Raw genomic sequence first — 72,089 nt, forward strand, 5'->3', positions numbered from 1 at the left:
CATGGTCTTTACAACTTCTGGGCTACCTTGTCCACCAGCACGTGTTTACCTTGGTAGGTGATTGCTGAAACTTCGGGGCAGTTTGTGTGAACACAATTTGGTTATCACGGCTGATGAGCAAGCACTGCCATTCAATTTTAACAATTTTTGGTTGTCGTGAGTTAAAATTAAGTAGGCTTTTGTGAACTTGGAAGGTACGACCAGCACGTATGGTTATCTTCAGCTGTTAGTCTTAAATCTAAAAACTATTTTTTTTGGCGATTCCACTGTATTATTCATTCTATTATTAATTCGGTAATTCCACTGTATATTTTGTTGACGTTACCATCCTATCATGGCATAGAGATAAAACCACCCGCGTAATAATTGAATCATTCCTCATTAAGAGGTGCGGGGAAAGGTGTGTTAGCCGCTCCTCCATTGCCATATCAGAGAAGGCATACTTATACTTGGCAAAACCGCCGCACTAATCTTTTGCTCATTCATACGCCTGTGCTTTTTTTCCTCAAACATTTTCTCTCTAGGCGCATACACCTTGATGATATTTCGTTGGTTTTTTGCGGAAGGGTGATGGTTCTCCCGATCTTTTTATTTTTCAGGTGAGTGACCTTGTACGATGTGACAACGTTTGTAAGCTATATAAAGGGTGTTTCAGCTAAAAATTACCAAGCAATAAAAAATTAAGAATGAGTGTAACGCGTCTCCAGCTGGCGTAGTATTGTTTTTAGCTGTATGTAGCACGGCAGAATACTTTTTGATCCGCAAAGCACGGTAATTAACAAAGATTTATTGACGAACTTTTTTCTTACTGACTTTAGAGAAAGAATTTCAACACAAATCTTGTATAGCTCTCATCCAGAAACAACAAAATTTTTAAGTTACGGTAAGATAACAACGCTGGCTAATTTTTTTTCTGGGTTTTTTTAGAGTGCGCAAAATTTTAAAAATACCACGTGATTGCCACCTAATGCCTGGCGCCTTGAGAGCCCTCAAAAGTAAGTTGAACGAATCAGCGAAGGCTTCTCAAGCATGAAGGTCGCTTGAACAAGCTATCGGTGACTACAATGGACATTTAGCGATGGATGCATTGTACCGATAGAAAAAAACGGGGGCAAAAGAAACAAAAATGAAGACAATAAACTTCGACGAAAAAGCGGCTGCCTCGTGCATTGCGATACAAGGCCAGAGGCAGCATTCGGCGCAGCGCAGACGTTTATTTTTCTTTTCGGACCAACGATAAACATAATGGTGGGGGAGATGGTGACATTTTGAGAAAAGAAGGATATAAAAAGTACGATGGAAATTCGTGGTGCACAGTTTTTTTGGACACGCTTCAGCAAGGGAAAGTCTCACCCCCGTATTCTAGAACGTCCCTTCACTCACTCAGCGCTTCACCTTCACTTGAGAAAGCCTATGGGAGCGCCGTCTCTAGGCACGGTAAGTCACTGCGTATAAGCAATAATCTGCTGCGATTCTTGAGTAGCGCAGTGTCATTTTCAGCCGAGCGGTGGCGCAGTGCTCAACTCTGTCAAGTGAAGGGAGGAAGTTGAGTCGAGGAGCATTTGTGAATACGGGGCTTAGTCTGGAACGATGCGTTTCACTAATGAAGAACGTGCGAATAAGGTTCTCGCCCTCGGCACAGCGAATGGAAACAGAAAAGAGGTGGCAAGATTATTCCGCAGATGGCACCCAAGAATTCGGGTAAATAGTTCGACATTGGTGTGAAATTACGAAACGCTCAAGGAGCCAGGCTCGTTCAAAAAGCAGCGTCAGCGCACAAAAGGTGTGACTGAGTCTCTTAAAACAGACATTGTCGCTTACATGGCAGCCCATCCCCACGCAAGCATGCACGACGTGAGTGCTAAATCCGGCGTTTCCAGCAGTGTTGTTCCGCGCATACACAAGAGCGGAGGACTTCACCCATACCATGTTCACCTGCAGCAACAGCTGAAAGACAGAGATTCGCAATGCCGTCTTGACTTCTGCAACTGGATACTCATACGGGAAGAAGGTAATGCCGGCTTCCCGAAGAACATAATCTGGTACGATGAAGCTCACTTCTCGCACAAAGTCAAAGGCAATGTTCGCAATGATCATTACTGGAGCGCTATAAGTCCTCGCTGGCAGTTGCAGTCACAACACCAGGGACAGTGGTCTTTAAGTGCTTGGTGCGGCATTTACGACGGTATAATTATTGGCCCGGTCTTTTTTGATGGAACACTCATTGCAGAAAGCTACATAAGTAAAATACTAAATGACCCACTGAGTGACTTCACCTGCAACCTCCATGTAGCGCAGCTTGCGAATATCTGGTTCCAGCAAGACGAAGCTCCTCCGCACAGTTGCGCGCGGATTCAAACGTGGCTTGATCTAGAATATTCCGAGAAATTGATTGGTCGTCTTGGACCTGTAGATCAAGCGGGCCGCGAGATACCCAGATTTGACTCTGCTAAATTTCTTTCCATGGGGATACATTAAAGACTACGTCTACACCAAAGCAATGACAACGCCCGCAAGACTGCAGTTTAAAATAACAGATGTGTGCCGCTCTATTACTCCACGAATGCTATAAAACGAGACAGAAAATGTGCTGACTCGATGTAGATTGAGCATTGGGGCTGATGGAGGGCTGTTTGAGCACGCTGTGTAACTTACCATGACGTCTCAATAAATGGGCTTCGGACTCTGCAATTACGCTGATCCCTTTCTAACACCTGGCTTTCATACTATTTATTAGGAGTTAGCTATAATAGCACAGAAAACTTTTTTATTTGTTCTGTTTATTTATACGCACTGCGCTCTAACAGATGATCACAAAGCATGAATTTCTAAATGGACAGGAAGTACGATTAATAAACTTTTGAATCTACAGCTAATCGTGCAGCATTACTTGCAAGTATCCAGTAGAGCAATCGCACGTAATCGATGGGAAAATGACAAAAAAAAGAACTTCTGAAATATTTATCGCTGAGGTTAATATTACCTTCTTTTCAAAAAATGTCACCCATTCCCCCACCATCATGTTTATCACTGCCCCCCCCCCCCCCCGAAAAAAAAAACGTGTGCACGGCGCCGAATGCTGCCAACAGCTTCGTTCCGTAATGCACGTGGCAGCCACTATTTCGTCAAAGTTTATTGTCTTCCTTTCTTTCTTTCGCCCCCTCCCTCTTTTTTTAATTGTACCACCCAACCATCACTTAATGTCCATCGTAGTCACCGATAGCCTGTTCAAGCGACCTTCGTGCGTGAGAAGCCTTCGCTAATTCGTTCAACTTATATTTGAGGGCAATCAAAGCACCACGCGTTTGGTGGCAATCACGTGGTATTTTTTTTGGATTTCACGCACTTTGAACAAACCCTGAAAAAAATTAACCAGCGCTGTTATCTTACCGTAACGTGAAAAGTTTGTTATTTGTGCATTAGAGCTACAAGTCTTGTATTGTAATTTTTATCTAGAGTCGGTATTTACGGTTCATTAAGCAATATTTGTTAGTTACCGTGCTTGCTGGATCAAAAAAATATTCTGCCGTGCTACATACATCTGAGAACAATACTGCAGTAGATTGAGACGCGTAGCTCTCATTTAAAATTTTTATTGCTTGGTGATTTTTAGCTGAGGAGGAGGAGGAAAAAACCTTTATTGATGCTGGTTGTGCCAGATAGTCCTTATCCCCACCGGGCTGGTTGACATCCCTAGTCCGGGACGTCATTAGTCGAGGCCGCCACCCGAGCCCGCTGCACTAGAGTTCGCTGTTCCTCTAGTGTGGAGCTATTGAGTAGGGTCGTCTCCCAGTCCTCTTTGGTGGGATTGGGAAAGGGGGTTAATTTTGGGTTCATTTGGCAGGCCCAGACCATATGGTAAGTGTTGGCCACTTCCCCACAGTACTCGCACTGCCCACTTATTTTAGGGTCATAATATTTTAGTATGGCTAGACAGAGCAGCGTATTTGTCTGTAGGTGCCGCAGGATGCGCTCCTCCGTTTTCGAGAGTCCCTTCACTGGTGCAGGATACAAGCGGCGTTGCTTAATGTAGTATTCCTTGATTTCTCGAAACCGTGTTAAAGGTGTGGGACGTTCAGGTCTATCAGGGGAACGGGGAGTTTCCCGGGAAGTAAGCACGCGGGCCGCTGCATGTGCAGCCTCGTTACCCTGTAGACCCTGATGTCCCGGAGTCCATATAAGACGTTTTGGGGTAGGATCGCGGTTCCTGATGCTGAATTTTAAAAGACTATTAGCCAATGGAGAGATTTCTCCTGCAAGATAGCTCTCGCAGGCTCTTCGAGAGTCTGTAACTATTTGTTTTGAGTTTGGATGGGATACTGCCAGTGCAATGGCCACCTCCTCCGCCTTACTTGAGCTTGTGACTTTGAAAGTGAGGCCGTCCACCTGCGTTCCTTGATGTATTACCGCCGCCGTGTAGTATCCCCTAGATGACGGCCCGGCCACATCGACGTAATAGACCCCATTACGGGAGCCAAGCCGTTGTTCAAGTGCCTCAGCGCGCGCTTGCCTTCTACCCTGGTGCGCCTCCCTGGTCATATTGCGGGGAAGCGGGGACACCCAGAGTTCTCCAAAGTTCAGTAATACGCTCCGCGTTTTCGATTTCGCATTCGTGCCGGATCAAGAGGCGGTCCAGTAGGCGCCGCCCGGGGGGCGTCTGCGTAAGACGCGTATATTGATTTGTGAGGTGGGCTTCTTGGAGCTCTTGGGTAGAGTTAAAGACTCCAAATGCAGAGAGTTTCTGGTTTGAAGTGCTGATGGGTAAATCAAGAGTGCGCTTAATTACTTTCCTAAGAATAGCATCGACTCTGTTCTCTTCGTGTTTAGTCATTCGTAAGTACGGTATTGAATATAGAATCCTGCTAGTTACAAAAGCATTGGCGAGCCGAATCGCGTCCCTTCCTCGTAGCCCCCCACGCTTGTTTGACACTCGGCGGATCATGTGCCCTACCTGTTCTCCAATTTTCCGTAGCTTGTCTAGCGTGGTGCTGTTTTTTGTTCTGTTGTGAATCAGAAGGCCAAGGATTCGTAGTTCTGAAACCTCTCGCATTGTTGATCCTGATACCATCAAGTTCAGGGTCGTCCTATCTTTAATGTTTTCTCTGATATGCAGGAATTAAGATTTGGTTGGAGCGCACTGCAACCCACACTGGGCCGTATAGTCCTCCACAATGAAGGCGGCCTGCTGCAGGCGGTCTTCAATTTCTCCTAAACTGCCCCGATTTGTCCAGATTGTTATATCATCGACGTATTATGCATGATATATTCCTTCCACTACTGCCAATGCTTGCGGGAGCTTCATCATGGCAATGTTGAATAGCAGCGGAGACAGGACAGCTCCTTGCGGGGTTCCCCGCGTCCCCATTTTGAATGGTCTATGTTCCTCGTTATCTATGCGAATGAACGCCAGTCTTTCAGAGAGGAAGTCTCTGATGTAGGCAAATACTTTCTTACCGCAATGGACACTACTCAAGTTCTTCAGGATGCTTTCATGTTTAACGTTGTCGAATGCGCCTTTAAGGTCGAGTGCAAGGATTGCTCTGTCATTGTGCGTCGAGGGAATGGGTTGGAAAATGTCTCGTTTTAGTTGCAAGAAGATATCTTGCGCAGACAGGTGGGGCCTAAAGCCAAACATGGAATCTGCGAAATGCCCCTTGCTCTCGAGGTACGTGGCGAGACGGTCTCTAACCATTGTTTCCATCAATTTGCCGGCCCATGAAGTTAATGATATAGGCCTTAGGTTGTCCGTGCTGATTTGCTTGCCTGGTTTGGGGATGAATGTGACAACTGCTGTTTTCCATTCAGTTGGCAGTGGTTGGCCATCCCAGATCGCGTTAATGTATTGCAATAGATGCCGATAAGAATCGTCTGACAGATTTGCTAACAGTTTTACCGTGATCAGGTCTCGGCCCGGGGCAGTACCCCTGCGCATTTTTTTCAGTGCTGCTTTCAGATCGCTCATTTCAAAAGGGGCATCGAGCTGACTGTTTTCTCTACCTGCGTATTCATATGCGTTCCCGTTGGGATCCGTGGTGCGACATAGGTATCTAGCACACAAATCATCAGCCAGCTGGGAGTTGGTTCCCTGAAAACTGTGCAGGGCTCGACGGAGCTGCTTTTGCGCTTCTCCTCGGGTTTGGGCGAGTCCACGAGAGTTCGAAAAAGGCGCCATGCTTTCTTTGTATTGATTTCTTTAGCTACAACATTGCACCGTTCTATCCAGTTGGATTCGTTCAGTTGTGCAGCATATTCATCCGCTTGCTTACTCAACTTGGCTATTCTAAGTTTAAGCTTGCGGTTGAATTTGTTTTTCCGCCAACGTTTAGTTAAGCTTCTGCGGGCGTCCCAAAGGTGGAGCAGGTACTTATCGACGGCGGGGGTGTCTTCCGTTGTCTTTAGAGTTTTAAGACACTTGGAATTGGCTGCAAGAAGCTGTTTTGCCCATCCCGTATATCCTCCCACCCCTGGCACAGAGGGGATTCCCTGTGAGCGGAAGGCTGTCGAATCTGTCAGCTTAGCTTGGCTCCATTTTCTACGGCCTATGTTGCCGGAGAGTGTGATTCTGAGGAGACAGTGATCACTTCCGAGCGTTTCTTCCAAGTTTTCCCATGTTGCGCAGGAAATGTTCTTAGTCAGTGATAGATCCGGGCAAGTATCTCGGTTTACAGAATTCCCGATTCTAGTGGGTTTCATTGGATCTGTGAGAAGCGATAGACGAAGAGTGGATATGAGTTCTGCCAATTTCCGTCCCTTGGGGACTTCGCGGGTGTAACCCCAATGATAGCTGGGGGCGTTAAAGTCGCCCAAAATCACTAATGGGTTCTTGTCTGCTTCCTTAATCGCTTTATAAAACATTTCGTTGAAGACACATTGCCTAGATTTTGGAGAACTGTATACATTTAGAATGTACAAGCTAGGATCTCGTCTTTTATTGGTAAGGACTTTGACCATAGTGTATTCATGCGCCTCTGACAGATCAAGGTCTATCTGACAAGCGGTATACTCCTAGTGTACGAGAACACAGGTGGACGCACTTTCCTGAAATGAGTTGTAACCAGGCGATTTCGCCTGTAAGCCGGTTTCTTGTAGCGCCAAAACTGCAGGGGTAAAATGTTGATTCTGCAGGAAAAGGTTAAGAGTGGCCCTCTTTTTCCTATCTTTAAACCCCCTGCAGTTCCACTGGAAAATATCGAGTTGCTGCTGTTTGGAGCTTTTATTATTATGTTTAGAATTGCCTGCCATCATAAATTTATTATTGAGGAGGTGTCATTTTCGCCACTGCATCCAGCATGGGAGCCTGGAGAGGCGTAGGGGACTCAGTTTGGTTTTTAGCTGAAACACCCTGTATGTGTTGCACCTTCAACAACCTTTCAGATGCGAGTGTGACCTTGTGTTTTTTTCTCCTGTAGTCCCTGTTAAGTACAGTGCCCCACATTTATCTTTCATAATTAACCACTACCAACTAGCCCAAATGGCTGTTTCGTTACTAAATATATTTTGCCTTGAGTTTCAAAGGTGTAATTTCTTAGCCGTGAGGGTATATGTGATTATTGTGAGACGTATTTGCGTTTGCTTCTCTTGCTTGTTCTATAGGGTGCATCTTTTACAGCGAAAGTTCTTATGAGATCAGAACTCGGGTCAAGCGCGGTTCCGCCGCTGCCGCTACCGCCAGTGTCCGTAGCCACTATCACGACATAAAAAGAAAAACAAAAAAAAATCTATTACCGATAACCTATTAGGGCGCGAACCTAGGTCTGCTGTGTACTAGTCCAATATTCTACCACTCAGCCACGCCGCCGCTTGGAACATTTTCGTAAACTTGCCTTAGCCTGGCTTGATGTCGGGAAAGCAATCACGTTAATAAGAGTAATAAAGCGTTTTAAAACAGCAAAAGAACAATGAGGCATCACGTAAAGTGAATAGCGTAACGAGTGGGTCGTACAATGCTCCGAACTATTACAAAAGCTTCTTTTTGGAAGGAAGGAAGTGCCTGGGAACTGTGGCACACACCCACACTGGGGGATTGGCCAAGAACAGGGTAGTTCTGATTAAATACTGTTAATTTTCTAGCTTGCGGTTTTTGAACTATAGAAAAAAGGCAAGAATTAAATGAGAAATATACAATTAGAAATAATGAATACAGAAAATGAAGCAGATGGTTTCACCAACAATAAGTAAATCGGAAGAATTAAAGCAATTTAAAAAAAAGAGTAATTTAAGAGTAATATTAGGTTCTACAGTCTGTATCTTTTTGAAGCGTTAATAAACTCCTGCAATGCATCGGCAACTTTCCCGTCAGTGAACCTTAGGGACTAAGCCCCCCAAAAAAGTACATTTGGAGTGGTCAACTCCAATCCTACAAGACGGAAGACAGCATCTAATGAAATTTTGCACAATGCTGTGTATTTTTTACAATATATCAGATAATTTTCTGATGTCTCAGGGACTCCACAAAACCAACAATTAGAGGAAGCAGCCAGACCAGCTCTGTCTATATAAAAATTTAGATATGGAGTTGGACACCTCAGCCTTGTGATCGCGACTTCAACTGCACGCGTGATGATCAATTAAGAGAGAGAGAGAAAATACTTTATTCGCATGATCCTTCGTGGGGTAGGTGCCGGCCTCGCAGGGCGCGTTCTACCCTTCTAATGTTCTAGTCTATGCAGTCCTGGAAACACTGGGCCAAGAACTCGAGGGTTCAACCTGACCCGACAGAGGATACTTGGGTTCCCGCGCCCCGCGCTTGCGGGCCACGAGTTCCCGTTCTCCTCTGCCTGGCCAGGGCCCTCTCGAGCCGCTGGATTGCCCATTTCTGAGATTGGCAGTCCACCGAGCGGATCCACCGCTCCATCTGCGCTGGCAGTTTTCGGCGGGCGGTGCTGTCGTCAGCACCAGTTACTCCGTAGGGTTGAGAGCTGGGCTAGTTGGTGAGACATCATTTAACCATATGGTGTAGTAGCGCAAATTTACGGGGACGAAGAGGACAAAAAGAGTAGCGAGTGTCGTGTTTTCTTGTCCTCTTCGTCCCCGTAAATTTGCGCTACTACACCATATGGTTAAATGATACCAGTTACTCCGTCATGAGATTCCCAGCCCTGCCACACACATCACCGTCGGCGCCGTCGCACGAACCGCCGCCCGGTCTCAATGCACTGTCACACTTCACTATGATTGATTGATTGATACGTGGGATTTAACGTGCCAAAACCACCATATGATTATGAGAGACGCCGTAGTGGATGGCTCCGGAAATCTCGACCATCTGGGGTTCTTTAACGTGCACCCAAATCTGAGCACACGGGCCAACAACATTTCCGCCTCCATCGGAAATGCAGCCGCCGTAGCCGGGATGTGTCCTCACTATGTGTCCCAGTCTCGCCAGTTCTTGTTCGCATATACTCCACACCGGGCTTGTTGTGAACATCTCGGGACATGTGTGGCACGCCATCGCCGCGGTTAACGCGCACTTCACTTGTAGGTGACGCAGCAACACTGACTCCACTCGGGAAAGTTTTCGATGGGGGGCCGGGTATTCTTTTCTTCCTTCCCTGTGCCTTATGAGTATCGCGCCGTAGTTGACTAGGGCTAATTGCTTGCTTGCTTGCTTGATCTTTTCTTTTGTGGCTCTCACCCACTAAGGGGGATTGGCCAAGAAGCCGGTGGTTAATGCAAGTCAGTACCTTTAGGTTTTCCAGGCTAGGGGAATAGAATTACTTTGTTTTGACTGTGAAATTAATTTGACACAATGTAAAAAAGGGGGGAAGAAGAGAAATAATAGAATTTGTTGAATATCTAAAGGTGTAATCGTTATATGAAATTCTTCCGAAGGTTAAATCATTACAGTGTAACAACAATAACTGTGGCGCATAGCCCCTTCAGGCACATTCTTTATAGTCGTCAGCCACTGCATGAACAATTGGCACAAAATTTTTTGCAAGTGTTTAGCGGATACAGCGATTCTCAGAAAAATGAAGAAAAATAGCATAGCGAATGCTGGTCTACAACTCAGAAATAATTGTTATTATTAATGTTGTAGTGGGTACCGAGCAAGTGGGCTTGCAGCAGTTACCCTATGAAAGTCTATAAAAGGCTCTGAAAGGCCGCTCTTCTAGCTTTCGCTGTGACTGTGCTGCACCTTCCGCGCAGGCATAACGTTTTCGCGTTGGTTGTGTGTGAAAGTCATTTTACGTGCTCTTAATTGCCTGGAAATCCGTGTTCCGTGCGGTTTCACCGTGCTACATATGTTTGCGATTGTGTTCAGAAAAGTTGCGTGCTGTTCGAAAAAAAAAGGAAAGAATTATGTTTTAGTGTGTCTTAGTATATATATATATATATATATATATATATATATATATATATATATATATATATATATATATATATATATATATATATATATATATATATATGTTCCCGTCACAGAGGGCTACCCTCAGTTTGAAGACCCCCAAAACAAAAAAAAAGAAAAAGCCCAGACAAATGGTGAACGAGGCAGCAACAGACAACAAGAAGAAGGAGAGGAAGAAGAAAGGAGCGACAGAGAACCACCGGAAGCGGGCTGGTAATCCCTGCATCGTTGCTATTAGGCACTGCGCCGTGCTCCCGACCGGGTTGCAGAAATTAGGTGCCTTTTCTCATCTTCTAACCACTACCACCACCACCATTGTTGCTAGGAATAGATAAGACGCGCTGCCTGTGGAGGCGACCAAGGAAAAGGGAAAAAGTGAAACGTATTTCCGCTTACTCGCATGCCACACATGGATCGAGTTAAAATTCACGTGGTTCGGCAGCTGGCCCGCGGCATCGGGCCACACACACACAAGAAGCATACGACCCGCTCCAGCTTTAGGAAAATATTGGCCCCGATGGAAAGCTAATGTGCCCTCTCCCCCCTCTCCCATCTGCCCTCTCTTGCAGAAAAGTGTACAACCAGTCATATATACTCAAAATGAATGAGTGGATATTCTTTAAAGGATGAACAAACAAAAACGTAAGCAAACATAATTAAAAATAATATAGTAATAATATTATTTATAGTACTTAAAAATAAAAATAAAATCTAATAATGCTTACACGCGCCGGTTGGTGCACGTAGCATCAAATTCGTTTATTTTCACGTGCTATATATCCTATTTGTGCGACGTATGTATAAATAAATTAACTGAGTAATTCACTTTCTGTGTTTCACGAAACTTAGCGGAGGCACGTCAGTCACCCAGGGCTCTCGTTGATTCCATTGGTAAGTGATCTGAATTTCTTCATGAAGTATGACTCCCGTTGTTCGCGCTTCCATGTGTTCTGGAAGCCGGATTGTAGGAGTATGACACTTACGCTTTCGAAAGAGTGACCAGGAAGGTTGATATGTTTGCAGAACGGCAAATTGGGGAGGCCCTTTACGTGGGCCCTGTGGTTGTTGAAAGGCAAACCGAACACGGTTTCTGTGTGTCCAATATATTCCTGTTTGCACACCTCACAGCGAATTTTGTATACCACATTGGCTGAGTCACAGTTAAGGTCGTCTTTAATTTTGTAGACATAGTCTGAACAGAAGGCTTCGGCCGTATCTGTGGTCACCATGTGTGTGCACACTCTGCAGCGACGTTTCCCGCACGGTCTACAGCCTTGATGGTGGTCGGAGATGTGTGTTTTCACCCTGACCAGTAAGTCTCTCAGGTTTTTATTTCTTCGGTAAACCACCTTGGGCGGAGTCTGAAAAGTGGCAGAGAGGCGACTACTCTGTTTAAGTATGTTGAAGCGTCGGGTTAGTATAGAATTCACCCGAGGGGCGGCGGCGGAGTATGTGGGGATTAAATTTGCCCCTAAAGTAATATATTTATTTCCGCCTTTTTCTCCCATTCTTGATGGTCGGTCCAAAAAGCGAGTGCGCTCAATTGCATTGTCAATCATATTTTCGGGCTACTTTTGACGCAAGAAGGCTGCTCTCAATTCCTGTGCGTGGGTGTCAAATTGTGTGATTTCAGAGCAAATTCTTCTGTATCTGTGGGCTTGAGAGTAAAGAACACCTGCTTTGCAGTGATGGGGGTGGCTGCTGTGGAAATGCAGATACTGTTGGTGGTCAGTTAGTTTTTTTTATACAAGGAAGTAGATATGGTGGTGCCACTGAGTGATACAGTGACATCCAGGAAGTGAACACTCTTCTGTGAATACGTGTGCGTGAATGTTATCGAAGGATGCAGGGAGTTGAAATAGGAAATGAATTGGGAATTATGTTCTTCATCAGCCCACACGAAGAATATATCATCGAGGAAACGTCGCTAGAATATCGGTTTGAAGAGAGAATTTTCGAGGAAAGGAATCTTCAAAGAGGCCACGAAAATATTTGCGAAATTTGGGGCTATTTTGGTTCCCATGGCAGTTCCGTTTACTTGTAAGTGATCTTTTTGGTCGAATTCAAAGTTATTAGGTTTAGGTACAAGATTTATGAGCACCTCTAAAGCGCTTTCGTCGAACTCACTCGTCGATTTACTTTTTCCAAAGGCGGCGATTGTGGTGGCGATTCCTTCGGTATGAGGAATGTTTGTTTACAGTGATGAGACATCCATGGTGACCAAATAGCACTCTAGAGGTACCAAGAGTTTTGAGACTTTTCGAAGGAAGTGGCTGGTATCTTTAATATATGATGAGAATGATTGTGGGATGGGCTTAATGAGAGAGTCGATGAAACTAGAGATTTTTTCAGTAGCAGTAATGTTGCTGGAAACTATAGGTCGGCCGGGATTGTTAATCTTGTGACTTTCGGGCAGTAAATAGAAGCGCCCGGGAGACGAGTTGCCAGGTGACATCATGTTAAGCATAGGGTACGTTATCTTCCCACTCTTGCGTAATAATATTTGTGAGGTCTTAATAGTACTTTCATACTCCTCTGTCAGATCACAAGGGAGGGAGTCACAAGGATCACATCATTTTAAGCATAGAGTACGTTATCTTCCCACTCTTACGTAATGATATTAGTGAGGTCTTAATAGTACTTTCATACTCCTCTGTCGGATCACAAGGGAGTTCTTGATAGAAATTTTCATCTGCCAGTTGGCGAAGCCCTTCTTTGATGTAGTCAGTCCGGTCGAGTACAACCACAGCACCACCCTTATCAGCTGGTTTAATAATGATGCTCTGGCGATCACTTAAACTGCGCAAGGCCTCCCGCTCCTCTTTGGACAGATTGTTGCGAATCGGTCAGTGCTTTTCATATTCCCTGATTATATCGCCTTGGACGGCTGAAATGTACATGTCTAGATATTTGTCTCATTGTTCACCTGGAGTCCAACATTTATCTGAAAATCCACGCCGAAACTGTTAGGATTAAATAAATATTTTATTGTTTTGTTTCCTATATTGCACTATTCTCGAAGTTTATAAATTTTATTATGGTAGCCGGATGAAACACTGACCATCTCTCTCTCTCTTTCTCTCTCTCTCCATATATATAATATATATATATATATATATATATATATATATATATATATATATATATATATATATATATATATATATATATATATATATATATATATATATATATATATATATATATATTCTTAAGCTTCTATATTAGTAAAACACATGTTAATGCTTTTTGTGTAATGTTATTTTCATAGGTAATGTGTACACTGATGCACTGCAGTTTCATTGTGTGTGTTCATGCGTAAAAAGAGTGACCCTTCTGCTACCAAATTTTGTTGGGACAGGGGTCTTTGTCAAGCCGCTTTAATATGAACTTTTTGCTCTTGTCCTAACGTTTTTTTCACGATGAATGCCGAAAATCGTGACTTTGGGACGTTAAACACCCCCTATGAATCATTCAATCAAGGATGAATGCTGAAATAAAGGAATCTGAATGTCATTTACATTATTAGAAAAGCCCCCTACCCCCACCCTGTAATGAGGAGAGCCAGTCCTCGATTTTGCAATAAAACTTGTTGCTTGTCTAGTTGGTGCATAGCTAAAGTACAGGAAAGTGGTTTACGAGTTAATGCTTTGATCCAGAGGGGAGGTCAATGTACCAACATGTGTGTTACTTTTACTGAGGAGAAACAATTAAAACATATGACTTCATAATACAGCGTTGAAAATTTGATATGCATATGCCTTGATAGTTCGATACCGATTATTCGCTTTTGTCTTGCGTTGTGTAAGGTTCGCTATGTATTTTTACATGCTTCTAATTCTGTCCTACTGGTGGAGTAGGAGGATGGCTACATTTTAGTTGTAACTTATACTAATATACGCTGGTATCCAAGTTGACAATGTAACTCGTAAATTTTTTGAACGTTTCTTCATGCGCTCAAATTCACATTTCCTGTCACTAAGGTCAGCTTCCAAGGTTGCGATAGCCAGTGCTCGTGGCTCTTAAACAACATATGTTTCATTCACTTATGCGTGCGTTGAACATGGTTCATGAATTTGCTTGCTTTTATCTATAGTGAATAAATTTATTTATGAAAAAAAAGTACAGAATGTTTTTTTCGTGCAGTTGCTCAATGAGTTCTGATCGAATGCTTCGTATTGGGGCGAACTGCAACCTTTTTGCATTCAATTTTTGCTAATTACCACGCAATCAAGTGGCGTCCTACGAAGGAAATAGTTTGTTTTTGTAAAAAGCAACGCCTCTTAACTTTCAAGAAAAGTTGATTTAACGATTGCTAAGAGGCTGAATAAATTGTCACAGTTCGTGTCGAGAACGTCTTACTCAAACGTTACATTTCGTGGTGGATTATGTGAATACTTGTTTCTTTGTTGGACTTTATATACCACTGGTTATAACAAGCCTTGGTATATGGTCCTTCAGCCTGGCGGGGGCAAGCATCGTTAGCTTTCGAAACAAGCTTAGTCCCACCGTGACTGACAGGGACGTCGGGATTTGTTTGGGAAAGGAAATTAACGCCACTGAATTCCAAGATTTCTCATATATACACGTGCATTGCGCGCCTATGAAAATTTTATCTGGTGCATATAGCCTCATCAAAACAGTTTTCTCGCCTCTATTTCGCGAGAGGAACTACGCTCTTCATGAGAGTACGCCACCACCCCTGCTAACGCCGTCTAGAAGATAGAGTGTGGAACCTTCAGGGTCTCAGCGGTCCTTTTACTTGTGCACACATTATTAACAAAGATGAAGTGCATCTCAAATTAGGGCAAATTAGGAGAAAGTATACATGCGGGAGAATCACTCGTCAGCTTGGCATGTGTATAGTTGAAGCAGCGAAATACGAAGCTCCTAAAGCTCGCCGTGCCTGCATCACCTCAAGCACTCCACTGGGAAAGACCTGTCAAGCAGATGGATGTTCTAAACGAGTTAGAATGAGACGAGTGCCCGTGTATCAGTCTGTATTCTTGTTTCCACCTCTGAGCGGAGTACTCTTTCGCCCTTCGTGTAGATTTTTGTAATGAAATTCAGTGAGCGGAAGTCATTTGTTCCCGGCCTACCACGGAACGAGATTTTTGTGTTTGTGCACAGACAGAAAAAGCTTCATTACAGAGAAGCGCGCGGAAAAGGCGATAAGGGAGTAAGCCGTCGAGAAAAAGTGTGGCAACATTACGCTCAGCAAAGGCTATACGCGAGTGGCAGGGCGTCTCAAAGCCAATAAAGCAGCTCACTCGAGATTTCGTGCTTCGGATGAAGAAATTTGGTCTAGCTATGTTTCGGGTATACAAGGTTACCAGAAATATACACTTTGCAATGAGCGCCACCAACGGCAGCTGCGGCTCGAATCTGTTTTATTTAAAGAGGAAAGTGTGCATTCAGAGGTGGTGTAAAAGTACACTTGATGAACAATTTCACCTTGCCGGAAACTCGGAAAGAATAAGTATTTCTCTTTCTTGAGTATATGGTGCATTCACGTTATACTTTTTTTGCCTTAATGTCATGCTCTCTCATCTCAGTTCTTCCATTTGTTTCAAAAATGGCAATTTTTCTAGCTGGAGTGGCCCGTTACGCGCTAGTTCACGCCTCGATGGACCTAAATAAAGTTTTTTATACCATACCATACCATTGTCTAGTTTTTATAGTAATGTGATTCATTGGTAAGTAAAACTAAGGATAGTGCAAACATTTTTGTTCACGTATGTCTGTTGCAAACGCACTCCGTTTCATAGCTTTCAGGCAGTGGCCTACCAACTTGTTCGGCCTTCGCGAGTGGAGGGGCAAGCGTACGACACACACACACACACACACGCACACACGCACACGCACACACGCATACGCACACACACGCACACACACACACACGCACACACACACACATACGCACACACACACACATACGCACACACACACACGCACACACACACACGCACACACACACACGCACACACACTGTGATGCAGGGTTCTTGTTGCTGATTTGTTTTTCTCCCGGGCTGAGCCTCAGAGAGTTTTTCTAATAAGGACAAAGCCGTTCGGTTTCCAAGAAACACACAAAAAGTTTAATTGAAAAGTAAAAAGGCAAAGATTCCTCACAAAACAAAACACTTAATAAACAGTTGACTGGACATGACGAAACACATCTGTAAACACCCAACAAGAACGTTCAAAGTCAGTAACTAAACCTAACGTTCGAAAGGGGCTGAGTGATGGGAGTAGCGCAAGATATCTGTTCGGTCTCACCCACACGCTGAATTCCGCCGACGATGAGCAAACCGGAACGCGGTGATTCCGGCTTCAGTACGCGGGCAGGACGGGGATGAAGGAACGCTGGCTGCTGACGACACGTCGAGAAACCAGGCCGGAACGTGGTGGCTCTGGCTTTAGGAGTGTGGACCCGTCTGTGACGAGAGAACGCAGGCTGGTGGGGACGCGTCAGAGAACCAGGGTCGACCTAGTCAAGCAGCTGGGCGCACAGCTCGGGCCCGGAGCCCGACGGCTGTAGCTCGCCTGCCGGAACCAAAGTCCGCAGGCCCTGGAAAGGAGTTCAGGACCGGATGGCCACGGTCCTTTGGAGCGGGAACACGACGGCAGGAGGCCCCGGCCGGTTGAAGACCTGCAGGCTCGGGTCCTACGCCCGACGGCCCATCTTCAGCGCCCGGTCCGGTGACGACCTTCCGCTTGCCCCGTCTTCTTCGAACTCTCCTTGATCTGCTCTGCTCAGGCTTCTGCTTTCACTCTGGCCCACTTGTCTCGTTCTCATTGGCCTTTCAAAACTCCGTGGTGATCAGCCATTGGCCCTTGTTTTCTTTATGGTCTTGGATGCTTGCGCTCCACGCTCTCACGTGTACCGGTCCTCGGCGTCGTCGTTGTTCAGGCGACCCAGCACGTGCACTCGGTCATCCTTTAATTTCGCGCACTTTTCGAAGGCGCGCACTTTGAACGCGCACCACACATCACATACGCCCCCCTTTTATTCAAGTTTTTTTTTTTTTTTAGAAAAAAAAAAACTGCCGATGAGTGCGCGTTCTGCACTACGTCACAATTAAACCACATATTTGCACCACGCAGTTCAACACATCACCGGGCTACAGTTCGCTACATCGTCCAAATGTCCACACTTAAACTTTAGATTCACCCAATTGCATTTAAAAGTTCTGAAACCCGGAATAAACCTTTTTACTACAAAATCGACTATGGACAAAGCTACTTGTGTCCGCATCTAAAAGTCGAAGTCCAGAAAGAGCTACCGGTTTTCTAACCCTACACTCAGGTTATCGCGTCCCAAACCAGACGCACTGCCCTTCTCGCACGTTTCGAAAGTAACTGTGGCCAACATGCTTTTATGCACTTTCGCTGAAACGCGTGTCTGCGCCCCCGCCGGCCACATGAACGCTTACCGGTCACAGAGGAACAGGGCGCGGTCTCGAGCCGTCGGCGTCGACACGAAACGCACTGAGACACGAATGTCCAAATGCCACAATCTCTCACACAAATGCTTTCTTTTAATTCACCATCTAATGAACACAAGCTCGGGGTGCCCTCAGCAAGCCCAAACGCTCCGACAAGCGTGTGAGGTTCCTGGATTCTTGAGAAGGGATGCCGTTGTGCTCGGTCATTATACAGCTCATCTTGAGTGGACTTAATTATAGGTTCAAAACCAATCACGTTCTCAGGTTCAAGACCCTGTCTGGCATTCTCCATACCTACTATCGAACCCACCTCCAATTCGATACTGTTTATTTTGAAGAGTGCTTCAGCACTCCCATCGTGTTTTCTCGGACAAATAGCAGTTACGCTATCCTGTGAACTAGAATCCTCTCTCTCTCTGAGTGAGATATACGTATGGTCTAGGACCATTGACGTGGTGCCTGCTGCTACCTCTGTCGGTACAAAACAATCAGTGGCCACTATATCAGAGCCTTCATGGCATTCGCTGCCATCTTCCCAACGACGTTCTAGCGCTCCTTCCATGGAGCTATTGAGAGGTAGCCCTACCCCTTCCCGAAATGTGCTCGGCCTCTGAGACGTTCCGATACACACCTCATTCTGAATGGAACTTCTTTGTTCCCTGCTATCGAAGCTTTGCTCCACAACATTTTCCACAGCTTCTAGGTCGCCCATATCCAGGCGCTCTTCTTCATAGGTGCTTGGCCTCTCAGAGGTCCCCAAGCAGCTAACGGAAGTAATATGTTCCCAGCCAGAGAAGCTTTCCGTCACTTCAACAAACTCCTCATGACTCCTGCCTTCTTGGCTGTCCACCTCTCTGCCTTCCTCTATCTGAGCTTCTCGCTCCGAAGTAAGGCTGTCGCGAGGTTCGAGGCCAACCTTGCAGGAATCGACTTCCCTCCAGCAAACGCTGCTATCGGAGCAAACATTCACCGCTTGCTCGACCTTCTGCATCGCCAGCTGCCCCCTTTTCGCCATCGCAAGCTCGAGTCGCCGCTCGAAGTCCACCCTCTCTAATTGGAGCTGCTGCTTCAGTATGCGTGTCTGACGCTCTAGCAACACTTTATTTTCACGCGTTACGCGCTCTAGCTCCTCCTTCTTAGCTCTAAGCACCAATTCAAGCTTTTCCTTCGCCGCCTTTCGTTCTGCAGCCCGTTGCTCACGCTCCCTCTCCATCCGCTCCTCGTACCATACTCTAAACTCCGCTCCCGTCAGTCCCATTTTATCCGCCAACTCAATTAACTCCCACGTGTTCGTCATCGTGTTAACCGCGTCAAAAAAAAAAAATCTACTGGAAAAACAAACGACTTTGTCCTGTCGCTGCGGACGCCAATTTGTGATGCAGGGTTCTTGTTGCTGATTTGTTTTTCTCCCGGGCTGAGCCTCAGAGAGTTTTTCTAATAAGGACAAAGCCGTTCGGTTTCCAAGAAACACACAAAAAGTTTAATTGAAAAGTAAAAAGGCAAAGATTCCTCACAAAACAAAACACTTAATAAACAGTTGACTGGACATGACGAAACACATCTGTAAACACCCAACAAGAACGTTCAAAGTCAGTAACTAAACCTAACGTTCGAAAGGGGCTGAGTGATGGGAGTAGCGCAAGATATCTGTTCGGTCTCACCCACACGCTGAATTCCGCCGACGATGAGCAAACCGGAACGCGGTGATTCCGGCTTCAGGACGCGGGCAGGACGGGGATGAAGGAACGCTGGCTGCTGACGACACGTCGAGAAACCAGGCCGGAACGTGGTGGCTCTGGCTTTAGGAGTGTGGACCCGTCTGTGACGAGAGAACGCAGGCTGGTGGGGACGCGTCAGAGAACCAGGGTCGACCTAGTCAAGCAGCTGGGCGCACAGCTCGGGCCCGGAGCCCGACGGCTGTAGCTCGCCTGCCGGAACCAAAGTCCGCAGGCCCTGGAAAGGAGTTCAGGACCGGATGGCCACGGTCCTTTGGAGCGGGAACACGACGGCAGGAGGCCCCGGCCGGTTGAAGACCTGCAGGCTCGGGTCCTACGCCCGACGGCCCATCTTCAGCGCCCGGTCCGGTGACGACCTTCCGCTTGCCCCGTCTTCTTCGAACTCTCCTTGATCTGCTCTGCTCAGGCTTCTGCTTTCACTCTGGCCCACTTGTCTCGTTCTCATTGGCCTTTCAAAACTCCGTGGTGATCAGCCATTGGCCCTTGTTTTCTTTATGGTCTTGGATGCTTGCGCTCCACGCTCTCACGTGTACCGGTCCTCGGCGTCGTCGTTGTTCAGGCGACCCAGCACGTGCACTCGGTCATCCTTTAATTTCGCGCACTTTTCGAAGGCGCGCACTTTGAACGCGCACCACACATCACACACACACACGCACACACACACGCACACACACACACGCACACACACACGCGCACACACACGCACACACACACGCACACACCCGCGCACACACACACGCGCACGCACACACACATACACACACACACACGCACGCACGCACACACACACAAACACACACGCACACACACACACACACACACACGAACGCACGCACAGCCACACACACACGCACACACACACACACGAACGCACGCACAGCCACACACACACGCACACACACACACACGAACGCAAGCACACGAACGCACGCACAGCCACACACACGCACACGCGCACGCACACACGCGCACGCACACACACAACCACACACACACGCGCACACACACGCGCACACACACACATACACAACTACACACGAACACACGACCACACACACACACACACGCACGCACACACACACACAACCACACACGAACACACAACCACACGAACGCACGCACACGAACGCACGCACACACACACACAACCACACACAACCACACACAACCACACACAACCACACGAACGCACGCACACGAACGCACGCACACACACATAGAACCACACACAACCACACACACACACACAGAACCACACACAACCACACACACGAACGCACGCACACACACATAGAACCACACACAACCACACACACACACACAGAACCACACACAACCACACACACGCACACACACACACACAACCCCGCACACACACGCACACGCACACACACACACACAACCCCGCACACACACGCACACGCACACACACACACACAACCCCGCACACACACGCACACACACGCACACACACACACAACCACGCACGAACACACGCACGCACGCACGCACACAACCACGCTCCCACACGCGCACACACACACACGCACACAAGCACGCACACACACAACCACACACAACCACGCACGAACACGCACGAACACGCACACACACACACGCACGCACACACACACACAACCACGCACACACACGCACACACAGACGCACGCACACACACACAACCACACACGCACACACACGCACACACACACACACACAACCACACACACACACAACCACACACGCACACAACCACACACACACACAACCACACACACGCACAACCACACACGCACACACACACGCACGCACACACACACACACACACACACACGCACAACCACACACACACACACGCACGCACGCACACACACACGCACGCACGCACACACAACCACGCACACGCGCGCACATGCACACACGCACGCACGCGCACACACACCCACAACCACACCCACAACCACACCCACAACCACACCCACAACCACACCCACAACCACACACACAACCACACACACAACCACACACACAACCACACACACGCACGCACGCACACACACACAACCGCACACACACACACGCACAACTTCACGCTTCCGAAGTGTGCACTAAACGATTTACTTTTTTTGACCCCTTGGACATAATTTCGTTCATTCTTGTTCACTTTCTACGAGTAAAGCCATAATAATACTTCACTGTAGCCGTACCATACGTTAGGCTTACGGCACCATCACCCGTGTGCGATGGTCACAGCGAGAAACATGAACATTTATATAACGAGTATGTTATAGCCGTTTGAGTTGAGTTTTGATCCTGACCGATCGAATGAGATAGTATTCGCTTACTTGACTATAAAGATCCATAGCTAAAACCAGGATATTTGGAGTTCCAAGTGCTTTCCAGAGCGCTGAAATTCACTGGCGCGCGCTGGAAACGCTGTTCTTTTGGTAATCGTCTCTAACGCCTCAACAAACAAATGCAGTACGTTTTACTGCATGTATCTGTGGTTATTAGGTATTATTATCACTAGCGGTGTGCTGACGTATCTAAAAGTAATCAATGGCAGTAGTGTAATCGCGTTTGACTCCCTCATGCCTGAAGAGTATAGGGGCATTTCACTCTCTCAAAGAGCGGAAGAGTAGAAAGCTGTTTCCCTCTCTCGTTTCATAGAGAATGAAAATGAATTTCACTCTATCTGATGTTTTGCGAGAGTAGAATAACACTTTGAAGAGTAACTTGGCCTTTTTACTCCTGCGATACCTTCCGCAGTTTTTAGAGTGTGGAGTTCATTAACGTGCGCCCGGATCTGAGCACACAGGCCTACAGCAATGTCGCCTCCATTGAATGCTGCCGCCGCAGCCGGGATTTGATCCCGCGAGCTGCGAGTCAACACTAGAGTACTTTAGCCAACGCAGCGGGGCAGCATAGTTCCAGCGACTCGCATCAGAATGCCTGAAACAGACAACCGAGAGGCACGCATGGTGCACAACAAAGCGTAAGTAAACTCGTGATGCATGCGCTGGCAGTTCTCCTCAAAGTTCACATGTTCTGAGAAATTGATTATGATGCACTATGCTCTGAAAAAGACCCTAGTTAATTTCTTCATCACTAGTGAACCGATAGCTCAATATTTTGTCGGGTACGAGGCTGCTCCTGTTCGCGTTACAGTCGTGTACCTGTTACACCCGTTATAAAAGTGTACATGGCCTATCTATTCGGCGCCGTGAAATATTCTGTACAGCTCTGAATATGTTGACGTAAAAGGAAATGACGGCTGCACGCTTGCAAACAGCGGAAGGCACCTTGCCGCAACACTACCGTCTCAGGGAGCAGAGTGACGAAATCTACGAGAAAAAAAAAAACAAGAACATTACACGTTTTTGCGTGTATTTAGGTTTTATAGCGCATATAAGCAGCGAACAAGCTATATCTGTGAGTAAATATAGCCTGGTTCAAGGTGCATTTTCGATTTAGACCAACGAAACAATTCTAAAAAAATAATTACCTTGCCCTTGTAGATTCCACAATAAAACCTCTACGATGGGAGTTCTCTATTGCCATTAAAAGTCGCAGTGCAACTGTAATGTGCACCAAAGTTGCGAAAAAGTCTGCCTGAAAAATAACGTATGTGAAATTGCGTTGCCAACGTGTGGCATAACTAACAATATAATCATTCAGAGCATATCGCAAACATTCATGAATGCGCGCAGTAATGTAAAAAAAAATGTTGACTAAAAGCTATTACTGCATCAAGGCTGCTTGACATACAGAGCTTAACATAAGAATCATTCCAGTAGGCATGCAGTCACACACATCGTCAGGAAGAAATTATTCGCTCAGTAAAGTAAGCAAAACCAAAATGTAGTTATGAATGTACAAAAAACATGCTCCCTATATTTCTCATTCCTCGTTGTGAGTGAAGCCATCTTTGATTTGTGAAACGCACTTCATCATGACAAGGACTACGCCATTTACGATTAACATAGATTAACGATTAACGGTATTTTCGTCGATCGGTAGGGTCATCGCAATGATGCCTTTTCGAAAACTAGTTCATTCATTGGTGCAACGAGAGGCCGTTGCTCCAAATGGTCACCGTACCTGTCGTTTACACTCACCGTGGTGGTCTAGTGGCTAAGGTACTCGGCTGCCGAACCACAGGTCGCGCGATCGAATCCCAAGTGCAGTGGCTGCATATCATATGGAGGCGAAAATGCTGTAGGTCTAGAGATGTGCTCATATTTGGGTGCACGTTAAAGAATTTCAGGTGGTCGAAATTCCTGGAGTGCTCCACTACAGCGTTTCTCATATCATTTGGTTGTTTTGGGACGTAAAACCCCACATATCAGTCAATCAATTACCTGTCTTTGACTGCATTTAATGGCGATTACTTCAATTTTACTTACTTTCTTAACAAGCATACTCGTGAGAAGAAGGGGGAAGCTCATGACTTATGTATAGCAGTACATGTACACAATCTGCTCAAACTACCACTGATAGTCACGTCACCGAGAGGAGGAAAGCTGATGCCTGTGCACCCCCTCCCCGCCCCCCCAGTCGGGTAGTGTGAACCCCTCCCGAAAAAATTTGAACCCCTCCCAAAAATTGAATTGAAAAGATTGAAAGAAGAGTAAAGAAAAAGACAGAAAGAGAAGTAGAGCACACACACACAACGGCACAGTCCAGCAGTTTTGTACGGTGTACGGCATCACTATCGATCTACCGAGGCTCGTACAAGTCTCTTGTCCTTGAAAATTTTAAGAATGCAAGGAAGCTGGAGACAGAGCGAAATGCAAGACATTGACATACATGGGCCAAGTGCTGTTTAGCGTAGTTTCCCGCTTCCTTGAATATGTATACACGACGGTATAAGTAAGCGCTCTAGTTTAAGAATGCCGTTTTTAATTTAAGATATCTTTTCAGGATGACGTTCGAGGATAGTTGCTGCGACATCGGCCTATGATTAAGGTGAGCGAGAGCGATTACGAGTGATCGCGTATACATAGCGTAGCGTAGCGGGGACAGGCACAGATGATGTGATAATCAGTGAGTCAAAGGCGCGATAGATAATTTTGTTCTTATAGCAGTGCAACAGAAAAAAAAAACCAGCATTAGATCCTTATGTCCTTTTTTTTCCAAAGGTAAATACGATTATTCTGTCAGCACCACAAAATCATATTTTGATGCTGAAGAAAAAAAAAGACGCGTCGCCTAAGCAATTCTTTCTTTAATCTCAAGAAAAGACTACACAAACATTTCTTTGGTATATTTTTCTCGGTCGATGGCTTTGAAGGCATCGGTGCTCATTAAAGTGAATTTCGTCAGAAGTTGTGCCGATTGCGACACTAAATATCTTTTTGTCATGCAATGATGCAGTTTTCCGCTATAGAGCGCTCTTTTCAGGATGACTTCAGGAGAATAATAGAACAAAAAAAGGAACAGCGAAAAAGAGACGGAAAAAATGAAACTGAGAGAAAAAGAGAAAAGAAAATACATTGAGGTTAGCTGCATACTTTTTCAGTGTGTTTTCCATGTACGTGATGGGTTAGACATATGAATAAATGAAGTAGAGAAAACAGAAGCTGAAATAAATCACGTGAATGTCATGTGAGAGTCGTAGCTTGATGCACTCCAGTGCATCACCTTCATGCTTCTTTTTTTTTTTTCGAATACCTTCTGGGTTGATGGGCTCTGAGGCCAGGAACCTAAGGCTTTAATTCAGTAAAAAGCCGATCACTCTGTCTGTATTCAAAGCACACCGCGTAGTCTGGGTGCTGTTTATCAAAACTGTAACACTGTAGGATGAAATGATCGATAGTATTGCCACATCCCATTTCCCAAGTTTTTGTTATCGTCCCAAAACACCACACGATTCTTAGCGCAAACCGCGCCTGCAGTTTTCTAGAAGGTTCCGGACTGTAGTGGATCATTTCGATAAGATCACGCCCACTGTGCGAACGGTACAAATTGTTCTGGAAGCTACGCCACCGCCAGCGATAACGCTAGAACATTCGACGGCAAGAGTATAAATGCCGACGCGCTTCGCCGCTTGTCAGTTGTTGATCGAAGGCCGACGCTCCGTTCGCCGCTATCAGTCCGAGACTGCTATCTGTGCGAGACTGCTGCTGTAATTGGACTTTCCGTTCACCGGGCACAGGTTTGCCCAAATAAACAGTTAAACCCCAACCAAAGTCTCCTGTCTTCGGCCACGTCACGACCCCGTGACATCTGGTGGAGGTGCTGCTTTGTTCATGTACCGGACGCCCCCGTCAAGCCGTGAACCCAGCCCACGTCGCGGAGAAGACACCGACGCCAACCAGGAGCAGCGAACAAGCCGCCGACAGCAAGGACTACCACCGGAGTACGGGCTTCTAGAAGACAAAGGGCGGAAGACCAAGGCCATGACTGCGACTGCAGCGACAATGACAACCGCCGCATCCCAGCCCACGATGGTCATGCATCAACCCAGGGAACCACCAATTTTCCATGGGTCATCGTTCGAAGACCCGGAGACCTGGCTGGAAACATACGACCGTGTGGCCGCCCTCAACCACTGGGACAACGAAGAAAAGCTCCGTCGTGTGTACTTCTACCTGGAAGACACCGCAAAGACCTGGCTAGAGAATCATGAGTCCACGCTCCGAACGTGGGATGTCTTCTGCGGCGCGTTTCTGCAAACGTTCGCAAGCGTCGCTCGCAAAGAAAGGGCCGCTGCTCAACTAGAGACCCGGGTTCAGCTTCCAAATGAGAAGGTTGGAATTTTCACTGAGGAGATGACCCGCCTATTTCGTCACGCTGACCCAGACATGCCTGAGGAGAAGAAAGTTCGTTTCCTCATGCGAGGGGTCAAACAGGAGCTCTTCGCGGGACTAATGAGAAATCCACCAAACACCGTCCAAGAATTTGTATCCGAGACAACCACCATCGAAAAAACCCTTGACATGCGCACCAGACAGTATAATCGTCGCCTGATTCCAGAATGCGCTGCTGCTCAAACCAGTGACTCTGAAAACCTGCGTGAAACGATCCGAGCGATCGTGCGGGAAGAGCTGCGCAAACTGTTGCCTTCGGCGCACCCTCAAGTGGATTCGATCGCCGACATTGTACGAGAAGAAGTTCGGCAATCGCTTCAAGTTCCCCACGCGCCGCTGCCCGAGCCGGAAGCTATGAGCTACGCCGCTGCACTGCGCCACAACGCTCCTCCCCGTCCACGCCAAAACGCCGCCCCATCGCACTTCCGTCGACAGACGCCACCGCCGCCACCACCCCCACCGACGTCATACCGTTCGCCAGCGGCCCAGCGCAGTGCACCGAGGAAGACTGACGTCTGGCGCACCCCTGACCATCGCCCGCTCTGCTACCACTGCGGCGAGGCCGGACACACATACCGCCGTTGCCAGTACCGACAGATGGGACTGCGTGGCTTCGCCGTCAATGCACCGCGTCCACAGCCAGGAGAACGACCACGTGACATCGCCGACTACCTGACAGGAACTCGGTGGACACCACGAAGCCCTTCGCGTTCCCCGTCGCCCAGCCGCCGCACGTCACCGCACCACCGGCAGTACTCTGGCCCAACGCGGGGCCGGTCTCCTAGCCCGTATCCGGGAAACTAAGGGCAGCAACCGGTGGAGGTGCGGTTGCTGTGCGACGAACTACCGAAGATCCTCCGACGACGACGACGCCGCGACGGAGCTTTCCGAACACAACGCCAAACAGGCAAAGCCCTGACGGTGAAAGCTCACTTACCGAAGGTGGCCTGACGACGCAACATGGAAGCAGCGGAACAAGCCGACGCAGCCGTGACCCGACGCCACGCCCTAACTGTAATGCGAGACGGCGAACTAGCGACCTCGACGTTCTTATCGACGGCCACAGTGTGACCGCTCTCGTCGATACTGGAGCCGACTATTCTGTCATCAGTGGGTCATTCGCCGCGAAGTTAAAGAAAGTTAGGACAGCTTGGAAAGGCCCTGAAATCCGCACAGCCGGAGGTCATCTCGTAACGCCTGCAGGAATCTGCACAGCGAGAGTCACCATTAACGGCCGTATTTATCCTACAGACTTCGTAGTCCTACAGCGTTGCTCGAGAGATGTCATCCTTGGCATGGATTTCTTATGCCTCCATGGTGCTGTTATCAACCTAAAAACAAAGTCGATAACGTTATCCACAGAAGAAGCACTACCGCCGCGCACGCCGTCAGGACACCATGCCTTGAATGTGCTGGAAGAACAAGTCACCATTCCGCCTCGCTCAAGCGTCATTATTTCAGTCGGCGCTCCTAAATCACCTGACTTGGAAGGCGTCGTTGAAGGCAGTCAGCATCTGTTGGTCACCCGAAATATTTGCGTCGCAAGAGGAATTGCAGAGCTGCGAGGAGGCAAAGCAACGGTTATGCTCACGAATTTCAGCAATGAGTACAAACATGTGAACAAAGGAACAACGGTCGCATACATCGAAGAAATTGTCGAAGCCACCAGTGCTTTCGCCCTCGCCGATTCTGCGGAACCTGCTCAGAGGAACCAAGCCCCTCATATAGCTTTCGACGTCAATCCCAAACTTCCGAACGATAAGCAAGAACAGCTCAAGGCCCTGCTCCTGCAATACGAAGATTGCTTTTCGTCGTCATCGAAAATTCGGCAGACCCCAATCACGAAACATCGCATCATAACCGAAGAAAATGCCAGACCACTCCGTCAGAGTCCGTACAGGATTTCGACGCGAGAACGTGAGGCCATGAAGAGACAAGTTGATGAAATGCTGCGGGATGACATTATCCAGCCGTCCAAGAGTCCATGGGCATCCCCCGTGGTGTTAGTGAAGAAAAAAGATGGGACCCTACGTTTCTGCGTCGATTATCGCCGCCTGAACAAAATCACAAGAAAGGACGTGTATCCTCTCCCACGAATAGACGACGCACTTGATCGGCTCCATAACGCCAAGTACTTTTCGTCAATGGACCTCAAGACTGGCTATTGGCAAATCGAAGTCGACGAAAGAGACCGAGAGAAGACGGCGGACGGCCTCTTCGAGTTTAAGGTGATGCCCTTCGGCCTTTGCTCAGCGCCTGCAACTTTTCAACGCGTTATGGATACAGTACTGGCAGGATTGAAGTGGCATACTTGCCTTGTGTACTTGGACGACGTCGTCGTGTTTTCCTCGAGTTTCGACGAGCATCTTCGGCGCCTTGAAGCTGTACTTCAAGCAATCAAGACTTCCGGACTCACACTGAAGCCAGAAAAGTGCAGATTTGCGTATGAGGAGCTCTTGTTCCTGGGGCACGCTATCAGCAAGTCTGGAGTTCGTCCCGATCCACGGAAAACAGCCGCCATCGCCGACTTCCCGCCGCCCACTGACAAGAAAGCAGTGCGCCGATTTCTGGGCCTGTGTGCCTATTATAGGCGGTTCGTGAAAAACTTCGCCCGCATCGCCGATCCTCTCACTAACTTTACCAAGGCCGACGTGGACTTTAAGTGGGAAACGCCGCAGGAACACGCTTTCCAGGAGCTAAAACATCGCCTCCAGACGCCTCCGTTACTTGCCCATTTCGACGAATTCGCCGAGACAGAAATACATACTGACGCAAGCAGCGTAGGTCTTGGCGCCGTTCTTGTGCAGAGGGCTGACGGACTTGAAAGGGTTATTAGTTACGCCAGCCGATCGCTATCCAAAGCAGAAGCAAATTATTCCACAACAGAAAAGGAGTGCCTCGCCATCATCTGGGCTACGTCGAAATTTCGCCCCTACCTCTACGGCAGGCCCTTCAAAGTTGTGAGCGACCACCACGCATTGTGTTGGCTAGCCACCTTGAAGGACCCTTCAGGTCGCCTCGCACGATGGAGCCTGAGACTTCAAGAATATGACATTACTGTCATTTACAAGTCTGGCAAAAAACACTCCGACGCCGACTGTCTCTCTCGTGCGCCTGTCGACCAACCGCTACCCGACGACCCGGATGACGACTACTTCTTAGGAACGATAACTACCGACGACTTCGCTGAACGACAGAGGGCCGACCCGGAACTTAAGGCCCTAATAGAATACCTCGAAGGCAGGACCGCCGAAGTCCCGAAGGTATTCAAGCGCGCACTTGCGTCGTTCTTTCTACGGAACGGTCTTCTACAAAAGAAAAACTTTTCACCGCTTCGAGCTAAGTACCTCCTTGTGGTGCCTTCAGCTCTGCGACCAGAACTCCTGCAGGCCCTGCACGACGATCCGACGGCAGGGCACCTCGGTGTTTCTCGCACGCTCGCGAGGATACAAGAAAGGTACTACTGGCCACGTCTTACCACCAACGTCACCCGTTATGTGAGAACATGCCGGGACTGTCAGCGACGCAAGACACCGCCGACAAGGACAGCGGGACTTCTGCAGCCAATTGATCCACCTTGCCGACCTTTCCAGCAGATTGGTATGGACCTACTGGGGCCGTTCCCGACGTCGGCTTTCGGAAACAAGTGGATCGTGGTAGCTACCGACTACCTCACCCGCTACGCCGAAACAAAAGCCCTGCCAAAAGGCAGTGCATCCGAGGTAGCTAAGTTCTTCGTCGAAAATATCGTCCTACGTCACGGCGCCCCGGAGGTCCTTATCACCGACAGAGGAACGGCATTCACTGCCGACTTAACTCAAGCGATCTTGGCATACAGCCAAACAAACCACCGCCGGACGACAGCGTACCACCCACAAACCAACGGCCTCACCGAGCGGCTTAACAAGACGATCGCCGACATGCTGTCAATGTACGTCGATGTCGAACACAAGACGTGGGACGCCATTCTTCCGTATGTGACCTTCGCATACAACACGGCGGTGCAGGAGACGACGCAGATATCTCCATACAAATTGGTCTACGGAAGGAGCCCGGCAACGACGCTCGATGCCATGTTACCCAACGTCACCGACGAAGAAAACCTCGATGTGAGCGAGTACCTTCAACGAGCCGAAGAAGCCCGACAACTTGCGCGTCTCCGTATCAAGAATCAACAGACGACCGACAGCCACCGTTACAACTTTCGACGACGCTTCGTGGAATACCAGCCCGGTGAACGTGTTTGGGTGTGGACGCCAATACGCCGACGTGGACTAAGTGAAAAGCTTCTGCGACGGTACTTCGGACCGTACAAGGTGGTTCGACGTCTCGGCCCACTTGATTACGAGGTTGTCCCCGACGGCATCACGAACTCTCAACGACGCCGATCGCGACCTGAAGTCGTCCATGTCGCGCGCCTCAAGCCGTTTCATGCGCGTTAACAAACTGAACCAGTGTTTTTTTTGTTGTATCGGAATTTATTCATTGTACTTTCTTGTATTATTATTGTACTTCCATCTTTAGTTAAAGCATCGGGACGATGCCTTTTTCAGAGGGGGGCAATGCCACATCCCATTTCCCAAGTTTTTGTTATCGTCCCAAAACACCACACGATTCTTAGCGCAAACCGCGCCTGCAGTTTTCTAGAAGGTTCCGGACTGTAGTGAATCATTTCGATAAGATCACGCCCACTGTGCGAACGGTACAAATTGTTCTGGAAGCTACGCCACCACCAGCGATAACGCTAGAACATTCGACGGCAAGAGTATAAATGCCGACGCGCTTCGCCGCTTGTCAGTTGTTGATCGAAGGCCGACGCTCCGTTCGCCGCTATCAGTTCGAGACTGCTATCTGTGCGAGACTGCTGCTGTAATTGGACTTTCCGTTACCGGGCACAGGTGTGCCCAAATAAACAGTTAAACCCCAACCAAAGTCTCCTGTCTTCGGCCACGTCACGACCCCGTGACAGTATTGTCACATCTACACTGAGCGCATTTTAATAAGTAAGACATTCCAGCTCGAACGCTGTCATTGAAAGCTATACCTTGAGCCCCTTTCAGTCTTAGTTCTTAAGATTCACATATTATGACATAATTATAGGTCACTGTGGCTTCAATGAGCACATGGTAGTCAGTAAAAGACGGCTGCAGAGTTGCGCATGATACTTTATTATGTTAGATGACTTCTTTACCTTCAACTCCAAATGAATCAGATTTCAGGTAGACGCACAAGTTCAAGCAGTATTCTGAAGAGTGAGCTTTTGGCCGTGAAAGCATGCCCTCCAACCCCGTCCCCAAATGAAAGAAAGTACACTGGCGAGATAAACAAAGTGAGGGTACTGATAATGTTCTAGATTAGCTTAGTTAAACAGAAGTGCTGTTTACAGTTAGTTTTGTTATATCAATATAAACAAAAACCACTAGAAAAACCTCAATGACATCTCTCATATAGCAAATCATTCAACCGCGGTCAGGCAATTAGGAAATAAATTTTATAAATTGTCGAGAATTATTCTGCCTTGTGCGGCGGTTATGCGGGTTTTGAGCATGTTCTGTGAGGCTGTGCCTTTGCCGATCCCTCTTTCCAAGAAAAAGAAATGAACAAGCTGATTAAGGCCCAGGACTTCACCTCTCAGATGCTTGCCATCCAGAGGGCCTGTGCGAGGGCGGTCAGGTTTAACCTGGCTTAGAGTTACTGTATTTGCTACCTTTAGGTAGCATGTGCTACATAAAGGTAGCACATTCAGTAACTCTTGACACCCTCGAGGATATGATTAGAGGTGCTACTCAACAAGCGACCTATCATATTCAACATACTTCCGAATATTGTACACATCAAGCGGAATTGGAACGGCTCAGAGCGATCTGTCGTCGCGCAGAAAGAAGATATAGGCGCACTAAGTTCATTCACGACTTGAGGGAGGCAAGGCGCCTACAGAAAAAAGTTCAGCGGCGAATCATTTCACTTCAATCTTTTCGCTGGAAATATCTGTGCGAATCTTTGGATCCACACAAGCCTTTGACGCATACATGAAGGATTGTCTGTGGCCTACGAACATCGCCACATCAACATCGCCCCTTCAAGTGTCTTTCTCTCCACCAAGGCTGCACCAAAATTGAGGTAGCAGAAGATTTTTGCATAAAAGTTGCCGGTCATGCGTCCGCGTGCACCACGCGCCACCTAGAAAACGCTCCAGTTTCCACAGATTCAAGAATGGACACCTTTTTCTCTCTAGAGGAACTACAAGCGGCCTTGACGGCATGCAAACGATCTTCATCGCCTGGTCCGGATGGGATCACGTACATGGCTCTTTGCAACCTCGGAGAAGCAGCTCGACGGGCCCTTCTATCCGTGTACAACGACTCGTGGAGCAGCGGATTTATCCCTCATTCATGGAAATCCAGCCGCCTCGTCCCTGTGCTTAAACCAGGTAAATCTCCTCTGCACTTGACCTCTTATCGCCCCATCGCGCTTACCAGCTGTTTCGGGAAAGTGATGGAGAGGATGATTTTGACTCGCCTAGAGTGGTACCTGGAGCGCCACGAGGTATACTCTCATGCTATGACGGGCTTTCGGCGTGGGCGGTCCGCAATTGATAACGTTATAGACCTGGTCTCATCTGTTCAGCATCAAAAAAGACTGAAACGTTTATCTGCGGCGTTGTTCTTGGATGTGAAAGGTGCATACGATAACGTATCACATGAAGCCATTCTGGATGTCATGGAAAATGTTGGATCAGGGGGTAGGGTTTACCGATGGATCCAAAGCTATCTGAAAGGCAGAACTTTCTTTGTACAGACGGAGAATGGCACAACAACGCACCATTGCAACCGTCGAGGTGTGCCTCAAGGCGGTGTTCTTAGCCCCACACTTTTCAATCTAGTGCTACTCGGCCTGGTTGACGCACTTCCAGAATCTGTCCATCTATCAATATATGCAGACGACATCTGCATCTGGGCGTCAGGCGTAACACGCCTTCATTTGTGTGCCCGGCTTCAGAGAGCGGCTACAATAGCGACAAAGTACCTGGAAGAACGGGGACTAGAGCTGTCATCAGATAAATGTTCGCTTATAGCATTCACGCATACGGCTATCAGCCTATATGTTATTAAAATCAACGGACACACGATAAACTACGTGAAGACCCACCGATTCGTCGGAGTCATAGTTGATCGCGACCTCTCCTGGAGCCCTCACATCGCCCACATGAAAACTAAACTCACCATGATCACCCGCGTACTGAGGTTTCTTGCTGGAAAAACGTGGAGTGCATCGGTACGAACAATGCTCCAACTCCACACTGTTCTGTTCCTCGGTTATATGCGATACAGCTTACCCGTGCTTTGCGGGATCCGAAGAACAAACTTGCGCATCCTCCAGTCGATTCAAGCCCAAGCCCTGAGAATATGCCTTGGTCTCCCGAGATGCGCGTCTACAGCAGCGACAGTCATCATTGCGCGTGATTATCCAGTCAACGCATACATCTGCGTAGACGCTTTGAGAATGCACATAAGACATTTCGCTCGGCTTCCATCTCATCACCTCGCCTCACTTCGAACTTCCAGGCCCCACTCAGCGTTCAGCGCAACTGTAGCTCGGCATTGCGCAGTGCTTCCAATGCACTTCACGCATGCAGCACAGCCGCCGATACCATTATGGTGCCTACACCCACTCAAAGCCCTTCTTACAATTCCTGGCATCCAAAATAACAAAAAGTCGTCGCATCTAGCCCTGAAACAGGCCACATTACCTTTCCTGCAAGAGAAGCACAACGGACGCCTTCACATTTACACGGACGGCTCGGTGTCTTCAGTAAGGTCTGCAGGGACGGTGGTTATTCCCGCGAGGCACATCACAATTAAATTCATGACATCGAATTTGACGTCGTCGACAGCTGCAGAGCTCGCAGCCATACGTGCAGCTCCGGAGTTTATAGTGAAAGAACCTTCGGGAATTTGGTCTATCTTCTCGGACTCGAAGGCATCTCTTCAATGTCTTATGTCACCCTTTTGCCATGGACCTAATGAACAGTTAGTAGCTGAAATAAGGCTTCTTCATCACAAAGCAATCGAAAAACAGCACAGCATAGTGTATCAGTGGATACCAGGTCATTGCGGTATATATGGCACTGACCGCGCAGATGAGGCCGCTAGATCTGCACACGATGGTACCCAATACACAGCCATCCCGTTCTCAAGAACCGACGCAGCTACAAGACTTCGTTCGCTTGCACGTGACCTCACACAGGTACAGTGGAACTCAACAGCCTTCACAAACGCGCGCCTGCATAACTAGGATCCCGATCTGCAGCTTCGTCTTCCCCCAAGGATATCTCGAGCTGAGGAGACTCTTCTATGCCGCCTGTGGCTTGAAGTGGCCTTCACGAACGCATACTCTTATCTCATTGGGATGGCCAGCTCTCCTACATGCACTTACTGCAGTTGCGAAGAAACCATCGCGCACCTTCTGTGTGAGTGCACCCATTTCAACGTGCAAAGACAAGAACTCACTGCAGCTTTGGATAGACTAGACGATCGGCCTTTGTCGGAACAAAGGATTCTGGGTCATTGGCCGAGCCCATCCTCAGCCCAGAAGGCTTTGAAAGCTTTGCTGCGCTTTTTGCGGACAACTGGCCTCAGAGACAGACTTTAGTGTCTTATACTCTTTGATGCCTTTCCTCTGTCGCAATTTTTTTTTGTAATTTCTCCCTCTCTTCGCAACATTTCTTTTTAACATCTTTCATTTCCCTCACCCCTTTCCCCAGCACAGGGTAGCCAGCCGGTCTAAGAACTGGCTAACCTCCCTGTCTTTCTGCTTAAACTTTCTTCCTCTTCCTCTCTACAGTAACTCTAACCTGGCTGTCCACAAGTGGGCCTAGCCAGGTTACGCTGAGTTAACTCGCGTCTGTTGTGGACACAATAAAGCTATTTCACTCACTCAATCAACCGAAACTTGCATACGTTTGTGTCCCAACGGGCAACCTTGCGAAAGAGAGCCTTCCAAACGTTTACAAATGAACAAAGCACGGTACGTCATAAGGCAGAGCAAAAGAAGACATATAATTATTGTTACTATAGGTACTGGTGATGCCGTTTCGTTGTAATGTTTCACCGTGATGCAAGAACAGCAATTGCAACTATTCAGCCTCATTTAGTACACAATAAAAGCTATGGTTTATCGTGAAATATTGGATACATAGGGAATTTTTTTTTCAAAATAGCCAAATATGTAAGTGGCAAATGGGCAAAATTTCACAGGAACGTAAACCGTGCCTGTCTTCCACTTTTAAAACATTAGTAATCAAAATGAGCCACTTCCTTATTACATCACGAACTGACAAAAACTCAGGGGGTTACCAGCAGAGCAGACAGGTGCAGAATCTCATCAGAAAGTTGTCTAAAGAATGCGCAAGCGCCTAAAGATTCGCTGTATGCTGTGGCCTTCACCAGCAGGCGTATAACAAACTGCTATTCTGTGTTCATTATTCCGTTTTGGCCCCCATTGGCACTCCCCGATTGGTCGTTCAACCTGTCAGTCAAGTGACGAGCCGAAATCCCAAATTGTGTTGACATCAAAATTGCAAGCGCGCGCTCATTATGCAAAAATAAACGCTCTCTGACTGGTGGCTCAACATATCAATAAAGTGACAATTCGGAAGCCCAAATCGAGGTGACGTCAAAATGACAAGTATGCGCTGATTGTGGAAAAATAAACGGAATCTATCCCGCGCTACGGCGGAACAGCCAGCGAGTGGGCCCGTCGCAAACGTAATAGAAATAATGGTGGTGCCGGCTGAGCCAGCGACCAACGCTGTAACGTTTGGCTACATGAACGTGGCCGACCGCAACCGCCGGAGGGACGTTAAGGTCGCGCTTGACATGCCACACGAACAGCATTCTATGCGAACAGTTTGGGCGTCACTGAGACTGTCAAAACCTATGTCACTTTCAAAACAAAAGTTGTGCAACACTGCACATGCAGCAACAATACTGGAAGAACGTTCCGGTGAGTAGGGGGGGGGGGTACAATGTCGCTGAGTGCAGCGAAAACGGCTCTTCAATGCTCCAATACAATGGTCCACTATGGAACGCAATGAAGCATGTGCAGAGTTGTACTTGACTTCTGCACTATCCATGTGAGGACGACCTTTCACGATGAAGGCTCGAAGGGGTAGCTATCGTCATCTGGAGAAATATGAATTGTGTTGTAAAAAAATGGCCCCGTATCTGCATTTAATCTGCAAATGTCGTCGAAAGATGATAGTCTTGCGTGCGGAGAGAGTGAGCAAGACATTTATTTGATGTTCTGCGCAAGAAAATCGGTGAATGGTATTCTGAAGGCGCTGCGTTAGAGTGCCTCAAGGGTGCAGTGGAGGCGAACGAGCACATCAAGTCACGTCACACGTGAGACATGAGCAATATCTGGCAATTTTCTTAGAAAAAAAAAGCGCGGGGCTCTGAGACGGGTGTGCACGCCCGTCTCAGAGGTGATAAGGTGTAGACCGCAAGGCGACGGGTAGGTGCTACCACCGTCTCGTCTTAGCAAAGCGTTGGAAACACTCGCCTTTCCGTGCAAGCGTTGCATGATCAGCGCAGCGTGATCAGCGCTACGGTCCTGAAATTACTTATGTATGCCTTTTCTAGTAAAAGACGCACATGCAGAATATATACGTGTTGTTAAGATGCCCCAGACATGCGAAACAATTGCTTTTTACTTGACAATTACACAAGCATGAACGCTAAAGCTTGATCAACATTGCTGGGTGCTGCGGATAGGGTCGGCTGTTTCAAGTACCCGATGCCGTTAAGAGTAGACAAACAGACAATTGTACAGACAGACAGACAGACAGACAGACAGACAGACAGACAGACAGACAGACAGACAGACAGACAGACAGACAGACAGACAGACCAAAGTTTTTGCGTCGAAGGTCCCCAAGAAAGACTATCGTCTTTAATACTGCAAAAATGACCGGGATGTCTTGAGGCTCGTTGACCCTAGAATACAAACAACTGAATCCATGGTACCTGACTAGCCTGACATTGACCTCGTATTATGCAAAACATGGCTACTGCGGTGAGGCTGTCATGACATAGCGCATCACTTCACAATACCGCCGCAGTTAAGCCACAGCTGAGAGATTGTGCGTTGGTAGCATGCCACATAAGGCCACTTGTCAGTGTACTGAAGATTTATCAATACTACGAGGAAATCTTTATGTACAAAACAGTGACATCACACGTAAAAGGAAGAGGATATATTTACTTCTCACTGAGAAGGTACTCGCCAGTCAGGTTTGCGGACCGACGCAGATGTGGCTGTCGTCGTCCAATGCCGGTCGCAGTGGGTCCACGGTGAAGATCGGCATGTCAGCGGCGCAAATATAGGAAAAGTAATTGTTTCACTGCGACAAACAAACAAAAAAAATGCGCACGAGAAACTGGGAACACCGCTATATGGTTGGCTAAGTTGTTGAACACCGCTATAGCTGCTAAGTTGAACACCACTATATGGTTGACTAAGGTTGAATAAAAATGATTGACTAAATTTAACGAATGGCAGCCTTGTCCGAGCGGCCGACGAACTTGCGAGGGAGCAGAAACACAGTCCGCTTAGATGTGAAGGGGGAAAGGAGACCTTTTGCGGCTACTCTCATCCCCACAGTCCACACCCTTTCTCTTTATTGTGTGCCGTCTGCCATAAAGTTCTGAGAAAATTTTTTGTTTGTGAATTCTTTCTAGTGGGATGTCCGGCATCCACCAGTGGTGAAAGCGGTGCTGCCGCAGCATATCCTCTTAGTCTCACCATGCGAGAGCACGTCCCATGGAAGGTATAGAGAGTTTCCGCTACCAGCTTCAAGTGTCGACCTGGGACATCTGTTTGTACACGCTAGCCTTGTGTAGGCTCATTTCCAGCGACCTTCCTGCTTCAGGTGCACGCTTCATATTTCGAGCTGCGTGCAATTCCTCGCGTGACATTAAAATTTGCTGCCGTAGCATTCATTCCTTCACCCATAATGCAAAACATTGCACAATAAACGTTCAACTACCCATGTGAATATATGTTTCACTATAGTGTTATATGGATTATTATGACAGAGACATCAGACATGTTTTTTTTTAGCACGAAAGCTAGTGTTTTATGCCGGGGTCTCCCACGGCTCTTCTGAGGTACTTCCGTCACGGAAGTGACGTTGAGAATGTATACAAGGAAATAGCAAAAAATGGTAGCATATCCACGGGGTGAATGATGGAGAGTGGGGCGAAGCATCCGTCCGTCCATGTGTCCGTCTGTGTGACCGTCCATGCGTCCATCCGCCCGTCCATGCGTGAGTCTGTTCGTGCGTCTGCACGTCCATCCATGCGTCCGTCCTTGTGTTCGTTCATGCATACATCCCTGCGTCCGTCCACGCATCTGTCTGTGTGTCCGTTCGTCTATCTAGTCAACACTCCAAGTACCACCACCTCGCATATTTTCATCATATATTCCGCATATAGAAGCACCGCCATCCAGCGGGCATTCTAATGACTAAATGAGAGGTGGCACACGCACACTTTCTTACGGATTGCGCTTCGTGTCTACTTCCCACCTTTAACCACATCGATTTCATGGTATATACTAGTTCACTGTGCTCATAACACTGCGGCCTAACGCTCGCTAAGCCTTTTTAAAACCAAGGAGGTTACGCCTAGCGAGTACAACGTAGCAACCCTTTCTTGTCAGATAGTGCTCATTGTACATGTCATTGGCTGCTAATGAGGAATGAGAGACAGGAGAGTTCGGCTTTTAGTTAACACGCACGCTGCGAATTCTTTATTGTTCAGCAACGCACAGGAGAAATCTCCGAGTGGCCCCACCTTGCAGGTTAAAATGTAAGACATGTTACGCACTACTACGAGGGACGAACGGGTGCTGCTTAAAGGAGCTTCGCCCATAAAAAAGAACTTAACGCACGCATCTGTCGTGCAGAACTTAACCAAATTCCCATCGCGAGGCGGTAACCACTACGCCACGCAGCGTGCGTTGGCTCGAATGCTAGTGGTGTATAGGCTTCATACACCGTTTGGCAGTCCGCAGAGTTTGGAAAATTTAGCGCGTTTTTGTTATCAGTGGCAAAATGGTGTGACGTACTCGCTTTAGGCGTGCTCTAAAGGTTGTAGTCTCTACGTAGCACGGCCTCTCCTGCATGTGCGCTTATTAGACTCGTTATTCGGGATAGGACGAATGTCCCTTTTCACGCTGCCACGGCCGCGTGTACGAAAGAAGAGCGTTGCTCACACACGTCGCTGGAAGAATTGTGACAGCTTTTCGTGCTTTTCCTGTACCCTGGAGCTCGTTTAGGGCGTCTTTCTGTTTTAACAGTGCGCTTTAAGTGTCGAGCTGTGATAGTTGAGTCCGCATTCATCCGTCCTGTGTATGCTTGTTTAGAGCCTGCTTTGTTCATGAGATGTGCGCTTCAAGATTTTAGCTGCTTGCCGTTCTTAACGTGACTTGTATATTTGTTACTGTTGCGGAAACAATGCTAAATAAACACTCAACTACATCTGTAGAGAGGTTATAGGAGGATTAGCCCTCTTTTTTGTAGTCTCAACTGCTCCGTTGAGGTCTCAATTTGTTGGTACAACTTTCTGAAGTGATATATAGGTGATCAAGGAAAAGCAGCACTCCAGCTATTCGAGCGAGCGTTTTCTTAGAATAAGACACTTTGACTCAAATTTCAAGTGCCCAGGTAGCAGAACATGATCGAATTAATGCTTTGACAGTATTAATGGGTGCTATGCAGCATGGACCGAGCTTCTCGAGCAGACGGCTTTGCTCCGAGCTTGCTATGTGGTGGCCATGGCATGCAGACAAGGTGGGGTGCGTTACAGCAGCATTGATAAAAATGGCTGCAGAAGCGTGTGGTGTTAGAAACGCATGCGGGGTATTTGCGGTGATTTTTAAATAAACACCGAAGGGAACACGTCAGCACCGCTACTCAGTCAACATTTTAACAATGCAGTGACGTCAGCGTGATTGTCCCACTCTTTTTTTGCCAACTCAATAAGCCCCGCCCACAGGCGTGTTCGTGAGCGTATGTCCTCTTTCGAGCAGGCTCTTTCGTTCCACCTGCAGCATGGAAATTCGCACTCTCCAAGTCAACAAGGGGGCACACGCAGCACTCTCACGCTGCTCGTTTCGCTTCTATCACATATTGCAGATAAATATAAGGACAGGTGTTCACTAGGGGCGCTCGCATCACGGCGGCAACGCGGGTGTAATTGGCAACGTTGTGAGTGCGGTGAAGTGTAATGAGAAAGATCGTAGCCGCGTGGTGATATCACTTTTACTTCTGCGTGCGTGTGTGAATAGTCTGCCAGATAAAACTGATATATTAATCATGCCACTCAACGGATGTACTGCTCCTCGGGAAGAGCAAACGTGGTGGGCGTATTCGATTGTCGCCGTGGGCGTCTGTCAATCAAACTGATTGATGCGTGAACTCAGATAAAACCTCATTGCTTTTGAGAAGGCCCGAGCTCAACTTGTGACTGTGATGGTGCTGGTGTGACTGTCAAGCGTTTAGTGCGGTGAACGCTAAGCGGCAAGTTCTTTGCACATAAAATAACTTGGTGAGCTTACACTACTTGTGCAAGACTGGAGCCATACAGAAGCTTGTGATAACCTAGCTTCTTGGAGCTTTTCAAGTTGGTCGTCTACTCATGTGCGTGGTCCTCTTCGAAGTGAATACCACGTCAGCTCTGTCCTCATTTCGGTTGTAGTAATTGACTGAGGTTTAACGACCACTGCACTGAGCTGTCTGGTCTTCATTGACAGGGCTTCCATTAAAAGGCAATTATCTCGGGTGCAATTAGCAAGGCCATGATCAATATGAAGCTATATATTCATCGTCACTGTGATTAGCAGGATACTATTTGTCACAATTATAGTAAGGGCTAATTTGCATGATTTTACTTAGCATGTTTATAATTAACGGCACATAATTAGCATAGTTTAATTAGCTTTTATACTAGCGAGCTTTAGTTAGCCCGGTTCTAGCTTTACATTGCTTCATAAGCACGGTCTTTTTTAAAATGTTGCGTGATTACCTCGGCCTTACCATAACTTGGCGTAATTAGCGCGGTCATAGCATGTCTTGGCCTTACTAGCCAAGTATACCGTCCAGCCAAATTGCTAATTCGCCGGCCACACAAGCTTGGGTGCTAGCGAGTGATGGAAACAAAGATGACGCACACCGACCGAGCAGCGCGCTGTAGAATGTAGAGGCTGACTATGACGATTAACACGTGGCCTCGAATTTAGCTGCTGTCACGATGTAAGGCACTCAGCCGGTACTGATTTCCGAGGACACCGTGCTGATTATTCTAAAATATACTTAGTGCAGGGCTCATAAGCTTCAAAATAAATATAAACACCCCATGCCTCTAAAAAAGCACCACGAAAAGTATGTGATACTTGTATTGCATGGGTGCACTCTGGTTTGAAAACACCGCCCAACTTAGTCGACCATCCTTGATGCGATTACTGGTTTTATCGTAACCAATGAAACGAAATGCGCTGAAGTGCAAATTTGACTTCATTTTACTGTTGGCTCATTGATGAGGGGGTGTCGCCAAAGTTTGGGAATATCACATTTTTGCTAAACTCAGGCGAAATTCGGCCGATCCTGCATAGCGCCCAATGTCTCAGATTTGCCCAGAACGTCACCAGAAAAGAGGCGATGCATTTTTAAAGATTTCTGCTTGGAAAGTCATTGCTGATACACTTTATTCGTGACATCAAGTCGATGCACCAGTTCAGTTCAGTGCATATTCAATCGCCCCGATGAAGTGTTTTATGAATGTACTGATTCAACTAACTTGAGAAGGCTCAAGGAATTCACCAGTTATCGTTCATAATTTAGTATACGAAGCACCTACTAGGTCTGAACGTGGTTCACGTCTAAGCTTGTACAAAATAACCAGGAATAAAAAGTTATAGCGAAGAGGCGAAAAGCAGATGTGTTAAACCAGATGAAGCAACACAGTTTTGTAATCTACACTGCACAGTGGGGAAAGAGTAGGTTGAGTAAGAGTGAGGGAGAAACAGGGAGCATAGACAAGCTTTTAGCGTCGGGCAATGCCACATCACGGCCTGTTTTTACCATAAGACATCTTATGTGTAAGACAGTAAACATCGATCAAGGCCTCACCACCAGCGTCGCACATCTCGGGTACAACATTGTATAAAAACTACAAGCGCATGAGGAGTTAGAAAAAAAAAAAGGATAGGGTGGGCGGGGGGGCTGAACTGCTTCTTTGTTGTAGAAAGGCAGAAAAAAAAAGAATTGGCGAAGCTTGAACTAAGCCACGCAAGGCTTAAAACAGAGAAAGCGGACGATTATAAAGACTGATATGGTTGCTTCTGGCTTGTCCTAGCTAGGTGACGCACGTTCTTGAGGATGCTTTAGGTTGTTGCTAGGTTTAGCGATAGGTGATGCTAAGTTGTTTTGGCGTCGATTCTCAGCGCAGAGAGCGTCAAGTTAGAGCGCAAACAGTTACAGACATGCTACGGTTTTCCAAATTCCACAGAAACACGCCGAAATAAAGCGTTGGCACCTCCCATAGATATACGGGTTTCTCGTCAGTGGCGCAGGCCCTCCATGCCTTCGAGGCTTTATAGCAGCCACAAGTGCCTCTCTGGTTACCTAGTATCCTCTCGTTATACGTACTTCGGGCCGTCGGCCCACGACTTTTAAATTGCAGCCATTTCTGAGGCTAACTGTTGAAATCTTCATTCTTGAAGGACCTGTGATGAGTGGTGGCATTTCCCTAATTTATGTGACAAATACACATTTGTAATGATGGTAATTTTCCGGTAGGCTACACAGTGGCATATCACCCATGAAGAGGAGTTTTCTGCAATCCATACTCCAAAGAAAATATTTGCCTAATAGTTTCGCTATTTCAAACTATGAATATTTCATCGCACAATAGATATAATCAATTTTACAGGCAGAATACTGTTCAGCATTCTTTGCGACTTTAGAAACAATACCAGATGGTCACTTTTTTTTTAAGGAGAGAAGTCGTATTGCACGCGGAAGAAGCATGCCTGGGGATGACAGTTGCATCTATTCCACAAAAGTGAGAGCGTGACAGAGAGGGCATGATGACATATTCACCATGTAAAAAGAGTTGCACCCTTCTCGGTGTCTTTCTGTCGCCCACCAATAATCAGCATTCTGTCTTGTGCTTCTTCCAAATCATCTCTCGTCGCCTTCAGATCAAATTCTAAACGCATTCTTCATAAATATCGAGAGGAAGATGTAGCTATGTTTGTATACTGTGACCACTGGCGAGAGCCCTCCTGTTTGTTACTTTATCATTTGTATTTTTTTAGCGCAGTATCTGTCACCAGTTTGCAGGAAGATCTCGTTGTGGCCAACTTGACGGATTGGCTCAAACAAGAATATTTTCATAGTATCTTCGATGCTTTATCTGAAACAAAGAAGAAAATGAAAGTTCTCTTAAAACACAAGGCTCCATCGGAGCTTGTACCTGACAGCAAAGGCCCCGCGTAGCCTAGCAACCGGTATATGAGGCGAGAGAGAGAGAGGGCCCATCCGGTCACCCTTCGTTCTTCCGATTTCTTGGGATCCTTCCACGTTCCTGTTTGGCTTATTTCTCGAATGAGTTCCCCTTGCCTCACGCACCCTCACTTCCTTCATTTCTTATTTCATTTGCCGTCTTTAGGTTCCTCGCAAAAAGATATTTCGGGATGAGACGCGTGCGCGTGGGCGTCACACTTCTGACCGGGACATGCAAATGAGGGAGCCGCAGACTTTGCCGTGGCTGTCAGCCCCAACCTCCCTTCACTGGCATGATTGAATTACGAATTTGAGGAATGCCTGTTTCACGATTTAGGAAACGAAAATCAGTGAAGCACATAAGAGGAGGACGACGGGGAACAAGAAAGACACGCCGCGGCAAGGAATAAGAATTGTCGACGCAAGCTTTCTGCACCGGCGCCGGTCGCGCCGGTGCAGAAAAGGAGTGATGGGGAGGGGAGATACAAATCTGCCGATGCAGTATATATATATATATATATATATATATATATATATATATATATATATATATATATATATATATATATATACGTATTCAAACTGAGAACCAGTGCTAGTTTCCAGTTCCCTGCCTCGCAACGAACACATCCCACGCGTTCGAGCGAAAACCTTTGAGCAACGTCTCGACGTCCACGGATTACGAGTCCATGTTCGGTCGAATGAGGCGAAGAACGTGACAGGAAAGCCGTACAAGATCGAAATGGGCTGTAATCATAAATTTTCTTAACCTTCTACGTTCTCTTAGCCTCAAATACAAAGTAAAAATGGCATACAATGTAGGCTAGGAACAGAATATAGTTTCGTTGGTTCCGCAAGATACGTCGAACTCTTGGTTATAACTGCAGTTTAGCACCAGCCGATTCTTGTTCCTTATTTTTAGTTTTTTATTTATACCTTGGTAAGACTGAAAACCTACCCATATGGTGTCTGCGAGTGTAGTGACCTTATTATTTGATATTTACAGCCATTTCGCGGACGCAGAAATGGCGAATCAGCGGAATCATTTATGACTGCATTCGGCAGCGCTAATTTAGTTGCGAATGCCGCCTTCCTTCATTTAAACGACGGGAACTTTTCGATTGCATTCCACGCACGTTTCCTAAATCGTTTCGTTAACCTTATTACATGCCGAAAAAATACCCTATCTTTCAGAACTTGAAACATATAATTGAGTGGTTTGCTTGTGTTGGCAACCATTTTGCACCCGCAGCAACCCTCGATTGCCGGAAAGAACAGCGTTAGCTTCTGAAAGTGCTGCAGTTCGGCACCAGTTTGAGAAATTTTCTGTAAGATTGATGTACCGTTAATAGTAAAATCAGCACTTCGACAGCCAGAAATTTACTGAAACTGCGTCGGTATACCACAAGTTTTTTGCAAGCATAATATCTGAGGCTTTTGAAAAATGCTGTCGCAAAAGCACTAGAACACTGGCAGAGCAACGATAGCGCATGTTTTTATTTTTGTTACGAAGGCAAAAAGCTACCCAAACCAAGTTTCGCGAAAAAAAAAATATAGAATAAGATATATTTTTGTCATATAGACGCCACAGAGGTCATAGGGCACACAGCATTTTTATCATATACGAAAGCTACAAGTTCAATTTGCGTTACTGGTGGTGCTCGGGGAGATTGGGGCGTTATAATGTTGGCGAAGCCTCGGGTTCGTATTCTTATTCAATTTGACCTCTAAATATACGGCACGCCTGTTCTGCAAATCTATCTATCTATCTATCTATCTATCTATCTATCTATCTATCTATCTATCTATCTATCTATCTATCTATCTATCTATCTATCTATCTATCTATCTATCTATCTATCTATCTATCTATCTATCTATCTATCTATCTATCTATCTATCTATCTATCTATCTATCTATCTATCCGCTTACATCTTGGTGCTTCCGGGATCACCCCCTTAGCCTGGCGTGAACCAAAATCAAAATAATATGGCAGGGCTTGATGAATATGATGCGCCGGTCATAACATGAATATTGCCATGATCTCGTCGCAAACGTCGTCAAAGAATTTCCAAAAAAAAAACAGCGGCACACACCCGGGGTTGGGTATGTGCCTCTGGTGTGCGGGTGTGTGCCACAGTTGATTGAAACCCAGGAGCAATGAGAACACGCATGGACAATTTTAAAGCGTGGGTGTTAAGAAAAACGTAACATTGGCAGCATTGACCCGACGAATTCAAAGAATAAATGTCAGGGTCCCAGCAGGAATTGAACCCAAGCATTCTGCGTGGTAGTCAAGTGGTCTACTGCGGAGCGACGCCAAGTCTCGGAAAGACTTTTAAAAACGACCCCAATGTTTGTGAAATGACAATGGAGGTTGCAGTGCTGGCTATCGTATTTTATAAACATTACTTATTTGCTCCCATAATTCAACTGTCACATCGGGTTATTGCAATTGCAGTTGTAGAATGCGCTGAAGTTGATTTATATAACAGTGTCCAGGTATACCTTTCTCGCGAGGACGAGCGCTGCATGTCAGCTTATCGTTTCTGGTGTTGCTAATAATCATGTTCCTGTTGGCATCGTAACGCAAATGCTAAGAACTGGTTATATAAGCATCTGCCGCTCTTCAACACATCTCTGTGCAAGCAACATTTCTACATACCTTTAGCGTGATTTTATTACGTGTCACAGAATAAAAAAATTACAACACGGTCACCTTCCCTCCGCATGCTTCGCATAACGTCGATTCCCAAGGTACGTGGGATCTGCCGAATTTTTTCGAAAATTGACTGGGTGGTCAGGTTTTACACGTCTTCAAAAAGTAGTGAATTATTTCGCTCTGTAGACAGTAGAGTGAGTCAGTGACTGTTTAAGCACATTAGACACTGAAATCATTTTCAAATCTCACTAGGTGTGCTCGAGAACTTGAAGAGCGAGACATCATTAAGGCGTGTTTGTGAGCCACTCACTCGTTCGAGTAAGCACTCAGTCTAAAGAAGCTTTCTATCACAGCTTGAGAGGTTCAGACCAGATACCCAAACAACGTAGTGGAAAATATCGCTGTAAACCCTGCGGACTAATAGAAAGAATGGTAGGAGACAATTTCCGCAGACGCAGCCTTCAAAAATCCTGCAGCTTTGCGGTATGCCCTTATGTGCAACGCTTATCCCACGCTTTCATGAAATTTGTGGCTTCAAAAGGAGTGAAGGTTTTCTGCAATGGCTCTAACAAGCTGGAAAAGGGCAGGAAAGAGAAGATAGAAGCTTGCGATGACAAAATTTGTAAACAGGGGTTGTGCATGGGCTCGAGCCGACGGCTCAATAGGTGAACCTGTATATAGCCTTGAGGAAGACAAGTCTACTTGTCCAAACGTCGCATCGAGTAAACAACTCTGTTTACGATTTTTTTAACAAACTGAGAACTTTGTGCAAAATGGTAAATTAGGAGATGAGAGAGAGAGAGAAAGAGCATTTATTAAAAGGCATAGAGGTTGGCCAGAGCTAGTGTACTCTAGCCTGCTACTCAGCGTAGGGGATAAGTGAAGGGGTAAAAAAATATAGATGAAGTGTGATAGTGGGGACAGGAAGAGGTGTAGCATAGTACCCTATAGCTTTGTATCCATACCAGTGCTTTAACAAAGTCTAAAACAGCCCCTGTAGCCGTTTTTTGAGATTGTTTGGTCGCACACTGCTGTAAAAATGAAGTTTGCACTAAGTGGTGTTCATCCGATGCTTGCCGACGTTTAAGTGAGCATCTTGCTTGGCGTCACATAAAGTGGGCAGTCAAAAAATATATGGGCTAATTTCGCGCACTTGGCAGCGCTCACATATGCGGTGTTGTATACGACGTCTATGTCAGCGGATGAACGTGACAGCCACTCTGTGTGTCGAGTTATCTCTGACCATCTTGCGCATGACGCGAATTTCTTCTTTTATCTTCGGCCACTCCTACAATGTCGCTTCATGCGCACCAGAGCAGTTTGGACATTTTGAAGGAGCAGCGGTATCGTAACTTTAAACTTTATGAAATCCACAGCAGCACCAGCAAGTTGTTTCACTTTTGTATACTGCACCTAAGTGTCCCAGCTGGCAGCCCTTGTGACACTGCAAAGGCTGTGGCACGTGAAGGCGCACAGGATTCTTTACGTATCTAACCTTCACGCTAAAAAGCAGTCTAAGAATTGAGTACCAGCTGGATGGATCGAGACTGCCCGAAGCGGCGTATGGTCTTGATTCTGACCGTCGGCGTATCAGGTTTATGGAGGTCAGCGTCCATGATATCTACGCCGACATCATTGATGACACCAGCCATTGTTCCTTTCTAGTGATCGAGAAACGCTGGAACTGAGATACTTCTCAGCTGCGTGAAGGCCTTGTCTGTCAAGCATGGTCTTATTCGTCACATCAACTGACAACATGTTTTTCCTTCTACTTATGCGAATTTCACTCTCTTCCACAGGTGCAACTCTCTCGAAATATTCAGTCAATAACTGCCGGTTGAGTGAGTTAGGGTTGTCTATTGTAGAGATGGGTATGATAAAAGACCGCTTGCCTTTGTCCAGCATCGGTTGCGACTCCGCTATTGAGGACGTCCTGCGAAACTTCCTTTTCAACCGATGGGTTTTCGATGTCCTGAAGTCGGCTTCCAATTCCATATTTTCCACTGATGAGCTGTCGGTGGAATCATCACGAGGAGCGGATGTGACGATGTGGTCACCCACCTTCGAGCCATCATTTGGCAAATGGCTGATGCCCACGGTCTCGTTGGGTAGATGGTCCCCTATCTCGGAGGATGACGTCCTCCGTGTCCCTTGTTCAGGAAGCGTCAGATATGCTGACAGTTTTCTAATCAGGATGCATAAACCATGCAAGTGCAGTGTTTCAAGAAGCGTCGTCCTCAGCTGGCTGTAAAAGACAGGCCACGTATGAAACTCCGCAGACCACTGCATTATCCGATGAACGAGCTGATGTATTTATGATAGCCTACACAACCACGTAGCTTCACCTGGAAGGCAACCAGCAAAGTCATCGTGTGGCCCATTTAGTCAAGATTGGTTGCAGTCCAATATTCGATAAGTGTATTGTAGTTGAAAGAAGCCGCAAACAGCATGCGTAAAATATTTTTTCTTCCTTGCCATCTACATACTGAAAAGTGGGAAGGCATGCATCAATTCTCCGCCCTCGTTCGAGTATATACAAAGCTGTCTCAGATGCTAAGACCCATGTTCTTTTAATATTTCTGTTTTATTGCGTAAATAACTGTTGCCTTCATAAACCATGTCGGCAACTAAAGCATCTGGTTGTTAGTCAGCGATTGGGCCCACACCCTTTTCCTCTTCCTGTGTCACGGTGTTATACACATTCTTCTCAAAGTAATATGACATGGTTAAGGCCAACAAGGACAGGCAGGCCACATTTGCGCAATGGCGCGTAACATTGATGCATTAAAGAGAATACAGAGGCGTCACCGCGATCGGGGGAAAATAAAGACCACGAACCATGCCAGCCTTTACTACTGCACACGTTCAAGTCCGCAGCACTCCGCGTGGCTTTTATCGTGTATGCGCAGTTTTGCCGGTGCAGATAGCGTCGCGCGTATATTATAGAGTAAAGGTACATGCGCACTCTGCCTTACGTCCACGAAAGTGGCCGTTAGCGAGTGACCGAGAGCCATTTTTTTTGTCGTCCTTCACTTTGCCTCGAACTGAGTGCTCTCTCGCGCGCGGCCTCGTCATCGCTGCCGGGACCGGTGGTACAGGTCTTCCGTTTGGCGCTTCTTTCTCGAAGCTCCGAGAATTGATCTGATTTAGCCGGTCAATTGCCGAACGCCGCGCACTCCCGTCGAGAAGCGACCGAGTGATCTTCTAATGACGTTAAGATCCTAAGTAGGACGGTGCACTCTCAACTGGACCGACGCTTAGGCTTACCATTTGCTTTTTTTGAAAGTACAATATTTTGCCGAAATCCCCGAACTCGATGCTCAGGTTTCGGAGAATGCCCTCTCTTTTTTATTTTTGTTGTTTTTGGTCACTGAAGCTTCTAAAACGCAAACTACATCCTGCGGAAGTTTGGAAAAGGGGACTTGGGAACAACCCCTCTTTCAGCGTGGTACGCTGTTTTCTTTGCGCATGTATATGCATGTTTCACATTGGCTTCCTCGTGGTATCCTTGTTAATTTTGAATTTGTATACTCAGACAATAGGCGGTAATCTTGCCTTCCAAAAGCCGCAATTTGCCTCTCGCTATACGAGAGTCGTCGTTTACGAAAAGGACTCGGTTCGCATTTTACGTAAAGGCGCTCGCTTCACGGGGCTCGATTTCAAAGTATATAGGAGAAGACAGCGCGCATAGATGCGCGCCCTCCTCGGTTTTCATGTTGCATATCGGAGCCACCACCGTATAGGCGCGCGAGCTGTATACAGATCGTGCTCGGAAATAATGATGTGGAAGGCTCTTGAAAGCGCAGTTTTTACTCGCTTTCTCTGCCGAGAAAACTAAAAAAACCGCTTATGCAAGTCTCTTCTTCCGCAACCCATCTCCTACCCACTCGTGCTTCGCAATATAGGTTACTGAGATGATATTGACGCAGCTCGAGGAGCTGTTTTCTTCCTTTTTTTTACACAAGAGTTATAACTGGCGACAAAACCAGTAGAAATTACAACCTAAAATTTGCTAAAAACTGAGTTACACTGCATGCTTTCTCTGCGAACAGATTTTGCATACGCACGTGCACTTGAGCCCCCCCCCCCCCCCCCCCCAGAACAGCCCTCAGTTCTATAGGCCTAAATAGAATAAAACCTTAAAAAGAAAATAGCAGTGGCCACATGAGCAGGGCACGCAACTATGAGGGCTATTTATTTCTACTCGTATAATTGTAGAGGATCACTGTTATTTACAAGAGCGTTTTCAAACTCATAGAATTTCGTGCAGACAATGCTGGCGAACACAGCTTACTATTTCGCGTACATGTACGAGCTGGGTCCTATTTGACTGACGGCCAGCTGATGTCAGCCGTGCTACCACGCATGTCAAATCGCTCAAGCGATCAAAAATTACGAATGGGTCACTGTACCGGGGTAAAAACATCTCGCATAGGCCCCGTTTACGTTGTGGCATCCACAACCACACAAAGTCTATTTTGCAGTATGTGACAGACTGATGACGGCCGTCATGGCTTTCCTTTGATCGGTGCTGCGAAGCCACAGTATGAAGACGAGCAATACGCCGGGCTTGTTCGTCTGAGCAGAGTGCTTTAGAGACAAAGTAATCGCTATGGAAATCAAATGGTAGAATAGTATCGATGCAGCTTAACAGTGAACGTGTGTAAAGGAGGTAAAAATCACTGTAATCGGTTGTCTCGTGTTTCGCCGTGTTATACGCTTAGGTAATAAAGGGGAGAACGTCATCCCAGTCCTTGTGGTCAGATGATGCGTACATGGCCAACATGTCAGTCAGAGTTTTGTTCGTACGCTTTACCAGCCCATTTGTCTGAGGGTGATAATGGGATGAATGACGGAACTGCGAATTGCACCGACGAACCAGTTTTTTGACAGCGTCTGCAACAAAATGTCGACCACGATCACTAATGATCACTCTCGGAGGGCAACGACGAAGAATAATTATTGAATCTAAGCAAAAAATGGCCACGCACGCCGCTGTCGAGGACGGTATGGCCGCAGCTTCTGCGTAACGAGTAAGGTGGTCGACGCATACTATCACCCATCGATCGTTGTTAGACGAGCGTGGAAATGGGCCCAAAAACGATACCAACTCAATCAAATGGTAGATGAGGAGGTGGCAGTGGATGGAGAAGACCTGGTGGGGGAGTCGAGGGATGCTTGTAGCGTTGACATTGTTTGCAACTTGTGACATAGTGCTTTTACGGTGTCCCGCATTCTGGGCCAGTAAAAGCGCTCTTGTGCCCTATTCAAAGTTATTATGAACCCCAGACAACCAGCTGTCGCATCTTCGTGCATGGCTTTCTATATGTAAAATTGTAGACTCTGTGGTACGACCAGAAGGAGGCGTGCGCCTTTAGCCGAATATTTTTCTCTTGTATAGAAGGCCGTCACGGACACAAAAGCGGCCGGTGGCTCGAGAACGCAATGCCTCAGCAAGTAATAGCTCCAAGGTAATATCAGCCTCCTGTTCTTTCTTGAAAATAATCAGGTCTAGGAATGCGGAAGAAATGGAGGCACAGCAGTATTCAAAACTGTCTTCGTCACACACAGTCGTCTTCAGAGGAAGGCGGGAGAGATAGTCAGCATCTGCGTGGCGGCGTTCATACTTGAACGACATGATGAAGTCGTACTCGAAGAGCCCAATGCGCCAATCGACCAGTCGGGTCACGAAGATTCACCAGCCAGCATAAAGCGTGATGGTCGGTAACAATATTGAACGGACGTTCAATATCGACATAAGGTCGAAACTTGTGTACCGCAAGAACAGCTGCCAAGCATTCTTGTTATATATATATATAAGGGATAGAAGTGTAAACCTAAGGGCTCGTTTTTCCGTGTTTTGACAATAATAATGACATCTAACAGACAATAATACCAAGAAATGTATAGGGGAAGTTATTAGAACCAATGTAATGTAAATAAGAAGAAAAGAAAGAAAACTTGGTGAAAAAATAACTTTCCGTGAGCAGGAATCAAACCTACGACCTTCGAATAACGCGTCCGATGCTCTAACCACTAAGCTATCACGGCGGCTATCTCCCAGACACTTTATTGGGTTTATATGCGAATTTAAACGTAGGAGTGCCAGTCAGCGCCATCTGTAACCATGACTGCGAGTGTGGAACACCCTTTTATGAGCCTATGTGGTGTCACGTAGCACGTGAACTAATTACGAGTGGGCAGCTGACCAATAGTCCCTCGTATACAACCTAACGGCACCAAGTCTGCCAGTATGAGACACTCGGTAATGAATAAGGGAAAGAGGTGTATATTCAAGGGCTCGTTTTTTGTGATCTGACACCATAATAATGAGATCTATCAGACAATAATGTCAAAGAAAATATAGAGGAAGTTAGATTGATTGATATGTGGGGTTTAGCGTCCCCAAACCACCATATGATTATGAGAGATGCCGTAGTGGAGGGCACCGAAAATTTCGACCACCTGGGGTTCTTTAACGTGCACCCAAATCTGAGCACATGGGCCTACAACATTTCCACCTCCATCGGAAATGCAGCCGCCGCAGTATAGGGGATGTTATTAGACCAAATGGTATAGTAAATGTGAAAAAAGACAAGTGGGTGAAAAAATAACTTGCCGTGTGCAGGAATTGAACCTACGAAGATCGCAGGTTCAATTCCTGCTCACAAGTTATTTTTTCCACTTATATATATATATATATATATATATATATATATATATATATATATATATATATATATATATATATATATATATATATATATATATATATATATATATATACATATATATATATTCATAATACTTTACAGACCCAACAGGACATTGTGTAAGAAGAGCATAAAAGGAATACATACATGATTTGGTACACTTTCTATATATATATATATATATATATATATAGTTATATAGTTGCAGCAAGGAAGTTACGCTGGCCCCGGTAGAATAAGGGAAAATAGAGTACGACGCACGTTGGTTTTGCACGGCATATTATGACCGGCGTTTCGGCTGGTGGACCAGCCTTTGTCAAAGTAAGAAGTACATGTCAAAGCGCTTGCTTATAAATACGATTCACATGGGATAATAAAGATCGGCAACGTATATCAACGATTAGATGATTCATAGCGTGAAGTGTTCATGACGGTACAGTTAGATATCATGCAAAAACATAAATATATATACATATATGGAAATGTAAACACCAAAGAACAGAAATTACTTCTTCGTGCACACAGCATAACTCTGTAAGAACCGAAGATAGATAATGATAAAACAACAATGAAACATGGATATCAAAATATCAAAAAACCGCGTGATATTACAGTCAGATTGCACGTCATATACGCAGCTCAGTCATTGTGATATGAATAAGATGAGTAGTTGATGCATTTATTGCGCGTGCGCGTTAAAATAAAGTCTCGCATCCACAATCGTGATAGTGGCGGCGATTAATAAACTCAAGTGACTGCAAACATTAGATACACAAATATACACAATAACAGAAGCATTAGAGACGGTATCCAACAAGCTTAATCGATCACGCTACGGGCCGAGGGTTAAGGCTCATAATGCTTGGTGGGCACACTAGAAAGCGTGCCTGTACTTTCGTTTATGCCTGATTACACGGTGTTGAACTTGTAGATGAGGTACGATTCACGGATTTCCCGATCGTGGTGAGAATGAAAGCCCGATTCAAGTATAGTGACCCTAATGTTTTCGAACGAGTGCCCTGGTAAGCGAATATGTTTTGAGAGAGGGAGGTTAGGTTGCGGATTGGTATGCGATTTATGGTTGTTGAAGCGTATTCGGAACTATGTTTCTGTATGGCCAATACACTGTTCTTGGCAGACGGCGCACTCGAGCATGTATATGACGTTAGAGATATCGCAATTAAAGTGGCCGCGAATTTTAAGGGTGAAATTAGACGACGTACTAACGGCTTCCTGGGTGGTTTGCATATGTAGGCAAACCTTGCAGCGTGGTTTGTTGCAAGGTGCACAGCCAGATGTTGTGGGTTCGTTTAATTTTGACAACGTTAGCATATCGCGGAGATTCTTAGAGCGCCGGTAGACTACGCGAGGTGGTTCAGGAAAGATATTTTTGAGATGCTCACTTTGGGTAAGGATGTTGTGGTGGCGTTTGAGTATAGAAAGAACCTTTGGCGCTGATGCCGAGTAAGTTAACACGATATTAGTGCCAGAACGTTGTTCAGGAAAACAGTTTGCGCTAAGAATGTCGGCACTATTCAATTGGTCTGCTCGGTCTATAGCGTCATCGACCAAGTCCGCTGGATACCGTCGTTTAATGAGAGCGCTTTTAAGTTGCTCGCAGTTAGAAAGGAAGTCTTCGCGATCGGAACACAATCGCTTAAAACGGTTAGTCGGACTATAAGGTATACCTGTCTTACAATGTCGCACGTGACTGCTCTGAAAATGGAGAAGCTGGTTTCTATCAGTAGGTTTGCGGTATAATTTTGAGATCAATTTTTCTTCAGAAAGCGCGACGATGACATCCAGAAAGTTAACAGAATTTGTCGAATGGCTGTGCGAAAGCTTGATTGACAGAGGGAAATTATTGAATCCATCTATGAATTTTAAGAGCGTGCCCTCCTCATGTGTCCAAATTAAGAATATATTATGTATAAACCGTCTATAAAACAAAGGCTGTAGGTCAGTGCTGGACAGATGATTATTCTGTGGAATGCCCATGAAACTGTTAGCATAAGTAGGGCCTATTCGGGTTCCCATTGACGTGCCACTGATCTGAACGTAATGACAATTATTAAATTCAAATTATTGAGTTCAAGGATAAGCTTCAATAGCAATTGTAGGGCTTTTTTATCGATTGGTTTATCGAGGCAAGAATCCTCGTATGCATTAAGTACTGCAGCAATTCCATCGGCATGCGGTATGTTAGTGTAGAGTGAAGCGACATCCAGTGTTACAAGTATTGCATTTTTGGGAATGTTAAAACTTAATATGTCTTGAAGAAACTTATTGGTGTCCTTGACGAATGATGGAAATGTCTCGGGAATATGCTTAATAACGGAATCAACATAGCGCGACAAGTTCTCGGTTGTAGTATTTATACCGGAGATGATTGGGAGGCCCGGATTACGTTGTTTATGAATCTTCGGGAGTATGTAAAATCTGCCGGCTACAGGGCTGAGCGGAGTAAGTGACCGAACAATTATTTCCTCTAGTTTTTTATCTCTTGCTACAGTCATTAGTTTATCTTGCAAGATGGACTTAAAACTATCTGTTCGGTCGGTTGGAAGGGCTCTATAAAAACTGTCGTCGAAGAGTTGTCGGGTAGCTTCCGCTATGTAATTCTTCCTATGAAGAATCACGATTGCTGCTCCTTTATTGGAACGTTTGATGACAATGTCAGGGTTATTAGATAGTTCTTCGAGCGCTACCTTTTCCTTCTTTGTTGAATTTTGTCGGTAATGAACACGGGTCTTGTACGCCTCAAGGACGTCATGCTGTACAGCCCTGATGTACATATCGAGCCATTGATTACGTTGTGGTGGTGGTGTCCACCTCTTGTGTGACGGCACTGGTATTGTATTGTTATTAGAATTTTCACGGTCATGAAAGTATTCTCTAAGGCGCATGTTACGTGCAAAGTTATCTAAATATTTTAAAAGCTGGAATTCACTAAATCCACCTGAGGCTGGGCAAAAAGTTAGACCTTTCGACAATGCAGCCATTTGAGCACAAGAGATAGTGATAGCCGATAGTTTTACGACATTATCGCTGAGTTCAGTGGGCATGTTTCTTACCGATGATTTAACAGAAGCATTATTCGTATTAGCGGTATTTACAGACGGGTCTATGCCGTCGCGAATGAATTTATTGCATTTAAGCATACTCAAGTTATTCTTTTTCTTATGTTTAGAGGCTTCTAAGAATTCCGACTCACGAGACCCTATTTCAGCAGTAAGGCAGGCTTCTTCGCTGTGGAGGCTAAGCGCACGCGATTTGTAGTGATCAATAACTATACGTAGTAGTTCTAGTCAGGCGTCAATCAATCACTCAATAATATATATATATATATATATATATATATATATATATATATATATATATATATATATATATACTAAGCAAAGAAGTGTATACTTAAGGGCACGTTTTTCTGTGTTTTACACAATATTATTGAAATCTAACAGACAATAAGGCGAAGGAAAGTATAGAGAAAGAAATTAGACCGAATTGTAATGTAAATATGAAGAAAAGTGGGTGAAAAGATAACTTGCCGTGGGCAGGATCCGAACCGGCGACCTTCGAATGACGCGTTCGATGCTCTACCACTGAGCTACCACGACAGCTATCCCCCCAGCAACTTTATTGGGTTTATACGTGAATTAAACGTGGGAGTGTCAGTCAGCGCCACCAGTAGCCATGGCATGGAGCGTAACACACTCTTTTTTGAGCCTATTTGGCGTCACGTAGCACGTGAACTTATTACGAGTAGGCAGCTGACCAATTGTCCCTCGTATACAACCTAAAGGCGCTAAATCTTCCAGTACGAGACCCTCGGTAATGAATCAAGGAAAGAAGTGTATACTTAAGGGCTCGTTTTTCTGTGTTTTACACAATAATAATGAGATCTAACAGACAATAATGCCAAGGAAAGTATTGGGGAAGATATCAGACCGAATTGTAATGTAAATATGAAGAAAAGTGGGTGAAAAGATAACTTGCCGTGGGCAGGATCCGAACCTATATATATTGATACGAAAATGCGGCTAAACACGGCTGCAAGAAAGAGGAGGACGAAGTGGGTTTTTTCGGTTGGATGCTGGTCTGGTGCCATCTTACTCGTCGAGCTCTGTGCGCTGTAAATAGATTATTAAAGAAGTTACTCGTAACATTATTGGTGGAGGTGGACGACCCCTGTACCTCGATGGAGACGCGCAGCGGTCGCACCATCGGTGAGCTTTCGACTGCTTCGACTGCTGGTACTTCCTCTACGCCGCCCTCGTCAGTCCAAGCCACCACCTACGTCACACTCCCGCACCTCCGGGATCCCGGCACTTTCTCCGGTGATGGTACGATCGACCTCGACACTTGGCTGAAGCGGTACGAGCGCGTCAGTGCAACTCACCGCTGGGATCCCACGCTCATGCTCGCCAACGTGCTTTTCTACCTGGACGGCACTCCCCGAACATGGTTTGAAAGCCACGAAGCCGACATAACGAGCTGGGATCTCTTCAAAGAAAAGATACGTGACCTGTTTGGCGATTCATCTGGTCGTCAGCTCGCTGCGAAGAAGACTCTTGCCACACGGGCCCAGTCTTCTACCGAATCGTACGTCTCCTACATTCTTGACGTTTTGGCCCTTTGTTCCAAGGCCGACCAGTCCATGTCCGAAGACGAAAAGGTTAACCACGTCTTGAAAGGCATAGCCGATGATGCTTTCAACCTGCTGGTTTTTAACAACATCTCGAGCATCGACAACATCCTTAAAGAATGCCGACGTCTCGAACAAGCTAAAGCCCGCCGTGTAGCCCAAAACATCGTGCGCCTTCCGAACACAGCGGCCACCTCTTCGTGCTACGACGTCTTCCACCAGGCCCCTCCATGTGACAACCTCACACGCATCATTCGTCGAGAGGTCGAGGCAGCACAACCGGTAGCCACGCCACTACCGACGCCTACGCCTTCCCCGACCACGATTTCTTTGATACAAGCCGTCGTTCGTCAAGACCTATCGAATGTCGGCCTACATCCTGTACCTGCCGTATACTCTGCTGCACCTTCTTTTCGTCCCCCTTCTGCTCCTCGCATACAACGCAATCCGTCCCAATGGCGTACCCTTGATGATAGGCCCATATGTTTCAACTGTCGACGCGTTGGTCATATCGCACGTCACTGCCGCAGCCGCTGGGCTCCACCGTCCCATTATGCACCTCAGTATCCCACCACTTCTGCTCGCCAATCGTCCCCATCACTTTCTTCATCAACGCCGACCACATTTTCCGCTCCTACAGCACCTCTCAGCAGACCTCGCTACGACCGGTCACCGTCCCCTGCTCGTCGTCAGTCCCGGTCGCCCCCACAACGCCGTGCTGCCTCCCCGACCTATTCGCAGCATCTCCGACCGGAAAACTAGGCCGTGCAGCTTCTGGAGGTAGAGCTGCGTTGACGACCTTCGTAAGAAATCCTCGATTAACGTTAACAACGAACCGGAACCTTTTGGACGTTACTGTCGACAATGTTCGTGTCAGTGCGTTGATAGATACTGGCGCGCATGTGTCCATTATAAGTGCTAACCTTCGCCGCCGACTTAGAAAAGTTGTCACGCCCGCCCTCAACCGAGCTGTACGAGTCGCCGATGGAGGAACTGCCGCAATTCTTGGCATGTGCTCTGCGCGAGTGTCTATTGGGGAGAGAAGCACTGTCGTTCTTTTCGCCGTTATCGAACATTGCCCTCATGAACTCATTCTCGGTATGGATTTTCTAGCCACGCACTCTGCCCTCATAGACTGTTCAGCTGGCTCTCTCCATCTCGATTTACCTCTCTTTTCCGACCCGCCTAGCCCACCGCAAACCAGCCTCTGCTGCATTGATTTCACGCGTCTCCCTCCTAACTCCGTCACACATGTCGACTTATCCTCCACGCCGCCAGTACCTGATGGTGATTACATGGTGGCCCCGATTCCTGCAGTGATGCTTACGCATGGGGTTGCTGTGCCGCATATGATTCTGACGATTAAGAAAAACCGCACCTTCCTTCCACTGGTCAACTTTTCAGTCACCACCCAAGTTCTGCCACAGGGTATCTCCCTGGCCAAAATTACTGCTCTCCAAGATGACCATGTCGAGCCCTTCAGAGTTGACGATTGCTGCAGCTCAGTCAGTGGTTCCACTTCATCACGTTCTTGGGGTGCAGACATTGAGCGAATGGTGTCATCGGACCTCACGTCTGAGCAAGCTTCAGCGCTTTGCCACGTTCTTGAGGGCTATCGTAGCATTTTCGACTTTGCCAGCAACTCTTTAGGCCAAACGACCATTGTCACCCATCGCATAAATACTGGCCATGCAACCCCCATTCACCGACGCCCCTACAGTGTGTCGGCGTCGGAGCGTGCAATATTACAACATGAAGTTGGCAAAATGCTTGCGAAAAACATTATCGAGCCTTCATGCAGCCCCTGGGCGTCTCCAGTCGTCCTTGTTAAAAAGAAAGATGGAACATGGCGCTTTTGTGTCGATTACCGTCACCTTAACAAAATTACCAAAAAAGACATTTACCCTTTACCTCGCATCGACGACGCCCTCGACTGCCTGTACGGTGCCACCTATTTTTCAACTATTGACCTTCGGTCAGGGTACTGGCAGATAGCCGTCGGCGAGATGGATCGCGAGAAGACCGCATTCATCACTCCTGATGGTCTTTATCAGTTTAAGGTGATGCCCTTTGGACTCTGCAATGCACCAGCCGCATTTGAAAGAATGATGGACTCATTGCTTCAAGGGTTGAAATGGTCCACCTGCTTGTGTTACCTTGACGATGTTATTGTCTTTTCGCCCACATTCGACTCGCATCTCGATCGTTTGTCAGCTATTTTGGACGTTTTTCGCCGAGCCGGACTCCAGCTTAACGCCTCCAAGTGCCACTTCGCTCGTCGCCAAATTTCCGTGCTTGGCCACCTTGTCGATGCCCAAGGCGTGCGTCCAGACCCAGAGAAAATTCGTGCAGTCACGAACTTTCCCGTTCCGAGGACCACAAAGGATGTCCGCAGTTTTGTGGGGTTGTGCTCGTATTTCAGACGCTTTGTTGAGGACTTTGCGACCATTGCACGCCCACTCACAGACCTCTTGAAGAAAGACGCGTCGTTTACCTGGGGCCATGATCAAGCGTCATCGTTTTCGCAACTTACGACACTGCTTACAACGCCACCAATCTTGGCTCACTTTGATCCATTAGCCCCAACCGAGGTTCACACGGACGCCAGTGGACACGGCATAGGAGCTGTGCTATTGCAGCAACAACGCGGACACGACCGTGTTATAGCCTACGCAAGTCGACTACTATCTCCAGCCGAGCGCAACTATTCCATCACGGAGCGCGAGTGCCTCGCCCTTGTATGGGCAGTCGCCAAGTTTCGCTCATACCTGTACGGGCGCTCATTCCGTGTTGTCAAGGATCATCACGCGCTCTGCTGGCTAGCCTCCCTGAAAGACCCCACGGGACGTCTCGCTCGTTGGGCTCTACGCCTTCAAGAGTACACGTTCTCTGTAATGTACAAAACAGGGCGATTACATCAGGATGCGGATTGTTTATCCCGCTACCCTGTTGACGAAGCAACCGATACCGACGCTATCACGGACGTTTTTTCCGTGTCGCAGCTGTTAAACATTGGCGAAGAGCAACGTCGGGATGCTTCTTTACGAGCCATCATTGACAAACTGGAGTCAACGCCACGCGACCCGTCCGTACGAATGTTTTTGGTGAAAGACGGGATCCTATATCGCCGAAACCTTGATTCCTTCGGATCAGACTTACTTCCTGTCATCCCAGCGCACCTGCGTTCCTCTGTCCTGCATCAACTCCATGACGCTCCCATAACGGGCCATTTGGGCGTTTCTCGCACGTACGATCGAGTACGACGTCGGGTTTTTTGGCCTGAACTTGCCCGCTCTGTTCGATGCTATGTCGCCGCTTGTGAGCCTTGTCAGCGTCGCAAAACGCCGTCTGCCCTCCCAGCCGGCTACCTTCAGCCGATCGACGTTCCCAACGAGCCTTTCTTCCGAGTTGGTCTCGACCTGTTGGGCCCTTTTCCACTCTCCACAGCCGGAAATAAATGGATTGCTGTTGCCACGGACTACGCTACGCGGTACGCAATCACACGAGCACTCCCGACCAGCTGCGCTTACGACGTTGCGGACTTTTTGCTGTACGACATAATATTAGTGCATGGTGCTCCCCGTCAACTTCTCACCGACCGTGGTCGCACGTTCTTATCAGCTGTCGTTCATGAAATCCTGAGGTCTTGTCATACCAAGCACAAATTTACTACGTCGTACCATCCCCAGTCAAATGGCCTCACGGAGCGCCTTAACAGGACCCTAACCGATATGCTTGCCAAATACGTTGCGCCAGACCACCACGATTGGGACATTCATTTGCCGTATGTGACGTTCGCCTACAACTCATCTCGTCACAACACTGCCGGATATTCGCCCTTCTACCTACTATATGGCCGGGACCCAACTCTACCTTTAGACACGTTACTACCTGCGGCCACTGAATATGCTGGTGAAGCCATTGCCCGCGCCGACCACGCGCGCCAAGTCGCCCGTAACCGTCTACAGGCTTCACAGGCGCGCCAACAACAGCTCTACAATTCTCACCATAGGGACGTGCACTTTTCTCCGGGTTCTCTCGTGCTCCTATGGTCACCTACTCGGCGTGTCGGACTGTCGGAAAAACTGTTGTCGCCCTACACTGGACCATTCCGTATCGTTCGCAAAGTGACAGACGTCACGTACGAGATTGTTCCAACTGATCCCACAAAGTCATCGTCAGCTCCGAGAGACACCGTTCACGTGGCTCGGCTAAAGCCCTATTACCCCCCTTCGACATCATCTGCGTAAATTTAGCACCGGGATGGTGCTTCTACCGCCGGGGGTTATGATACGAAAATGCGGCTAAACACGGCTGCAAGAAAGAGGAGGATGAAGTGGGTTTTTTCGGTTGGATGCTGGTCTGGTGCCATCTTACTCGTCGAGCTCTGTGCGCTGTAAATAGATTATTAAAGAAGTTACTCGTAACAATATATATATATATATATATATATATATATATATATATATATATATATATATATATATATATATATATATATATATATATATTGTTAGACAAGGCATGGTAAATTAATGGGGGTTTTTAATGGGCCCTGAGTCCGCGATTACGGTCCAATGATGATAATCTCCACCGCCATGGCTCGTACCCACTCAGAGGGATCGCAGTAGGGGCAACGTTGTCTTCATTCTCTACCCGCGCTTCCCTTGTTTTTCCTGGTAGTGATACTTCTTATCATTCCTCCGGTCTCAGACGGAGCCCTCTGGGCGAGTCACTCTTGCATCCTTCGTGTAAACGGCTTCAAGCGGGCAACATGCGTCACCTCTGTCTTGCATGAACGTCGGCCACTAGTGGCGACACGTGCAATTTCATAGTTGACCTCGCTGAGACGATGAAGTATCACGAAAGGACCGGCGTAGTGTGCCAGTAGCTTTTGGCTCAAGCCACGTCTGCGTATCGGGGTCCACATCCACACTAGATCACCGGGGGCATAGGTTACATGCCTGTGTTGACTGTCGTAGCGAGTTTTGGAGGACTCTTGCGCTGCCAGTGTACGTAGGCAGGCAAGTCGACGTGTCTCTTCCGCACGACACAAAGTTTCCGCAATGTTAAATCGTCATGGACGACAAAAGGGAAGATAGTGTCCAGCGTATGTCGAGGTGAGCGAGCGTAAAGCAGATAGAAAGGGCTGTAGCCTGTCGTTTCGTGTTTCGACGTGTTGAAGGCGTACGTGACGAATGGTAAAACTTCATCCCAGTTTTTGTGGTCGGAGGCGACGTACATTGACAACATGTTGATCAACGTTCGGTTTGTGCGCTCGGTGAGGCCGTTAGTTTGTGGGTGATACGCAGTTGAGTGTCGGAACTTGGAAGCACACAAATGAAGTATTGATTCGACAATATCAGCGGTAAATTGTCGTCCACGGTCACTTATTATCACGCGAGGAGGTCCGTGTCGGAGGATGACTGAGTTCAACAGGAGCTCCGAAACCTGGACTGCCGTGGCGGAGCATAAGGCAGCCGTCTCGCAGTTCCGCGTCGAGTAGTCGGCGCATACAATTATCCACCGGTTACCTTTTGAGGAGCGTGGAAATGGTCCCATCAGATCAATGCCGACCTTTTCAAAAGGGGAACCGGGAGGCTTTACAGGTTGCAGGTGACCCACTGGACCCGAGGAGGGCCTCTTGTGGCTCTGACACTGCGTACAGCTGGCCACGTAGTTCTTAATTGTCTTGCTCATTTTTGGCCAATAGAACCGCTCTTTCGTGCGACTAAGTGTTCGTGCGGTGCCTAGATGGCCAGAGAGTGGGGTCATCATGCGTGAGACGCAGAACAGACGTTTGGAGAGACGCACGAACAACTAGCAGAAAGCGGGCGCCCGTCGTGGACAAGTTTCTCTGTTAAAGAAGACCATTTCGGACGCAGAATCGGCCTTCGCTTAATGAATTTCTCGCTCCAGGGAAGAGAGCTTTCAAGCTTGGGTCATTACGCTGCTCAGCGGCGAAAGTCACGGCATCGGGAAAGCCAGACGACAGAGAAGCGATAAGGTGGTCAAAGTTATCGCCTTCACAATCTGACGATGGTAGCGGCATTCTGGAGAGGCAATCCGCATCAGCGTGTAGACGGCCAGTCTTGTATGAAATGGTGAAGACATGTTCTTGCAAACGAATGGCCCATCGTGCGAGGCGGCCGGATGGGTCACGAAGGTTGACCAGCCAACACAGGGAATGGTGATCTGTGACGATAGTGAACGGGCGACCATAGATGTATGAGCGAAACCGTTGCACGGCAAAGACTAGCGCTAGGCATTCCTGTTCGGTCACTGTGTAGTTGCGTTCAGGCTTGCTTAAAGAACAACTTGCGTACGCCACAACGTGTTCCTCCTTGCCAGAACGCTGAACGAGAACGGCACCGATACCGATGCCACTTGCGTCTGTGTGAATTTCCATGGGCGACGACGGATTGAAGTGCCGAAGTAATGGCTGCGAATTTAACAAACACTTCAGCTTGTGAAAAGCGGCATCGCAGTCGGAGGTACACTGAAACGGGCTGTTCTTGCGTAGAAGGCTCGTCAGGGGGTGAACGACATCCGCAAACTTGGGTACGAACGGGCGGAAATACGAGCAGAACCCGATGAAGCTACGCAGTTGTTTCACGGATTTAGGACGCTCGAACGATTCAACGGCCGCTGTCTTTTGTGAGTCAGGTCTAATGCCATCTTTGTCGACGAGATGTCCTAACACCAATGTCTGTCGCTCGCCAAAGTGGCACTTTTTTGAATTCAATACAAGGCCAGCTTTTTCAATGCAGCTGAGCACGAGGTCTAGGCGAATGTTGTGCTCCTCAAACGTACGCCCAAAAATTACGACATCATCAAGGTAACACATGCATATATGCCATTTTAAACCACGCATTATAGAGTCCATAAATCTTTCGAATGTCGCAGGAGCATTACATAATCCGAATGGCATAACGTTGAGCTCGTAAAGACTGTCGGTCGTAACAAATGCCGTCTTTTCTTTGTCAGCTGCGTGCATCGGAATTCGCCAGTAACCTGATCTCAGGTCGACACATGAAAAGTCGGACGCGGAATGCAGGCAGTCTAGAGCGTCATCGATGCGCGGCAGTGGATAGACGTCTTTCTTGGTAACAGAATTCAGTCGGCGGTAGTCAACGCAAAATTTCCACGTACCATCCTTCTTCCTCACTAGAATGACGGGAGCACCCCACAGACTTGCCGATTCCTGTATTATTCCCTTTTCCAGCATCTCTTGGACTTGCTCGTTGATGATCTTGCACTCCGATGGTGCCACTCGGTAAGGTTTCTGCCTAATGGGATGCGTCGACTTGCTGTGGATCTGATGACGTAACCGGGACGCTGGGATTAAGGGCCTTTGGCTGTATTGAGAAAAATCGAACACTTTCGAGTGCTTAGACAGAACGTCGAGCAGTGTATGACGTTCGCTTTGATCAAGTGACTTGCTGACCATTTGTAGCAATTGGGCATCTTCTGAACCTTCTAAGCCTAGATGTTCATTTTGGCTTGTAGCATCAACAAGCGCAACCAGCGTCGTACATGACTCGAGTTTAAATACTGCAAGTTTCATGCCACCTGGCAGAATTGCAGGCTCCATGGATCTGTTCATTGTCCACACACCTGCTCGTCCATCAACGACTGACACTATACAAAGGGGAATTAGAATGTTCTTTTTCAGGCATGCCGAGGGAATCGGTTCGAGCGTGGCGTCAAACGTGCCACACTTGTTACTGGAACATGTCATGGGAACACACACAGCAGAAAATGCGGGAACGACTGTATCCACGGAGACGAAAAAGATGCATTCCTCCGGACAGGAATTTTCCAAGAGCGCCGTTGGGAAAGTACCGTGTATAGAAAAATGCCCACTTCTGCAGTCTACAGTTGCCCCACACTCACACAAGAAGTCAATACCCAAGATAACGTCATGTGTATACCGCGGAATAACCGCAAACTCTGTGCAAAACACCTTGCCACACAGCGAGACGTCCACAGTACAATATCCCACCGGACACAACACGTCACCACTTACACCACGAAATGTCACCCCACGGTTCAGGCAAAACATCACTTTTGGTCCTAGCAGGTTCTTAAAATTTACACTCATCACCGAGACTGTCGCGCCTGTATCCACAAGTGCCATAGTAGCCACTCCATGGACAACTACACTAACTTTGTTCTTCAACATAAACGCTGACGGGGGTATATCTGTAGATAGCACCTGTGATCTTGCGGCTTCACCCCCACTGGCCGCACCGACCAGTTTTCCGGCGGCGGTGTACGTGCGCGTCAACGTGGCGACGGCGACCGTGGAGCACGGGGAGCTGGTGGTGGCGTCAAACTTCGATCAGAGGCCGGCGAGGGGTAGCGTGACCCGGTAGTTGCGCGTGGTTTCCGTGACGTGGAGTGCAGATGGTCGAAATGTTGGTGATACGTGTGCCAAGACTGTCGCTGATATGGGCGGTGGTCACAAAAACGTGCAATATGACCCGGGGCGCCACAGTTGTAGCATACCTGAATTGGTCGAGGGGCACGTGGCTGCTCAGAGTAACGACTCCTCTCGGAAGGCATGGAATAGTGGTGCCGCCCTTCAGGGGCACTGTAGGCAGGCGATGTTGGGTAAACAGGCGGGCGAAAACTTCGTTTGTAGTTGGGAGTTGGATGACGGGGGAATCCAGCCTGCCGTGTGCCTTGATATTCATAAGCGTCTGCTGCGTTGATCGATGGTTGCCATGGTGGAAGAGAAACAGGAGTCCACACACGTTCTGGTTCGTTTACGTACACATCCTGGAAAATCACTGGGGCGATGATCACTGGTCTGCTGACATCGAAGCAGCTCTTCTCTGACAATCTGCCGTATGGTCAAAGTAAGGTCGTTCGGCGGCACTGTTTCAACACTAGCCACAGTGGGAACGTTGGACAGGCGGCCGAATTTTGGAGAAATTCGTCGCATCTTGAGGGATTCAAAGGTACGACAGTGCTTCATCACGTCAGACACAGAGTTCAAGCAGTCTTTCCCAATTAAGAAATTGTACACGTCTTCGGCTATACCCTTGAGAACGTGTCCAACCTTGTCTTCTTCAGACATCCTCCCATTCACGATATTGCAACTCTTCAATATTTCTTCAATGTATGTCGTACATGTTTCTCCTGGAAGCTGTGCCCTCTGAAACAATGTCTGCTCCGCGCGTTTCTTCTTTGCATCCGAATCACCGAAACACTTCTGCACTTCAAGAAAACGTTCCCAAGTAGTGAACATGTCCTCGTGGTTCTCGTATCACATGAGGGCGGTGTCAGTTAACGAGAATATGACATGATTGAGCTGTTCGTTCGAGTCCCAGCCATTGCTTCTGCTCACCCGCTTGTAGTTCTTGAACCACACGTCGACGTCTTCTCCTGAGGTTCCGCCGAAGTTTGGCGGAACTCTGTAGTATGGCGCGGAAACCATCGGAGTTGGCCTCGAAGCGTTGGATGGCTGCTCTTGGGCCATTAGGATCGGCGAAGGTGGAAGTCCGGCGAGGCGGCGGCTGCGACGAAGTCCTGGTGGTAGTGAAGCTTCCGTCTTTGGGTTCGTACTACCCAGCACCTTCCACCAAATTGTTACACAAGGCACGGTAAATTAATGGGGGTTTTTAATGGGCCCTGAGTCCGTGATCACCGTCCAATGATGATGATCTCCACCGCCATGGCTCGTACCCACTCAGAGGGATCTCAGTGGAGGCAACGTTGTCTTCATTCTCTACCCGCGCTTCCCTTGTTTTTCCTGGTAGTGATACTTCTTATCAATATATATATATATATATATATATATATATATATATATATATATATATATATATATATATATATATATATATAGACGAATCACACGGTATTCGTCGGTATCGATACGATGTGCGGTCACTGTTGTTTGACCCAGACCTTCGGAAGAAACGTGAAAGCAAGTTTTGTGCTTCATTAATAACGCTAGCAAGGCATCAGTTTGCGTTGGGTTGAGATGTTCACACAAAGTGGCCTTGAGAGCAGGAAATGCATCTTCTGCTGGCATACACTTTGAGAATGACGAAGCAGATGAACCAGTGACGACACAAAGTTGTGCTTCTTCGGTAATGCTAGCAACAGTGGTCCCCTCTGGCAAAAGAAGTGGTTCTGGCGTCGTGTTGCAGGCCGTGATGCTTGCATAACCACGGGAGAACCGCACTAAACAAGATGCGATGGTGATCTCTCGAAAAATGCAGCGCTGGCAAGGAGCAACCACAGCGTCACCATCTAGAATGTCTGGTGACTTGATCGTAAGGACACGTTCTTGTCCAGGAAGCAGGTGGAAATCCGCAGCTGTCAAAAGGTTGGGCGACAAAAGGTCGGCAGCAGAAGAAAGCTCAGTGTCCGTAATACGAATGAGGGGCCGACCACACGAAATTACAGCAGACGCCGCTGACAAGAAGTCCCAGCCTAAGATTATGTGATGAGCGCACAAAGACAGCACAGCCAATTGTATGTGATGACGGATTCCATCGATGAGAATACGAGCGGTGCACAACCCGGTCGGGCGAATCGGAGTGTCATTAGAGCCGCATAACATGGGACCGGCATAAGGAGTTTGCACTTTACGCAGGCGAAAACACAATTCACGATCAATTACTGAAATTGTGGCTCCAGTGTCTATAAGGGCGTCAACAAAAACACCTTCCACAAAAACAGGCAGTAAATTAGCTGGACGAGACGGAGGAGTTGTAACGTTCCGACAACAAGCAGTTTCCCGTCCAAAAACTGCACCTTCTAGTTTTCCGAGTCCAGAGAGATCGGAGCGGGACGCAGGGGTGATGTACGCCGAAACGGTGACGGAGAACGGTGGCGAGATGAACGAGAAGGATGAGGCCCAGCATGAGACCGTGGAGGGGAGGGCGACTGACGGGAGGTGGATGGATACGGTGCGGGATTGTATTCATCGGGTCTCGGGGCAAAGTCTCTCTCGTAAGCTGAGTAACCACGTCGTTCATCCTGCTGACAGCGGCGGCAGAAACAGGATATATGACCCCTTATGCCACAGTAGAAGCAGATGGGGCGCGGAGGATGCCATGTAGAATAGTGGCGTGGCCTTGGCGCTTGCGTTGTCATCGTAACCACATGGTCGCATCCGGCGTCCGCAGGCACGGTTGGAACTGGTGCAGGGGCCCGCGATGCAGCTTCTGCGTACGAAGGCACTGGGAAGCGCACAGGAGACGGGGCATGTGCAGCGCTTGTCATTGATGCCAGTTGGTCCTTGATTATCTCTCGCAGGTTGGAAGGAGGTGTGTGGGCAGACGCAACGTTAGGGTTGCCTGGAATAAGGCCGTGAAGTTCTCTCACAATTGTGTGGATAAGGGCCCGCAATTCATGCTCTTTGGTAAAGCGAGAGTCGCAGGAGGCGTGTGGAAAGCGCATAGAATGAAGCGCGTCCAGGCGTTGGCATGTAGTGATGACGTCCCAGACGGTAGTCGAATTCTGGATCACGAGAGCATTGAAGGCCACAGAGTTGATACCTTTCAGTAGATGTCGGATGCGATCGGCCTCCGTCATGTCATTTTGGGCTCGGCGACAGAAAGCCAGAATATCTTCAATGTAGGACGTATATACGATTCGTCGTCCCCCTGGATACGGGTTGCGAGCTTCTGTTTCGCTACTACTGCAGAACATCATGCAGACGTGCCAAATACCTGACGGAGATGCCCCGTAAAGCCCGACCAATTGGAGAAGTCGCTCTCGTGGTTGTAATACCAGGTTTTAGCGACGCCATTGAGGTAAAAAGGAACGTAGCGCAGTTTGTGCGCCTAGTCCCAATAATTACAAACGCTGGTTCGATCATAACTGTCCAGCCATTCTTCGACGTCTTTGTTGCGCAGGCCGGAAAATACCGGTGGGTCTCGATGAGAGGTACTCACGGTGTAGTGAAGCATAAGTGGCTGAGAAGGAGCGATTGCAGCAGCGGACGCGTTGGGTTCTGCCATCGCTATTGCTTGAGGACACAACCGTCGACCAGACCGGAGCTCCAGGGGTGACGGGTAGAGCAGAAGGACGTGGGAACCAAAGCACGCTCCACCACTTATGAGACCACGTCCGGTACGGCAGCAACCAGGTTATCTTTTTTAATCCAGCCGCACGAGCCAGAGAGCCAGCCCGCGTGACATACGATGATGATCACTACTATGGTTTGGTCATACAGATGAAGATGAAGTACATATTCAGCGCTCACACTATATATATATATATATATATATATATATATATATATATACATACATATGTGTGACAGGTCCAGATGCCATGCATTTAATCTAATGCACGCGCACTTCCTCTTCGTCGGCTTCTCCTAGAATCACCTTGTGAATGCGTCACACTTCCCCCTCCCCTCGAGAAAGTCTCAGTTCAGAAGGTTCAAAATAACGCCGCAGTTTCGCAGTTTGCTAACATGCACAATGTCAGAGTTTCTACGTAAAGGTAGCACGGAGTGGTTGATTTCATAGTTCACTGTTGAGACCTTGCGTAGAATCTTGTAGGGTCCTTCCATGACAGAACTCAGTTTGCCGTTGTTGGGATGCCATGGTGTCTCGTAAAGGACAAAGTCACCGACTTGAAAATCAATCGGAAGAAATTTTCCATTATAAATGATTTTGTTCTTATTATGGTAGGCGATAGAATTGGTAACTGCAGTTTTTCGTGCTTCTTCGACGGTTTCTTCTCGTTGTTCCAGTACAGTAGGATAAGATGGAATTCCATACTTCAGGAAGGAAGGTGTGTAGCCGGTCACTTCGTGGGGTGTTCTGTTGTATTCGTCAATTACCTCCGGAAGCAGCTTAGTCCAAGACTTCTGTGGTTCGTCATTGATCTTACATTTAAGTCTCGTTACGATAGTCTGGTTTGTCCGCTCGTTCATGCCATTGCATTGTGGATGATGAGATGAGGTGAATAGTTGGTGTATACGAATATATTTTGAAAACTGCTTGAATTTTCCTGCGGTAAATCCTGTTCCACGGTCTGAAAGGAGCTTCCGTGGTGTTCCAGAAGAAAAAAGTGTTTTTAAGCATGAAATGTAGGCGTTCAAGTGGTACCTGACAGAGATTTCCGGCAACGGCGAGACAACATGGGACCATATCAAGCGTGGCATGCAAGCCCGCTTTGCTACGACTGACGGAGGTGCCTTCCGTCTCTTCATTCACTACCGACTGAAAAGAGGGCAGGCCATCAAGGACTACTACAACGAGAAAAAGCGACTGGGTTCCTTGGCAGACCTGAAAGAGTGCCACATCATTTCGGGGCTGACTGATGGCGTTCCTCCTGATGTGGAACTGGCGTTCGCCGGACTGTCTTTCAACTCGTCATTAGAGTGGCTCACCGCTGCTCAACGGGTCGAGACATCTTTAAAACGGTTGAGAGGAGTTTCCTTTACTCGTAACGCTAGTATCGCATCAAGAGCTCCATGTCTCTTCAGCAGACCGCAGCAACCAACAATAACTCCTCAACCGCGTGCCCCGCAGAACGAATGTAGATACTGCTCAGCTTCTGGTTTCCCACGACAGTTTCACTGGCACAACGAATGTCCGCGCCGCGGCAATGTGTCCGCTATTGACACTGAACGGGGAAACGAGGAGGGCGACCCAGAGTTTCATTAATACACTTCAGTGCTCTCATCAACGGAAAGCCAGTAAATGCAATTCTCGATACAGGAGCAACAATGACTTGTATCAGCGAGGATGTGTACAAACAGCTAAAACTTCAGTTGATGAGAGATTCCAGCATCATAGTCCAGCAAGCTGCACCAAGCATTCGAACTTTGGGTCGCGTAAACATTCAGTTACAAATTGGGAACGTCATAAAGAAAGTTCATGCACATGTGCTGCGAGACATGAGAACGCAATTAATTCTTGGCCTAGACAGCGCTTCATACTTCAATCTTTCTGTAAATCTGGAAAGCAAGTCAGTGACACAAGCACGTGAGAATATGAACCTTCCGCATCACAATGAAAAGTAAACCATTCAAGCCCCGCTGATGCAAACCCTGACTTCAGAAAACTTATCAGAGTATGAGTATGTGGCGCTCGACTCTCTTTTAAGCAAGTATAACGAGATATTTTCGAAATCTCAGACAGATATTGGGTGCATCACTACTGAGAAAC

Source organism: Rhipicephalus microplus, chromosome X, assembly GCF_043290135.1.
Source record: "Rhipicephalus microplus isolate Deutch F79 chromosome X, USDA_Rmic, whole genome shotgun sequence".
Classification (NCBI taxonomy): domain Eukaryota; kingdom Metazoa; phylum Arthropoda; class Arachnida; order Ixodida; family Ixodidae; genus Rhipicephalus; species Rhipicephalus microplus.